The sequence below is a fragment of the Aotus nancymaae genome, unplaced genomic scaffold, assembly GCF_030222135.1.
Source record: "Aotus nancymaae isolate 86718 unplaced genomic scaffold, 86718_ANA_hifiasm-v0.15.2.pri h1tg000025l, whole genome shotgun sequence".
In the NCBI taxonomy this organism is placed as follows: domain Eukaryota; kingdom Metazoa; phylum Chordata; class Mammalia; order Primates; family Aotidae; genus Aotus; species Aotus nancymaae.
In genome coordinates, this window is record NW_026988438.1 from 30,703,053 (window position 1) to 30,759,821 (window position 56,769).

Sequence of the window (56,769 nt, forward strand, 5' to 3'; positions counted from 1 at the left end):
TGTCAGGGTCCTTTCTGAAGCTACCTTTTCCCTTTTTCTTTTTCCTTTTTTTTTTTGAGATGGCGTTTTGCTCTTGTTACCCAGGCTGGAGTGCAATGGTGTGATCTTGGCTCACTGCAACCTCCACTTCCCAGGTTCAAGTGATTCTCCTGCCTCAGCCTCCCAAGTAGCTGTGATTACAGGCCTTTGCCACCATGCCCTGCTAATTTTTGTATTTTTAGTAGAGATGGGGTTTCACGATGTTGGCCGGATGATCTCAATCACTTGACCTCATGATCTGCCCGCCTCGGCCTCCCAAAGTGCTGAGATTACAGGCGTGAGCCATGGCGCCCAGCCTACCTTGTTTCTTGTAAATATTTAAAAACAGTCCCAGCTGTGACAAGCTTCCTGGCTGCCTTTACCCACACCCCATCCACTTGATGGTCTGAATTTGGGACTGCAGGTAGGTATAGGGAGAAGAGGCTGTGGCTACTTAAGGTAAGAAATAAACATTCTTGCTTCTTAAGCCAACACCTGCAGATTTCACCTCCTTAGTGTTGGGGTGGGAGAGGAGAGGAGAGGTTAGACGTTCACACCATGGGCCACAGAAGGCAAAAACTGAAAGGAAGCCAACCTTCCAAGAACTTGCCACTTTGAAAATGCGATACCCTTGCAACCACCTAACTAAATACCTGTAATTAACTCAGTCTAAAAGCATGAAGTACCATGTTCTCCTGAGACTGGGGGAAAATATGCCTCTTTGTACCAGTGCGTGAATAATGAAAGTGCTCCTTTCCTTCCCTATTATCCTCCCTGTTCTATTGATGTTATTGTTTTCACGTGCATTTATTGTCTCGAAAGCCTCATAACTCATTGCCTTAGAATGTTTAAGGAGCCAGAAGCCAGACAGTCTGGGTCTGAATATTAACCTCATGGCCTTGGGTAACTGACATTCTCTCCCGACCTCAGTTTCTTCATCTGTAAGGTGGAGCCAAGTTAGATACATACCTCGGAAAGCACCTGTATAAATGAAGTGAGATCATATAAAGAGCTTATTCCAGGGCCTGGCACCATGCTATTAGTGATACAATTACAATATAAAAAAACTTCTCTTGCATGTCTGCAATAATTTAGAAGGAGCCTGGGCCATGAACATGTGAATTAGTTTGTGTGCTTTCTTGTAGAGGTCAATTTACTATTAGTTTCAAAGAGCAATTTGCAAAGCCAAGATGAGAAATAGTTTAGTGTGATAAAAACTGACTCAAGACCTACAAAAAGTGCTGAGTGAGTTGGAAGCTGAAGCACACACAAGAAAAGAAACAACTGCCACCTCAACACAGTCACTAGCAAAGCCAGAGGCGTGCAGGTTTGCTTTACAGTTGCCCTATGCTAAGTAGCCAAGCTCTCCAAGAAAAGACTGACTCAGCAGAACTCTGATACCACCGTATCAGAGTAGCCTGGAAGCAACTGAAAAGATCTCACTCAGATTGCCAGTCAGATAATTCTTTGAAGAAAATGACCAAACTTTAAGTCCATTTTTGTACTAGTTCCCACAATAAAATATAATCTCATTTTAGAAGGTTTTAGATAACGCTTTATAAGTTGATTTAGAAATGGGAGTTCATGTTTCATCTTCTGGTCCATCTGAAGACAACTCCGGAAAATACTTACTGGTGGCCAACCTCCAGTTGGTTCTTGCTCCTTCAAACTTATTGAAGATATTCCCCATACTGTTGAGACAAGCAGGACGCATTTTATTTTTAGTGCGCAGAAATTCTTTCACTGTCAAAATGTTTCATGGACACCAACGTGATGTGTGTGGTTTGTACTTTTCCAGCAGCTCCAGTTTTCTTAACAGAACCACTTCTTTCCCTTGTGTTAGCGTGGGTCCTTTGAGAGAGCAGGACCCATGAAACTGGGCAAAGCCAGTCACCAATCTTATTCCTCTAGTCACAATGATTGACCTGGAGACGGCTAAATGATCTGTTTGTAACCACGGAGACTGAGACTTTGCTGAGAAGCCTGGGAATGAGTCAGGCTGCCTCCTGCTGCTCAGGTGTTAGAGATGAGAGCTGGAAGCTCCTGCAGCCTCTCTCTGAGCCTAGAAAGGACCTTCTCGGAGAAAGACTAGTTCCCACTGCATCACTAGAGCCATCTCTTTCCCTAGACTTTTCATTTAAATGAAGTAATCACCTTTTCATATGTGAATCCAGTTTGAGTTGGGGGTTCTACCACTTGTCCCAAGATATCAACACCTGCCACACAGGATTGTTGTGTAGATGTAATGAAAGAATTCACAAGGCAACACCTAGCATAGCACCTGGTGTAGGATATGCTATGAGCTCCACACATCTGTGCCAGCAGCTGCAGCCTTGGGAGGGGCCTCACTAGGAGGGGAGCTAGGATGCTCCAGGAAAGGCACCAAGCTAGGTCTGAAGGCCTGAAAGTTTGGGAAGGGCACAGAAACATGCAGAAGGGGAGAAAAAAGGGATGGGAGTTTCAGGCATGAATGTATAATGCACACTTGGGGTATACTGAATAGACAGACCAATGAATAGGATGAGGACTCGTGGACAGGAAAATGGTCAACCAGCTGGCCACGCCAAGGCCTGAATTACTGCAGATCTAGGGTGCAGCTAAAGAGCTTGGACTTTGCCTGCAAGACACAGAGAAATATTGCTGCCTGGCTTGACCTGACATATCAGCATTATTAATCTGACACTTCCCTGGCTGCACTCAATGACTTGTCAGGGAGGCCATTTCCGAGGCTCCTGCAATGATGAAGGCCAGACATAACCCAGGCCTGACCCAGAGAGAGGGAAGCGGATGGAAGGGGAGGCCAGCTGTGGTGCAAATGCCGTGTTCTCTCGCTGTGCACGTAATTTGGCTCATGACCTCTTCCATGCAGGGGATGAAATACTAGCCTAGAAACACCAGATCCCTTATTAGCCTTTGTCCCTGGGCAAGAAGAATGGAGATTCCGCAGCGTTTGCTTTGTTTGGCTTGTTGAGTGATTATCAGTTTTCTGTTTCTGTTCTCTCACCACACCCTCTGACTCACCCTGTGTGCTATAGGCGTGGACTTCTTTTCAGAGCTTTATAGCAAATTTCTTTTTCTTCTGCAAATATCGTTTTAAAGAATGCATTCAACATAATTATAAAAACACTCTTCTGATGTGAAAAATGCTCCACATATGCAGATAAGAAGGGCTTATTTTGAAAAGAAATCCAAAGCTAGGAACATAAAGGCAAGTGTTTTGCATTATAAGAATGGATATGGTTAATTTTACGTGTCATCTTGGCTGGGCCATAGTACCTGGATCTTTGATCAAACGTCACAGATGTTTCTACGCAGGTATTTTTCGGATGGGACTTTGAGTAAAGCAGATTACCATCCATAATGTGGCTGTGCCTTATCTAATCGGTTGAAGCCATTAAGAAAAAAAGATTGACCTCCCACTAAAAGGAGTGAAATTTGTCAGCAGACTGCTTTTGCATCTAAGCTAGAGCTCTTCCCTGGACCTCCTGCCTGCCAGCTCACGCTGCAGAATTTGGACTTGCCAGTTGCCAAGCTCGTGTAAACCAATTCTTTAAAATAAATCTCTTTATCTCTTTGCATATTTATACACACACACGTATTTATACACACACACACATTTATACACACATTATATACATGCTGTTGATTCTGTTTCTCTGAAAAACCCTGACTAATACGAGAATAAAATTTTTAAAATTCCTACAAACATTTTGGTTGGGAAATCAATGACTCAAACAGCCCTACCCCCACCAAAAAGTGGGAATAACAGAATAGAGAGTTCTCTTTGCCATCCTTAATTGTGATTTTTGCTTTCATTTTGACATTTGTTATGTAAGAGATTTTTGTCAATTTCCAAGAATAACTTTTCAAATTTAAAATTTATTTTCTTATTTATTATTTTCTAGTAGTAGAAAATATAGACTGTATGCTTTCTGCTTTATGAAAATTTTAAGAATTTATCTTATGGACTCATAGAAATCTCAAGTTACCACAATTTTTGTAATGTCTCATAAATATTTGAATGAATAGTATATTCTCTCTTTGTAGGGTAGGGAGTTTGATAGCATAGAAAATTGTATACATCTACTAGATTATTCAAATACTCAATGACCTTTTTAAATGTGTCTAGTAAATTGTCAAATACGGAAAGTAATATACTGAAATAACCTCTATAATAGTCATACTCTGATTTCTTATATATATGAACTCTTTGGCCTTATACATGTTGATACTGTGTTATTCTACAGATAAAGATTCTTGGATACATGGGCATATTCTTCTATAGTATAATATAATATAATTTAGTAATATTAATATGACCTTGCTTCATATATTTTTTACTTTGAATTCGATCTTGTTTGGAATTAACATTCTCCTTCATGTAGTTAACTTTGTTCTCTAAAAAATTTTTTCTTCTGTTTCGTTTTGTTTCAAGCCTCTTATAAGCAGGAACTGTGATTGTATTTTAAAACTTTGTTATTTAACTCTCAGAGTTTAATTCATTTATACTTATTTTTGCACTTAGTGTGATTAGTTTTATTTCTGTCATATTCTTTTGTGCTTTTTGTTATTTAGACTTCTTTACTGTTTATGGTTGTTTTTCTATATAAACTATGTTTTGTTTTAAAAATATAAATGAACGTCTAAAAATTCTGGTAGTTTTAGCAATATTATTTAATCCATAGTTTTATGAATGATTAATTACTTTTGAAGTGAATAGGCAGACCAATGAATAGGATGAGGACTCATGGACAGGAAAATGGTCAACCAGCTGGCCACGCCAAGGCCTGAATTACTGCAGATCTAGGGTGCAGCTAAAGAGACACCGTCTCTATTGAGACACACCATTTTGTACCTTCCTACTTCACTGTATCTTCTCGCTCATGTTTTCTGTGTTTATATGATCAGCCTCTCACCCCAGGCCACTGTGTATATGCACCTTGTGTTTTAACCCTGGGAGCTCCCTGCCAGTCTTTAATGTGCTCTCCTCCTTCCCTATTCAGGGCCTCTGTGGAGTTGGATCCTTCTTACTGGGATGCTCTCCACTCCTGTTCTCCATGTATTCCATCAGTGGGCCCTCATAGCACCTCTTACTTTCCTTGATAGCATTTATCACAGTTTTAAAAAATTACACATCAATTTGATCCATACTTATATACCGTATGAGGGCAGATATCATGTCTGGATTGCTTACCATGGTAACTCCAGCTCTAGGCAGAGTAGCTGGCACATCAGAGACACCTAATAAATATTTGTTGGGTGCATGAATAAAGAAATGAGTGAATACCTGCTTATGGAAGTGTAATTGGTCAACATCCTGAAAAACTACACAGCACAATGTATCAGGAGGCTTAAAGATTGCATATTTCTGCACACAAAAATCATACTCTTAGAAGACTGTCACAGCAAAATAATCAGAAACAGGAGGCACAAAGATTTAGATAAAGTTGTTTATGACAATGTTTTAAAAATTATTGCTTTTTGGTGAGAACATGAAAAAACAATCTCAAAAACTAGATAGAAGTGCATATTAGTATGGCAACTGTCTTTTGCAATATAGAAAATTAGAAACAACCCAAATGTCCATTAATAGGGGATCTGATCAATGATGTTTTTTTCTTTGAGTTTCGGTACTTGCACAGAATGTGTGGTTCCAAGGACTTTCTTTGCTATGTAAGACTTCAGTTATGTGCAACAGGTAACCTCCTAAAAACTTAAGGCTTATTACAATTTGGTGTTCATAAATAAAATTAGGCTTATATTTAGGGCAACCCATGTTCCCACATTTTCCAGCCTTTCAAGTCCAAGTCAAGTGCCCCAGCTCTCCTCATACCATCTTCACAAGCACTTCCAGTTATTTCCCAGCTGCTCGTACTTTACTCAGCTGCTCCCACTTCCAGTTACTTACCTTCAGTGGTCTTGCAGCTGAACATCTCTCTCCCCAGCCCTTCCTAAGTCCCCAGGGATCACTAAGCATGGCTGCTGGTGTAACAAACATGACTGAAGATGGGAGCCTTTCATGGGGCTTCACAGTGCAGAAAAGGAAAGCGTGAGACCATCACAGACACTGCCTCTCCTGGTGGCTGGCCGGCCTTTCTGCAAGCTGTTGGCTCCCTACAGTCCAGTTTCTATTCCCATCTTCACTCCTCACTGATACTTGGGATTCCAGCAATTTGGGTAAGCATTCTTTGTGAGGATCGTGGTGTCTTGAGGAGACTGTAGTTTCTGATAGAAACTTTTGCTTTTGATTGATATGTTAGTGTTAGTTTAACTCCAAAGTTTAGTTTGTTGTAGATACTGTAGTTCACTCAATAATGGGTGGTAGTAAAATTTTTGTCAGTGGTATTTGGGGTCTATCATATTCCTATAAGTAGACTTTTGAGATACATATGTTGAATCACCTAATTCTGTATTGTTAGAGTACTTGGGTATATGCAAGATTGTTCCCTGTCCTATTTGTTTACATAAAACACTCCATTGTTTTCACTGAATCCCTTTCCAAAACAGCACAGAAGTAGATGGGCTAAATTGGTGGGGATTTTTTTTTTTTTTGAGATGGAGTCTTACTCTTGTTGCCCAGGCTGGAATGCAATGGCGTGATCTCGGCTCACTGCAACCTCTGCCTCCCAGATTCAAGTGATTCTCCTGCCTCAGCCTCCCAAGTAGCTGGGATTACAGGCATGCACCACCATGCCTGGCTAATTTTTTGTATTTTTATTAGAGACGGGGTTTCTCCATGTTGGTCAGGCTAGTCTTGAACCCCCGACCTCAGGTTATCTGCCCACCTTGGCCTCCCAAAGTGCTGGGATTACAGGCATGAGCCACCGCACCCGGCCTGGTGGGGATCTTACACAAAGTCTAACAAGTGTGAGAAATACAGATGTAGAGACAATGATATTAAAACTGTAGGAGCCAATTAATTGGAAGGGCTCTGACTGTTAAGGTAAAGGCAGGTCCTGGAGACCCCTTTTGGGGCAGATGTCTTTCTAGTTGCTGGATCCTGGGGAATAGGGGGATGTGATGGCGTTTACACTGGCTGTTTACCAACCAGTGTGGAAATATCTTAACATTTTAGCAGCGAATAAGGTCATTCCAGTATATACCTGCTAAGTGTCAGTCCCGAATATAGAGATACAGAATTATAGAATCCCTGACTTGGAAGATACCAGAAGTCATCTAAATAATGCCTCCGGAAGTGAGCTTCTCAAGAGCAAAGACCACGGTGCTTCTGCAGGGACTGCTGCCCCCCAGATGGTCTGTCATTGATGAATGATTCAATGAGGGAATGAACCAACCCTCACTGCTGCATACATGACAAGTTGTCACCTGGCCTTTCCTGATCATCTCAAGTGATAGGAAGTTCATTATCATGCAGCACTGCTGCCGATTTTGTTTGTGGATCCCTCTTATTTTTCTGTAGGACAATATGACTTCAAGTACTTCGAATATTTTCTTTTACTTTCTGATAAGTATTTATAGCAAATGACTGACTCTCTCTCAATGTATCTCCACATGTTGGCATATTTAATATATGCTAGCATATGTCAATTATATATATATTGTTCTGATTTCTGCCTTTTTTCAGGCAACCTCCTCTTCCCATCACAACTCCTCAGCCTCAGAATGTTTTATTCTTTATGCTTTAGCAACGGCTGTTGAGGAATCAATAGCTGGGAGGTGGCAATATGGATGCAAGAAAAGTGAAGGACAGAGAGAAGGGGCCTAGATGAGCACAGAGCCATCCTTCCCTTGACCTTAACCTAAGGTCGGCTTCTCTATGGAGCAATGTACATGGACCTTGAATGCCAGAGCTGCAGAGGGTGGGGAGCAATTAGTGCTCCCGGGACAGCTGATGGCTTTGACAGCCTGGAGTGATTAGCATACAAGCTCGCTGAAGAGAGTGAGTGCTGTTTGTCCTGCTAATGGCTCAAGCATATCAAAGAGGGTCTACAGAGAAGGCAGCCGGGCTGTATTTTCAAATCAACATACCAGCATCTAGTATAAGTAGGAGGTGTTTACTTTTTTTTAGTTTGCCCTTGAATCCCTTTTGGGGATGAATTTGATATGAGGATGAGTGTTATTGTTCTTATTAATGATAATCAGAATAAAATACAAAGCGCTTAATAAACATTATTTTACTTTGCACAACACTGTGAGATAAGCATTATTGTTCTCATTTTACAGATGAAGAGCACACAGAAGATCAACAGAGCTAGGCAATAAGTAGATCTAAAGTCTACATGCCCCTCCCTCTTCCCATGGATTCATGCCAAGTGACACAAAAAGCCACGGCCAGCTCCTGAGAAGAGCAGGGCTGTAGGCTCACGTTCTTCCCGACGCCAGCAAGGTAGAGGAGGTTTGGAGTTTTTTATTTGCCTCTACTTTAAGAAATAGGAAGCTTACATTTTCTCATTTCAACCATGTCAAAAAGAAATAGGGGCTTTGAGGGGCTCAAGAAAAGGTGCAGTTCTAAGAATCTGCAAGTAAGAAGAATGGACACTTTACAGCTGTCTAACCACACAAAGCATGCAGGGGTATCTAAATGTTCAACCTGCTAGATAGGGATAACGTGCTCTTGTTACATTTTAGAAATGACACAGTGGCTGCAAACAGTCACAACTACCAACAACACTGGCCCAAACTGATTTGGTCATCAGAGAAATGCCACATGAATGTATATATGTATGCATATAGTACTTGTTTTCAGTCAATCCTCATTATTCATGGATTCCATATTTGCAAATTTCCTGACTTATTAAAATTTATTCCAAATCCATACTCAGCACACTTTGATAGTAATGGACATATGCAGAATGGTGAAAAATTCGAATCACCTCATGGGCATGGAGGTTCAATGGCAGTGTTCTGCCTTCTTGTTTCAGCTCTCATACTATCAACAAATGTCCTTTTCTGCTATTTAGTGCCATGTTACTCCCATTTTGTGCTTTTTGTTGTGATTTTGCTGTTTCAAATGGCCCCCAATCATAGTGCTGAAGTGCCAGCTAGCATTCTAACCTTCGTTTAAGCATGTGTTATAGTTAACGCTGTTGGCCATGAGTCCAATGTAAACGAATCAATAATACATATTAAGTAAGGTGACTTTAAACAGAAACACACGTAAAACAAAGTTATGTATCGTTCAGTTGACAAATGTAAATGTTTTGACAAGAGGCACACAGGGGACTGGTGCAGCGGCTCATGCCTGTAATTCCAGCACTTGGGGAGACTGAGGCGAGCAGATCACCTGAGGTCAGGAGTTCAAGTCCAGCCTGGCCAACATGGTGAAACCCCCTCTACTAAAAAATACAAAAATTAGCTGGGCATAGTGGCGGGCACCTGTAATCCCAGCTACTGTGGAGGCTGAGGCAGAGAGAATTACTTGAACCTGGGAGGTGGAGGTTGCAGTAAGCTGAGATTGCGCCACTGTACTCCAGCCAGGGTGGCAGATCGAGACTCTGTCTTAAAAAAAAAGAGGCACATAGGAACCTAACCTCTATTTCCCCTGGGAGCAATGGCTCAGTATTTACTAATTCAGTGAATTCGTGAATTAATAATTCAGATAAATGGTGACTTTATGAACCATAACTACTGTGACTAACAAGAATCAACTGTATGTTTACATGTATAGTATGAGTGTGTATACATATATGTGTGTATATTTGTGCAATGCCTTTACCTAATTCGCTAAGGCCCTGAAAACTTAATTCTATATTTTTCAGTGATAAATGATACCTTGAGAAAGCTATTATCACTCAATATCAAGTACATTTTTCTTCATTAGGGCTTAAAGTTCCTATAATTGATCTTTTCTTCACTAGCAATATTTTTGAACAGTAATACTTTGACTGCAACAACATGAAAATGTTACTTAACTAATTCTTGGAAGAGTAGGAGTATGTAGGCTAGAATAGTTTGTGAATGTTACTGCAAAATATTTACTTGGAATACGACTACATTCCAGGCAACATTTTCACTCCAGATATCTGTCTAAGAGTTTCTTATCTAGTTCATAAATGGAATTTTGAACATCATGTCCTGTCCAAATCTCTTTGGTCATGTACCTTTAAGCAACTCACCAATACCCTTAAACACCAACTCAAACTGACTGAGTCAAACCCTCCTAAAGACTAATGCTGTCTTCGCCAGGGAGGCCAAACATGAATCCTCCCAAACCTACTCCCTTCCCTGCTACCATGTGAGGGTGGAACAAGACACTTGTTAGTTTCTTGTATCTTGTTGTAGCAGTTCCAGCAGCTTCCCGGCATTTTCCTATTCTCCATGTTTGCCCAGATCCACAGTTTCAACATATCTTAAATCTGGGATGGAAATCAACTATGAAGAAGCAGTAAAAAATAAGACAAAGTTGTCATTTCTTATTTGATCATCTTCATAATTCAATTATTTTATAAAAAGCAGCAGGTGTTGTGGAAAGAGCCCTTGACTGGGAAACGGTATCATTTTCATATATGATGTTAGTTAACTATGTTACTAGGCAAATGACTCAAGTAGGACTGGATATTCTTATCTGTAAAGGCTGAGGTTGGATAGAGTATGCTTTTTTAAAAAAAATTATTTTTATTTCAATATCTTTAGGGGTACAAGTGGTTTTTGATTAGATGGATAAGTTGTATAGTGGTAAAGTTTGGGCTTTTAGTGTACTCATCACCCAAATAGTATGCATTGTACCCAATAGGTGATTTCTTTTTTACCCCTAACCCCCTCTCATCCTCCCCAATTCTGAGTCTTCAATGTACATGATACCATTCAATCTGCCTTTGCATACCCATAGCTTAGCTCTCACTTATAAGTGAGAACATGTGGTATTTGGTTTTCCAGTCCTTAGTTACTTCACTTAGGATTATGACCTCCAGTTCTATCCAAGTTGTTGTAGAAGACATTATTTTGTTCTTTTTCATGGCTGAGTAGTATTCCATGGTGCACACACACACAGATGTATATGCACACACACTACGTTTTCTTTGTGCTAAATTAGTCTTTAAAGTCCCTTTTAGGTGGAAAAATTCTAGATTCTATGCTTCTATCTGGACTACTTGGGATAATCTTGAGGTTTTTCAGGTTCTCTTGACATTAAGAAGACTTCTATCTAATATGCTGTAGACCTTGTAAAATGTCTAAAACAATATAATACACATCTTATTGGATCTGGCAATGTCTCATCCAGTACTATTTGGCTGAAGAATATGTTAGTTTTTCTCTACGTCATCCTTAGACGTCTTAGATATTGGTAATCTGTTAATTCATGCATTCAGTGAATGTCACTGAGCCCCTATTATGGTTTAGGCACATCGTAAAGAAGACAAGGTCCCTATCCTTAAGCAACACCAAGATATGTGAGTGCCCTGAGTCAGATAATAATTTAGTGCTCAAAGTAGATGAATAATTTGATATCCTATGAAATTATAGTTGTTGAATATGCTCAACGTTTTTTGAAAAGAGAAAGATGAGCACCAAAGAGATATTTTTTTATGTAACTCAAAGGTATAGAGCTAATTTTTATTTTATCAACCATATGAGGAATTGTGTGTGGCAGTCTGAGTTGATTGACATTGTATTTTTTAAATTTATCCTAGAATTGTTTTTAGAGAACATTGAAAACTGCCTCCCTGTAAAGCAGCTACTTCCGGCCCCTCACTGTTTAACCTGTCCTGGTGGTTATAGCCTTTTTTTTTTTTTTTTTTTTAAGTAATAAGCAAGCAAAAGATATCAGAAAGTATTTATTAAGTAGCTTACTATGATTTTTTTTTTTGCCTTTAGTGCCTAAATATTGATTTTATTCTTTTTGCAATTTATTTAAGCTCTTCAACACCTCCCCCCGCAACCCCCCACCCCTGTCCCCGCCCGAGACAGAGTTTCACTCTAGTTGCCCAAGCTGGAACCCGGGTTCAGGTGATTCTCCTGCCTAAGCCTCCTGAGTAGCTGGGATTATAGGTATCCACCACCACACCTGGCTAATTTTTGCATTTTTAGTAGAGACGGGGTTTCACCAGGTTGGTCAGGATGATTCTGAACTCCTGACCTCAGGTGATCCACCAGCCCCGGCCCCACAAAGTGCTGGGATTACAGGCATGAACCACTATGCCTGGCCAACACCTTTATGATACAGGATGAAAATAAGCTATTAGCTTAATTACCTTTGTGAGGTCTCTATGTTCCAACTTAGCTAAAATTATTTGTGTCTGTTTGCATTCCGTCCTGAGTAAATTTTGTTTTTGGAGAGGGCAAAATCTTCTAGACATATAATCTGCTATATAAAGAATTATGTAATTCCTTTTATTAGATTTTATACCATTTCCTATATAAATCAATGTTTGACAAAGCAAATCATATTTTCCCATTAGCTTACATTATAATGGTAAAGCATTTTTGTTTACTTATAAATTTATCTACTATTTGGGGCCTCATTATCTTCATTTTGGGGCCTTTTTCATCATGTATTCTCTGCACCTGCAAACACTATGATAATTCAAAATCCAAGAATATTTTTGGTGAATCTTTTTATGAGCTAAAGAGTGTTTTGTTAATAAAAAATAATTTCTGTCTCTAAGTGATCTGTTCTGTACATTCAGATATTTCTTACAGTTTATTAATTTGAGGGCATGTCTATAAATATATAGATTTAATAAGTAATGTTTCCTGGGAGTCTTGAAATACAGAAGTTATGATTTCACAATAAAAATATTTTAATCATTTAGGATACCAGATGTGGAAGAACAGGACCCCATATCTGTATAATCTTGCTTCATGGAATCAAATAAGTAAAATAAAAAGTTTTTAAATATTCAACATGTTATTCTTTTCTTCTAAAATAAAATAAATACATTTTGTATAGAAATAGTGCTGCTTTTTTTTTTTTTTTTTTTTTTTTTTGAGACAGTTTCACTCTTGTTATCCAGGCTGGAGTGCAATGGTGTGATCTCGGCTCACCGCAACCTCCGCCTCCTGGGTTCAAGCAATTCTCCTGCCTCAGCCTCCTGAGTAGCTGGGACTACAGGCGCGCACCACCATGCCCAGTTAATTTTTGTATTTTTAGTAGAGACAGGGTTTCACCATGTTGACCAGGATGGTCTCGATCTCTTGACCTCATGATCCACCCGCCTCGGCCTCCCAAAGTGCTGGGATTATAGGCGTGAGCCACCTCACCTGGCCAGAAATAGTGCTTCTTATGACTTATTTTTGTCATTTAGCTTGCTGACCTATGGAGTTCACTGTGAATTTAAAATCTACAACCCTCCTTAGATCTACTTAAACAGAAGGAAAATGAATATTTCTTCCCAGGTTTTAATCTTCCAAAGAAATTTGTCTTAAGTGTATTTCTAGATTATATTGTGTATTTAAGATTATTTGTCTTAAGAGTATTTCTAGAATTAGTCTAAAGAAAGTAAGATTTTGCTAAACAATTCAGCTGATTTTTTGCTGCTTCAGAAAGTCAAGATTTTAAATCAGAAGTCACTTAGTGTGATCTTCCATTATCTTAAAACTCAATTATTATTAACTTGCCTTTCCAAAGAAGAGAGAGCCATTCTTACAATGAGACCTTTGCCTTTTAATGCTGTGTTCAAACGTAAGTTAGAGAATTAGAAAAGATAAGGATCCCTATTACAAGCTATTCATCAACTAAGAATGTATCTGTTCTTGAGATTGTTAAGGTGTGGTCCAAGTTAAATGATTTGCTCACAGAAAGACATTTTTAAATACATGTGGTAATCTTTGACCTTTACTATATTGAGTCATGAGTTACAAGAGTAACTTCCATTCACTTTTGTTTTTCTCCTCAAGATAAGTATCAGATAATCTGGGAAGAAAATGTCACTCAGAAGTTTATGTACACATGTGGATGCTAAATATTTTACATTTTTTCTTTTTTACTTGTTATGATAAGTTATCAAAGAGAAGTGGCTGCATTTCACTTTGAGTTTGATTATGTGCTCAGAAATATAAATTTTGGTGAAGAAAATGAGGAAGAATATTAAATAATAAAAACTATTTATTGCTGTGAAGTAGATGTCATGCTTAGCATTTTATGTAAACCATGAATGTATTCAAACACAATGATGGTGATGATAATCATAGTAATAATAGTTAACATTTACTGGGCACCCATTATGTGCCCAGATGTGCTAGGGACCTGAGATACAACAGTGAGGAGATGGGACATGGTCCCTGACCTTGTGGAGCTTCAGGCTAGTGAAGTGTAGACAAATTGACAATTATATAATGTAATGAGGCAGTGATGAGAGAAGTATGGGATGCTATAAAAGCATGTTAGGATGATGTCCAGATCTTACAGGGGCAGAAGGACAAGGTGTGTATTACAGAAGGCTTCTTGGATGAATGGATATCAAAATAGAGCTAAAAGGATAAGTTGGCCATACAAAGGGCAAGAGAATTCTCGGAAGAGGAGTGAGCATGAAGAAACATCTAGAAGGTAGAAATAGTATGGCATTTTAAAATAACTGAAGACTTTTCAATGTGGTGGGAACAGAGAATGCAAACATGAGAATAATGAGACACAAGCTTGGGAGGAAAGTTGGGGCTGTTCATGAAAGTCACATGTGAGGAGCTGAAACTTGGGATCAGAGAGGATAGTATCATAATCAGATATGGATCTTAGAAAGGTTATACACTGCTACTGTGTACATAAAGGCTGACAGGGGGCAAGATGGGTGGCAACAAAGCAAGTTAGTAAACTTAGAGTCATTTGGCAAAAACCGAAAACAAATCAAAGGGATAATCTTACATTAGAGGTATCACCATGGAGATGGCTAAAATGTGATTTGATTCAAGAGACTTTTAGGATGTGGACTTGATAGGACTTGATGTAAATCAAATGTGGATGTGAGGGATATGGAGGGAAAAAGATATGTGCCAAGTATTTGGCTTGGGTTCCTGGGGAGAAGAAATTGACATTTAATGAAATTTGGAACAGAGGAAGAGGAACAGGTTTGAGAGTGAGGAAAAATAGAGCATTTGGTTTTGATGTGCTGAGTGTTAGGTGGTGATTGGCTGATTAAGTATACCCAGAATTTATACATGAGCAAACCAAAACTTAAGGGGTTTAATAACTTGTTCAAAGTCTCATGGCCAAGATTTGAGACCAGGTGATCTGGCTCTAGATTTCCTGCCCTTATAGACTACACTATACTGCTCCTTAAATCTCTGAGCAGACTTCTCTCCAAAGAAAGATCTCAAACATCTGCGTTCTCTCAGTATCTCTTTTTATCTGATCTTATATGACAGTGTCAGGATTCTGGATTCTAATACAGCTGTGCAAATAAGTGCTTGACCCTGGGCAAATCATTAATCTTTCAGGTCACTGTCTCTAAAAGGAAGGAGTTGGAGTAGGTCAGTATTTCTCAAAGGGGCTTTGGGAGTAGGACTGGAAGAGATTACAAAGAGGTGAGCATGAGCAAATGGGGTTTATTTCAAGAATGCAAAACTTGTTCAACATTTAAAAATTAGTCAATGTGGGCTACATTGAAAATGTAGCCAGATCATATCAATAGATGATATGATGTCATTTAGCTTGCTCAAAAATCCTCTCTGTAAACCACATGATCATATCAATAGATGCACAAAAATCATTTGGCAAATTCAGTATGCCCTATGTTGAAAACTTTCAAAAAAACTAGGAACAGAAGGGAACTTTCTTAATGAGATAAAAGGCATCTGCTTAAACTTACAGCTAAATAACACAGTGGTAAAGATTGAACACTTTTTCTTTAAGATTGGAACAGGGTTCAAGATCAGAATAGGATTCCCATCACTCCTATTTAAGAGAATATAAGAAGTCCTAGTCAGTCCAATGAGGCAAGGAAAAGAAATAGAAGATACGCAGATTGAAAAAGAAGTAATAAAACGGTCACTATTTGCAGACAATGTGATTTTCTACATAGAAAGTTCAAGTAATGTACCAAAAGAAAAAAAAAAGCTCCTAAAGCTAATAAGTGAATTCAACAAAGTCACAGGCTACAAGATCAATATTTAAAAAACAAATCACATTTCTATATACTATTAATAAAAAATTAGAGATTGAAATAAAAAATACCATTTATAATAACTCCAAAAACAAAATACTTAGGTATAAATATCACAGAATGCTTACAGAATCTGCATGTTGGAACACTGTTGAATAAACTCAAAGAACTACATGAGAAATATATTGTATTCATGCAATAGAAGGCTAAACATTGTTACGATATTAATTCTCCCCAAACTGATCACTTTATTACAATCCCAATAAAAATCCCAGCAGAATTATTTCATTGTTGACAAAATGATTCTAAAATTTGTATGGAAAGTCAAAGAAACTAGAAGAGGCAAAATAATTTGAAAGAGAAAAATGAAGCTGGGAGATTCATACTGCCTAAATTAAGACTTATGATGAAGTTACAGTGATCAAGACAGTGTGGTATTTGCAAAATGATAGACACGTAAGTCAATACATAGAATTGAGTCTAGAGGTAGACCTATACAGATGTGCCCCATTTATTTTTTGACAAAGGTGCAAAGATAATTCAATGAAGGAAGCATAGGTTTTCAACAAATCCTGATAAAACAACTGAATATACATATAAAAAGTCAGTCTATACTTTTACTACATACAAAAATTAACTTAAAATGGTGTGTAGATCTAAGGGTAAATTATAAAATTTAAAAACTGTTGGAAGAAAATGTAAGAGAGTATCTTCAAAATCCTGAGTTTTGCAATGAGTTTTTAGACATGGCATCTAAAGTCTAATACATTAAAAAATTGCTAAATTGGTATTCACAAAATTAAAAACCTTTGCTCTATAAAAGACACTGTGAAGAAAACAACAGGCAAGCTAAAGACTGGGAGAAAATATCTGCAAATATATCTGACAAAAGAATGCCTAGACTATATAAAGAACTTTGAAAAGTCAACCAGAAAACAAACTCTAAAACAATGGACAAAAGACTTAGACACTTTACCAAGGAAGATGTATGGATAGTAAATACACAAAAAGATGCTCAACATTATTAATCACTATGGAAATGGAAATTAAAGTCACAACGAGATACCTTTATGTATCTCTTTAAAATGGTTAATACAAAAACAAAACTGACAATATCAAGTACTGGCAAAGACCTCTCATACATTAGTGGTGGAAACACAATATGGTAAAGCCTCTCTGGAAAATATTTTGGCATTTTAAAAGTAATTTAAACATACACTTGTCCTACGCGTTTACCGTAGAGAATGAAAATTTAAGTTCACGCAAAAACGGGCATTCAAGTAATTGTAGTAGTACTATTCATAATTGCAAACACCTGGAAACAACCCAAATATTGCTCTCTGGGCAGATGGATAAACAAGTGGTGGTACATCCATTAAATGAAATACTGCTCAACAACAAAAGGAAACTAATGATACTCTTGACAAAACTGATGCATTGTGCTAATGAATGCATTTTAAGTGAAAGAAACAAGGCTCAAAATGTTACAGATTGTGAATTCATTTATATGAAATGCTGCAAGAAAGAACCCTATAGGGATGAAAGTAATGTCAGGGGATCATTGGTTACTAAGACTTACAAGTGGGGGAGGATTTGATTAAAAGGGGCAGCTTGGGGGAAATTTTTGGAGAGAGGGAATCATCTGGTCTCCTGATTGGGGTGATTGATATACCAGTCTAAGAATTTGTTCAGACTCATAGAACTGTACACTACAAGGGATTTTATCATATTAAAATTTAAAATAGTTACAAAAATAATGGAATATCACAAAATGGAATATTCTTTAAAAAGGCTTAAAAATCCTCTCTGTAAAAATGATCAAAAATGCCTAGATGAAAACACAGGTAATTTTTCAAAAGTAGGTGAGAGGCCGGGCGCCGTGGCTCACGCCTGTAATCCCAGCACTTTGGGAGGCCGAGGCGGGTGGATCAAGAGGTCAAGAGATCAAGACCATCGTGGTCAACATGGTGAAACCCCATCTCTACTAAAAATGCAAAAAATTAGCTGGGCACGGTGGTGCATGCCTGTAATCCCAGCTACTCAGGAGGCTGAGGCAGGAGAATTGCCTGAACCCGGGAGGCGGAGGAGGTTGCAGTGAGCCGAGATCGCGCCATTGCACTCCAGTCTGGGTAACAAGAGCGAAACTCTGTCTCAAAAAAAAAAAAAAAAAAAAAGTAGGTGAGAAATTTGTCAACAATGATGAAGTCAATGGGCAGTGGATGGCACTTAAGTCCCTACATATGGTTCACAGCAAAACAAAAACAAAAACAAAACAATAAACAAAAAAAAGTCAACTGCCCTTGCTTCCGCAGCCCCTGCGTCCTTTAGGGGAGCATTCCTTTCAGCGACCACTAGAGGCAGCACAGAGAAGCTTAAAGTCCCCAGTTAAACCCAGAAGATAATCCCTCAAAATGATCACAGACTCCTCCTCTGCCTTTGGAAATGTTTCTGAGGACACACTTGGCAGTTCTGGGCCACTTCCTCTGTTTAACTCACTCGGGTTGTGAGTTACAGAGCAGAGTCATGTGACAGCAGAAGCATTCCAGGTGGGTGCTTGAGGGTACATTTGGGGTATCTGCATGAGCCCAGGAGACCCAGCACTGCGAAGTGGCCCAGGTCCCGAGCCTCTCTTTAGGGTGACTGATGGGATGTGGAGCGGAGCTTTCTGGGCGAGCAAGAGCCTCTGCTCAGGCTTCTTCCCCTCTTCACTGGCGCCTACAGATTGGAAAGCAGAAAGTGGGATAGGACAGGAAGTCGGAACAGCACAAAAATGAACTTCCTTAGTGTGGCAGGTGCATGAGGGGCTGGGGGAGGCTGGGGGAAAGAAGGAAGAGAGGCTGTGTGTGGACAGATGAGGATAAAGAGAAGGTCAAAGGGTCTGAGCAGACGTCAAGCCATTTTTACCTCATTGCTCTTTTTTGTTTCATTTTTTTCTTCTTCTCTTCTTTCTTCTCCTCTCTTTGACATTCTCTACCCTACTCCAATCCCGCCTTTTCCCTCTTCTCTTATGCTTTCTGTATCTCCTTCCTTCCTCTCCCCCTCTCACAACAGTTTGCAGAGTAACGTGTATTCACTGGATGTGATAGGGAGGGGACCACAGGAGCTAAGGACGATGTTTTCGTTTCTTGCGGCTGCCGAAACAAATGATCACTAACTGGTGGCTTTAAAAATCACAGTTTATTCTCACAGTTCTGGAGGCCAAAAGTCTGAAATCAAGGTGTGGACAGGGCCATACCACCTCTGGAGGATACAGGGGAAAAGCCTTCCTGGCCTCTTTCAGATGCTGGGGCCTCCAGGTGCTCCTGGGGCTCTGGCTCCTAACTCCAGTCCCTGCTCTCCCTCTTCACTGGGCCTTCTCCCCTTTGCTCTTTCTGTGTTTCCTCAGCAGTGGCAGTTAGTTGACTGTGTGTATGTGAATGATTCTCCAGGTTCCACCCAGGTAATCCAGGATGCTCTCAAGATCCTTAACTTAGTTATAACTGCAAAAACGTTTTTCCCAAATAAGGTCTTATTCATAGGTTCTGGAGGTTAGGACCCATCTTTTTTAGGTCCATTCCATCCACTACAGATGAGATTCCAGTCTCCAGGTAACATTCAGTTCTTCTGTTTTCCCTCATTTATTAAGACAAAGAAGTAAACATAATTCACTGGTCCTGTACTTAGGAAATTGAAAATCGGGTTGGAGATCCATAATAAATCCTTTAAAACACACACATGCATACACACACACACACACACACACACCCCAAAACATAACATGAGAGTTGAAGAATATAATATTGCAATAAATGTCATACATAAATCTGATTAAAAAGCAATCTAATTGGATAAATAAGACTAGCATATGTCTCATAATTAAAGAACAATTAAACCAATAACGTGGTCAAAAAATGCACAAAGAATATCAACAGAGTTTACATAAAAAGATGTTTCAAGAGATGCTGATGCTAATTAAAACTACTGTGAGATATATACCATTTTTTGCCTATTAAGTAGTTAAAATCCAAAAGTTTGATAAAACTCTTTGGCAAGGGTGTGAGGAAACAGCTCTTTCATACATTGCTTGTGAATGCTATAAATGAGTACAACCCTTATAGATACAATGTGACAATATCAATAAAATTTATCTATAAAAAATTGTGGGCCAGGTAAGGTGGCTAATGCCTGTAATCCCAGCACTTTAGGAGGCCGAGGCAGGTGGATCACTTGAGCCCAGGAGTTTGAGACCAGTATGGATTGTGAAGTAGAGATGTGAAATCCCATATCTACTAAAAATAGTAGGGGTGCAGAGATGTTGGTGGTGTAGTGGTTAGCACAGCTGCCTTCCAAAAAGGACAAAAAGTAACCAGAAATGCTGTTATGCACCTGTAGTCCAGGCTACTCGGGAGGCTGATTTGGGAGGATCGATTGAGCCTGAGAGGTTGAGACTGCAGTGAGCCGTGATCATGCTACTGCACTCCAGCCTGGGTGACAGAGCAAGAGTCTGTCTCAAAAAAATAAAAACAAAAATTGTGAAGTCTATATTCTTTAACCTAGGATGCCTTCTTTCTAGAATTTAATTTTACAGATAAACTTATCAGATGCAAAATCTATGTTCAAATTATTCTATCTAGCATTGCCTTAAAGAGCAGAATATTGGAAATGAGCCAAAGATTTTGCAATAGGAGGCTGGGGTTATGCCTGTTAGTGAAGGCAGAGAGCTCCATGGGCAGGAGTACAAGAGAAGTCTTATGGAAGTGAGGAGTCCCAGGGCTCAGGAAACTTACCTCATGACAGAAGGCAAAGAGGAAGTAAGACACCTTCTTTACAAGGTGGCAGAAAGGAGAAGGAATGGAGGACGAACTACCAAACACTTACAAAATCATCAGCTCTCATGAGAACTCACTCATTATCACAAGAACATCATGGGGGAAACCACCCCCATGATCCAATTACCTCCACCTGGTCTCTCCCTTGACATGTGGGATTATGGGGATTTAATTCAAGATGAGATTTGGGTGGGGACACAAAGCCCTAACCATATCAGACAGCAAGCCTGAATTTTTATAGCTAGAAAATCTCAAAAATAAATATTTCAATGAGTATCTCACTCAGTAAGTTGGAGAACAGGAAGTCTGATCGTCTGATGAATAGAAGAAAGGAAGGATGCAAATCAGATTGGATTTAATGAACTTGTCATCCACGCTTACCACTTCCCTGAGAGACTGAGAGGAAAAGCAGGCTGCTGACTCAGGGGTAATCTGTGGCTACAGCCTTGGACTTTTTCCCATTGGAAGAGCTTCCCATGGGTCCTAAATCTGTGCCTGGGTTTACAAGCCTTCTTCTACAATAGACTGATTGCCAGAGGAAGAGAACATTGTTATTTCCCTGGTTATCTCCTGTCCTCACACAGAACTTACAAGTGGAATCCTTAATGATAATTATTATGAAGAGTGGTAATGCTGTAGGAACAGATAGACTGGCCAATTAGTGCCTCTGTCCCAACTGAGAACAAGTTAACTTGCACAGCACAGCACATGTCAGCATTCTCCCACTGGGGAGGCTAGACGTGGTCTCTGGCTTTGGGATGGAAGCAACTGGTCCCCAGGAAGTGAATCTGTGTGCCTTGAGAAGTCAAAGAGGTTGAGAAGATGAGAGGGTAAGGAATAGGGCTTGCAGAAGAGAAAAATCCTAGCTTTGGCATGCATCTAGGATCCCCAGGGAGATGTCCCACCCCATCTAGTGCTGCTTCAGACTCTTGACTGCTCTTGAACTCTAAAAACTTGATGAGTTAAGAGGCAGGGCATCACCCTCTGATGGTGGTCTCTCTTACCTGTTGGCTCAGGTGCCTGTTGGCCCAGAAGCAAAGAGGGTGAGTTGCTTAGGATGTGGAGCATCTTTAATGCCTCCAGGTAAATAACACTACCTGAGATGTAATTAGTTAACCAAAATATCCTGAAAGGCTTCTGAATGATCTAACACCAGTCTCCAAATTATTATTGTTCTTATTACGCTGTACTGTAGGGCAAACTTAAGATTCTATTTTCTTTCTGCACCTATAGTTTAATTCATTGCCTAGTACCTAATAGGCACATTGAGTAATTGAAAGAATTAATAAACTTAATAAATATTTGATGAATACATAAATAAATGAGTATTTCTTTATATGCCATTCATTTATATGAATGACATAGCCAGGACTTAAGCGTATGAAGCATGTGAAGCACTAACAGCATCTCTGTTTTCATTTTTAGCTCCAAGGCCTTCATATAAAGGCCTGTGTGTACTATGTACTTAATAAGCAGTTGTTAAATTGCACTGAAATTTTAATGCCTTGAAATTAAATATTACAATACAAAAATATAACAGTGAAGTGTTCCCCCAATTAAAGAGTGCAATGGGTAAAAGTCTACCCTTAACTCCTAAGAAGCCCTAGCTCCGTGTCCCTGTAGAATGAAAAGAACTGACTTTTTCCCTCCAAACAGTCTCTAGTTCCTATAGTCTTGGCTATGCTAGAGTCAGCAGCGGTCACAGCTCCCCTTTTCTGATTATATACAACAAGGGAGTGTGTGGGATGCCATGTCTTTTCAGAACTGTCCTGCCTTTGGGACCCTCACTAGGCTACATCTCCTGCTCTGTGGTTGCCTAGGATCCCCCTGCCTCAACTTCTCCATGTAATTCCTGAGAACTGTCCTTATTATAAAAGAAACTTAGAATACATCCCAGGGTGAAGATGTGAGCAGCTGCCTTCAATCAAAACACACTCTTCTGCAAACTCAGCCTGAGACAGACTCTGCAACAGAAAGCCTTGGTCAACCAAGGCACTAGGCTGTAAAACACCCCCAGGGACCTGCCAGGGAGCCACCTGAGGCCTGTCTTAATTTTTCACCATCATTGCCTCTGTGAAATCATCCCAAAATACAGTTCCCACCCACTGTACAGAAGTAAAGAACTTGAGTAAACCGTGTAGATTGTGAAAATGAAGCTGCTTCCTTGTCTTTCTTCTCTTTCTAGGTTAAGAAATGCAGGGAGAAGGGTGGTTCTCAGGCCTTTAGAGATCTTATTGCTGAGAAAGTGGTGTTCTTGTAAGTACCCTAAGCCATGCCTAAACGTTGCTGAAACTCACTGTTGCATTTCCCCATAAAGCCAAGTGCCTCTTCATTTCTCTATTTCTCCACCTCCTTGGAAACCTGGCAACACTTTAAATGTGTTCACTAAACAATTTCAGGCTCAGGATATATTCTTGGACATAAAGATGACAACGTAGAGTCCTATTCTCCTTTTTTGTTATCTCAGGGACTGAATGTATGGTCCCCTCTTTTCCTCCATCTCCTAGACCCTCTCCTGTGTCACCTGTCCTTGATTTTTTGGAACAAAGACATAATCACAGTTTTCTAAAAAGCAGACCTCTTGAGATTCCTAGGAAGTAGATCCTCCAAATTCTAGATAGTTTTTAAAGGAAAACACTGAAATAATTCTTTCAGGCCAACTTCAACCCATTATTTAACAGTAAGAATTTAAACAGCTGTATTATTGAGGAATTTTAGACTGTGTCATTTGTCTTTGAGAGAGATGCTTTTATGCGCACTAGGTCATGCAAACACCATGAAGTGGTGTTATCACATCCATTTACTAACAAGGGAAACAGAGCCAGAGAGACTAGTTAAGTCCACTCAATTTCTGTTTATGTATGGTTGCTCAAGCAGCTGAAGCGTCCTGAAAATCCCTGGAAGTCTGTGAAGAAAGGGCATATCTCAAGAGGCTCATCAAGCTCCTGAGCTCCTTTAGGAAAACCTAAACCCCAGGAAGGCTTCTAAGTGGTGGAAGGAATGTGTTCTAAGACCTGGAGGTAGAGGAGGATGATGGTCAATGAACTGAAACAAGCCTACTTTCACTGGAATGGAGAGTGTTTGGAGAGATGGCAGGGATACAGGGAGAGAGAGAGATGGAGAAGAGTGAGCAGAGGCTGGACCAAGCAGGGCCCTTCAGGAACCTTAAATGATCCTGAATTTCATTTTGAGGGTCTTGTCTCATAAAAGTGTGTTAAATAGAAGAAAGAGATGTCATGAAACTGATGCAGCCTGGGCTACAGGAGTACAAATTTCCTCCCCATACTGTATTAACCTAGTGATATTTCCTATGACGTTTTCATCCATGAGGCTCGAAACATTTAATGATTAATGCTTTAGGACCTACCGGCATACAGTAACCGGCAACTTTTGCTGGTGGGGTACCATGGTAACTTCTCAACCAAACAGTGGGTCATGGCCATGTCATTTACAATAAGGTTTGAGGGGTTGGAAGGAAGAGGGGGTCTTCTTTGAACACTCTGTCTCAGCTCTAGGGGTAGTGGCTGCTCGTTGGCATGAGCAATACATTCTTTAGGCTTCCTTTTACTTCTTACCAGCCAATCCCTGTTATGTGTAATAGTTCTATTAAATATGCCCTGTCCAAATTACTATGTGGCTTCTCTGTTCTGACTGGACTCTGACTGATTCACAACCCCCACACATTTGTCTACCTGCCAGACACAACCTGCTTCCCCAGATGAAAAAAGATTGTGGCCCTACTGAGAGCTACATGCTAGGTGTTTGTACTATCTGAAGGGTCCACTTCCTTGTAGATTAACCAGGAGTCCATGAAAATTCACAGGGAATGAACATTGCCTCCTGAATTTTCCTTAGCTCCCCAACTAAAATGGCAGAGAGACATGAGATTGTATTTATATACTATATACTATTTATATACTATAGTTCCTGCTGGGAGATAACAGGATTGAATGTACTACGCATAGATGTGTCTCAACAGAGTGATCAGCTCTGCTTGGGAGAAGGAGGCCCCTGGCAGTTAAATAGAGATTCTTGAGTCTTGAAGGCTGATTGAGGATTTGCCAGGCAGGTGGTGGGGAAAGAACATGCCCAACAGAGGCAACAGGATTGACAGATGTTTGCCGACATGGCAAGGCACAACCATGCACCAGGGGTTGTCGGTCATGTGGAATAGCTGGACATGGTAAAGGGGTTTGACCTTATTCTGCAGGATTTCAAACAGAGTATGGAGAAGAGTGAAGAAAGGGTTGTCTTCAGGCCCCTGTGCCTGGAGGGGATGAATTCCTCACCTGGGACAACATCAATGGGAGTGGAAAAATTGAGTTTAAACAGAGTAGACAATCAGGGGGTTTGACAGAATTTTGGACCCTGAAGAGCTAGTTGTGAGGCACAAATAAAGTAATAGATACGAAAGCACACTTTTTGATACCAATTGACTATAATAAGATATCTCTTCCACAATTTGATTCTGAAAATGAGTAATAAGACTTGATGTTCCTAGATAGCAGGATTACCCAAATCCTTAGGCTAAATGGCAATACAGTGGTGGTAGCATCTATATCGCAGTTTACGCGTCTCATCCTCCTATCGCCCCACCTAACAATCAGTACTGGACAGCTGGTGCCTTTTGTTTTCAAAGTAAACAATGAACATTTCATGAGTTTACTTTTACACTGAGTTGCTCAGAATAGCAGAATACTAAGCCAGAGTTTTAGAGCTGGAATATAAACAAATTCCCCAATTTTACGGAAGAGTAGACTAATACCCCTATCATCTAAGACTCACCTAAGAGCAAGTCAGAGAGAGAACTATATTCAGGTGTCTTCAAAACTGCAGTTTTCTACTGCTATCCTTGTGGGGTATGAATCAAGGAGCATGCTTACTGACTGGCTACTAGGAAGAAACGCATAATTCAGGATACTTATAACTCAAGGAAAATCCCTTTTTTTTTTTTTTTTTTTTGAGATGGAGTTTCACTCTTGTCATCCAGGCTGGAGTACAATGGTGCGATCTCGGCTTACTGCAACCTCTGCTTCCAGGGTTCAAGGGATTCTCCTGCCTCAGCCTCCAAAGTAGCTGGGATTACAGGCATGCGCCGCCATGCTCAGCTGTTTTGTATTATTAGTAGAGAGGGGGTTTTACCATGTCATCCAGGCTGGTCTCGAACTCCTGACCTCAGGTGATCCACCCACCTTGGCCTCCCAAAGTTCTGGGATTACAGGCATGAGCCACCACACCTGGCCACAGGAAAATCCCTGCTTAAATGACACAGGGAGATCCATTCCAGCATTGGTCCCATAATCCCTATTCAATCAGCAGGTGAATCAGTGGCTGGTTCTTCTTAGGGTTAGGGATCTTCAGTTTCTTTAAACTGGACCTTCCTAATTTTAGTGCCAGAGATTTTTATCTCCTGGGTAAACGGTCTTGTTCCACACCTCAGAAATAAAGACACTCCATTCATGGATCTTATTATTATAGTTATTATGCCAACAACTTTGATAATTATAAGTCTATCATTTCATCATCTATAGTATAATTTTGTTTGAAAGCACAGCTGAATTCTCACTTTGAATTCCCAGAAGGACTGCTTATATTCCACTGTCTGTCTTATTTACCATGGTCAATAGCTATTGCCATTTCTAAATCAATGGTCAGCTGTCTTCTTCTAAAGCAAGGTCTATATAGTTTCCCTTACATCCTATTCACTTAGTTCGTCTTCTCTCACCATAAACACTATTCATCTCATGTTCCAAATCTGCGTGATCATCTTCTAACAAAGTGATTGGCAACACACTGGGCCTACAGGAGTCTGGGAAGGCCCATGGGGCTCCTGGCAGCCCCTCTTCTGTGTCCCTGAGCCTCATGGGAATGCATGTGCAATGGCTTGGAGGCAAGGTAAGAATGGGGTCAAGGAGTACAGAGAACAGGTGAGAAGAAGCATGCTGCAATGGGACAGCCAGCCGCTCGGCGACAAGCCTTGCTATGGGTTCCACATTTGTTTCTAGTCTATGATATTTGTTGTTTGTTTTGTTTTGTTTTTTATTTTTGAGACAGGGTCTTGCTCTGTAGCTTAGGCTGGAATGTAGTGGCGAAATCTTGGCTCACTGCAGCCTCGACCTCTGGGGGTTAAGCAATTCTCCCACCTAGCCTCCCGAAGTGCTAGGATTACAGGTGTAAGCCATCACACCTATCCTTAGTCTATGGTATTTGTATGTTGACATCCAAAGTATAAAATATCTCTGGTCCCACTTTTTACTTGTCATGGAGATAAACATGAATTTATCTCAAGAAACAATCTCCCACATTTCTGTTATAACGAAACCCTCTAAAAATAAAATAGACTTGACAAAATCAGTTTTCCTTACCATATCATGCTAGCTTTTTGTGTGTGTGTTTGTAGTCTGGTTGACACTTCTCAGCTGGGGAAAAATAATATTATCTCTCTCTTTTTTCATAAAAGGTCTCTTGGGGTCACTGGATATTAGTGTCCTTTCACTTTTTTCTTTCAAGTTTATCTTTCATTTGAAATTCTGTCTGCTCATTTTTAGTATTTCCTTCTTTCAAGGCACCCAAATATGCTTCTGTGCATCTCAGGAAAAGCACCATTTTTGAAAAAAACTTTTAGCCAATGCTTATTAGGTTTCTATTTCCTTTCTAAGGACTTGGCAGCACTAGAATTGGTGAGTTCACATAATCTTTCAAAGCAGAAAAAAATATTTCCAGGTATATTTCATAGACTAAAGCAGAACATCCTAACTGCATATGTAAAATCGGGTCTGCACTTTTGAAATACAAGTCAGAATAGGCTGAACAACAGAAGTACAGACACAAAGGGACGTTCAGGCGACCTGTAACATGAGTCACTGCCCAGCCACCGATTTTGCAAGGAGAGTCACTGGGGCAAAAACTACCCTTTGTATATAATTATCGTGGTTACAAAAGTATTCAGCAAATACACTGCTAGAGTTTTGTTCCTTTTTCCCCATCTCTTTGGAAGCATAGTGTTAAAATTTCTGAAATGGCTTCCAAATTTGTGAGTGAAATTTCATTTGTAAGAGAATTTAAAGAAAAGTCTCTGACTCCAAATTTAAGTAACTTTTTTTTACTATAAATTATCTCAAGGTTAAAAAATTTAAATCTGTGTTTGTTTTTGGAATGTAATTAAGTATCTGTAAAGCACATAAATTCCAGCAAGACACGTCGTCAAATTCTCTCATCTTCCTTATGATCTTTCTATCCCACCAATTTTGTTTGGTTTCTGATTTCACCCAGTTGGGATTAAATCAGTGTATTCCTTCCACTGCATAATTTAGGACTGCTTTAAAACGATGTAATTACAAACCTCAATGGCAGATTGTGAATTGCATTCATTGTCATAACTGCATTAGCATGGTTTTAAATTCTTTCAGAACGGTGGGGTAGAAATGTCATGTTAATATGTTAATAAGTTTCACTGCTCTATTATACGTCTATTGATTATCTGTAGCAATTGCAGATTTGGATGGAATCCAAAATTAGACATAGAACCTTAAAACTTGCCAATGTTTTGTTAATATACAGTAACTTTAAAGAAAAAAGTTCTTTAAAACAATAAAACTGGATGAAAGGGTTAGTATAAGATTTTGAAGTTATGTAATTGCAGACTTAATTTTATAAATTGGTATAGTCCTGATCTATTGGTCTTCCGGAAGGAGGGAGACAACATTTTGGGTAATTACCTACTTTAATTTTGATTGCTTTCTACAGAGTGAAATTGAAATACTTTTTGAAGGTGTTCCAAAGCGTTGACAACATGTGCTATGTTCACTCCCATTGCTCTACCAACCCACAGTCCTGTCCCTTATCATGAATTCCTTTTTTATGCCAAGTCTCAATTGCCTCTTCTTTTTCTAAATCTAGAGATGATAGGCCCATTTAAACTTAATGTAGTCTTCCTCATCCAGGAAGCCCACCTGGATGAGATTCTGATCACATACTTTCCAGTTTGAAATATACAATTAAAACGTCTTTTCATGCTTAAAAAAGCCGTCTCATAGAGTTTCTCTTTTAAGGTGTTCATAACCTCCAGATAAACGCTTTAGTGTAAGGCCTTCGGTATGTGGAAACTCACGTATCATACCACTCGCTCTATTATTCTGCTGGTACTGAAGCTTGATTCATTCATTTAAATTCATTTTAGCCACCTTCATCAAATTTGTTAAATTTAACAATTGATGTTTTACTACTTTATAAATTATAATTTGAGAGAAACAAAAAAATAGCTTGTCTATATATACAAATTGAGAAGCTGTAATTAAGTTCCTGCTTGTCGTTATCTACAAAGATAGACACTTTGATCAATATAATTTCCCTGCCATGCATTTCTGGGTGTTTACAAATAAACTGAATTGTGGTGGGAAAAGATCCCAGGGCCTCTTAACAACTACAATAACTCTTGTAATTTTCTCAAAGTAAATGGTATTCATTTACTCTTTTTCTTGAAGTTCATAATAAAAGCAAACAGATTTTTGTTAAGAATCTTCAGGTTGGTAGATCTAAAGGGTCTGAAAATAGATACATGCATACTTTAAAGAAATAACCTTTTAAAGCAAAGCGTGGGGAAGACTTCTACCTCTTTAGCTGCACAAACTGAGTTCAGTCCTTTCTGTTTAATTTTAGACAATTATTAGTAAGTTTAACAATGGATATGAAAAGGATGTATTACTAGCATTGTAACTTACTATAGTCTATGAAAATGCACTGAAGTGAAAGGTGAATTTAGGAATAATGAATTGGTACCTCTTTCCCTTCCTCAAATTTGGCTGATAAATAGGGATATCTGGCTAGGTTCAGTCCGGGTGTTGCTGGTTTCCAGAAATGTTCTCTTCCCTGCAGCTTTCCAACAGTCACTGCTATGTTGTATGGCAAATGATTAACTCTGTCACCTCGGACTTTGCATGCCTGCTTTTAAGTATGATGGGTTTCAGTCTTGGAATGGAAAAAATACAAAAGTCACCTTAAGTCTTACAGTGCAACGGTTTTAATAGTCCACACTAAAATAGGCGGTACAGTTTCATAGTTTAACTTTAAAAGTAATCCTGCCTTACTTTAAAATGCTTCTATTAAGAATAGTTCTTCCTCCCCCACTCCTTCACTTAAGGTGTAAGTCTACGGAGGTACCCCTAAAGTGCATTTCTTAGGCATTAAAAATAGCACTGTGATTTGCTTTCCAGTCCTAAATAACAGCCACCTTCCTCATTTGAGAGGCTACAGAGTTCAAGCTGAGCTGGGACATGAGCCAGGGGCCAGGGCCCCAGAATAGCTTTTTGAAAAAAATAATTATGCCGATCTCCTCAGCGGCAGGTATCTTCTCTTACCACAAATAAATATTTAATGCATCCTTGAGTCATGAAATATTGAAAACCCAATTGACACTTCAATTTCCAGAAAAATAAAATGAAGGCATTGTGTGAATATTCTGAATTTGGTGGAATGAGACAACATGTGAGGGGGCAGACCTGAAGTCTCGGGTTTGAAACTGGGGGTTTAGGGGTAGTGCTGGGTAGAGAGACAGTCCTGGAGCGTGAAGGCTACTGGGGCTATTGCTTGTCTTCGTGGGGGTCACCAGGGAAACCTGCCTCCTCCGGGGACCTGCCCCCCTCTGGGAGCAGCGTGGCACGCACTTTCCTCTTCTCTTTAAAGCGGCCGGAGCGCGAGATCTTCAAATTGCGGCGGCTGTTGCCGGATTTGTCCCCGTACAACTTGTCTGGCCTGGGGGGCTCGCCGGCGCCCCCAAGGAGATTGGGGTGCTGGTTCTCCCGGGAGCTGCTGGTCCAGTCCGGGCTGGGCGGCGCAGGTGGCGTGGGCTCCCCGGGAGCAGGCTGGGCCGGAGGCTGCACCCCCACCGCGGCTTCCTTGCTTTTCTTCCTGCTGTTGGTGAGTGATTTCCACCAGGGGCCGGAGCTGCCCGCACCGCCGCTGTCAGCCATAGCCGGAGGGCCTAGGGGCTCCGGGCACCCGGATGGAAGGGCCAAAGCGGCCCCTGTCTCCACGTGGTCTCCGCAGTTCACTCCACCCCTTCCCCCGGCTTGTCCCAGGTGGGCTGCGGGGTGGGTGCCCAGGGAGCGGCCTGTACTGGGGGAAAGAAACAAAACTTGGTTACTGGGTTGAAGTCACGTGCCCCCGAGTCCCATTTCCTCCCTTGTGCTCCGTCTGGCACCAGATCGGCTGGGGTCAGAGTGACCCAACCCCCGAGCCACGAAGCCCACAGTAGGCTCCACTGCGCCCCAGAGGCTGCTGGCGAATGTGTCTTCCAGGGCGTCACCACCTGGTCTCCAGGCTGAGCCTTGAACTCTTTGGCTTCAGCCTTCGCCTTGCCTTCAGGGGAAGTGCAGTGCAGTGTGCGTGTGCGGGGCGGGGGGGTGGGGGGGGGAGACCTAGGGGACGTTCCCGGCCATCTGGATCAACCCGTCTAGAGGGAAAATGACCCACCCTGTCCACACTGCTTGACTGTAGATGGACGCCCAAAGGTGACCCATCCGGCCCAGAGTGGCCTCCCTTTGGATGAGCACCTGGGAGGAGGGCGCTGGGAACCAAGTACGTCCTCTCTACAGATGAATAGTGAGGCTTAATTAGTCCATGGCAAACAGTCACGAAACTTCCCTCCACGATTTGCCCCCATAGACTTTCATCCCCGCAGCCTTTTCTATGAGATACTTCGGAGAATTTATATCCCAGTAGGAGAGAAGAACAAGCTTATGATATTTTTGTTTTGCATCATTTAAATTCTGCTTTTAACCACTTCTGCCTTGTGACTTTCAAAGAAGCATGTCTAGACTTAACTTCCCTTGAAAACCACCATCCTAATTCTTCATTTTGTTACCCAGAGCCCAATCTTGCATCTTTTTGAAGTCACCCCCGGCTGACGGTTGAGATGAAGCCAAGTATCAAATGGCCTCTTCCCTTAGTTTTGTATTAAAATATGCACCGAGTCTGTACGACACAACTCTGAACTCTGGAGAATTTCAGTTACAAATTAAAGGCTTCTCTGTTTTTGTGCATTTCCCTCCTTCCAAGGAGAAAGAACGCAACCAGGAACTCCGCAACAATGAGCTTCTTCCCCGAGCTTCTAAGACACCCCCACCCCCTGCGGAGCGCAAGGCCCCTTCTGAGCCCTTAGGTGCTGGTGCTGCAAGCGAAACTCTCAGCCCACTTTCCGTGCGGGGTCTCTTGGGCGCTGCCGCCAGTAACGCGCAGGATTCGCCTGCGCCGCGGCTCACTTCCAGGTTTCCGCTCGGCTCCTTCCCAGCCCACGCGCCGGGCACTCCTGGGATTGGCGAACGCGCTGGCGAGGGAAACTTCGGTGGTGTTTGTTGTAGGAGGTTCTCCTCCCGGAACCGCCAGGGAGAGGAAGTCAGATCGCCTACGGGAGGCGGGGAGGCAGCGGGGCGGCCTGGGCTGCGCCCCGAAACAGCGGCACCGGCTCCTCCCCAGGATTCCCTGAGGACACAGTCGGGCACCGACTTGAAAACAATACAAGAAAAAAAACAGCCAAAATTTCCTTCGGTAAAAGGCACCCACACCCTCAGGCACAATTACCTACTGCGTCTGCGAACATCCCATTCCCTCCTACTTTGCAGATCGGAAAAGCAACCCCTATCTCCAAGTCATTTAGTAACAATGGTGGTTGGGTGTCCTGATGCTGCTTTCTGGCCTCTGACCTGTATTTTCTTCTTCACAATTAACTTTGTGAGCGCGGAAGGGCTTTGTACGAATTGCGCAAGGAAAAGATGGCAAATTACGCAAAAGCACAGAAAACGCAGTCCTGGAGCATCCGTGGTTTGCAGCCTCTCTTAGGGCGCCGGGAGGCGGGGACCTGGGAGGCACCGGGCAGCACCCCAGGGTGACCCCCGGGGCCAGGCTCTGTCTCAGCGGACGCAGAACCACCCCCAGTCGCTCACCTGCTCGGACTTCACACGATCTGGAGGCCCCGCGCGGTGAACGCGGCCGACAGCACGAATTGGGCGCGCTCGGGTCAACCTGGAAGCCGGGGCTCGAGTCCCTGGGCGCGGACTTGGAGAGATCAGGCTTCTGGAAAGTGTGAGGGTCGGAATGCCCGCAGCCTAGCTAAATCAAGTGCTGCTGCTCGTCTCCTCTGGCACTTCCAATTTCTGCGCGCTGCGGCGGAAGCCCGGGGCTCGCAGCGTTGTCTGTTCTGGTTGGAGGGGGCGGTGGCGAGGGACTGCCAGGCTTGCTGCCCCGGGTGAAGGTCCAGGCCGGCTTTCCCGGCTAGTAGTGTTTCATTCTCCGGCGCGTCCCTCTTCCCTGCTAGCACCGCCTGGGAGTCAGCTGAGAGATGGGGACCCTGGCTGTTCACTCTGGCGCATCGAACTTGCCTACGCGTCGGTAGGAATGCGAAGAAGACATCTGCCCACCTGCTGGTTATTCGCCAAGTGATTCGGGAAACCAGAACCCTGGGGCAGGTGAGGGAGAAAAAAAAAAATAACCCAGGAGGCGGTCACCGCTGCCACAGGTGCAGGTAGGAACTTCGCGTTCCCGCCCTCCTAGGGAGGAGATTGGATCAGGTCGCAGACGTGGCGCCAGCCTTTAGGTGTCTGATTGGAGAAAAGCTGTGCCGCGCCGCTCCCCCGATCGGCTCTTCGAGAAGAAACGGGGTAGACCTGAGACTGGGAGGCCGAGACTGTAGCTGGGCTCTGCTGGATAAAAATTGCCCCAGCAGCTTTCCCTTGGCCTCATCCCCGGTTTCTTTTCCCTCTTGCGGGTCCCCGGATTCCAAGTTTTGTACTCACGGGAACGAATCCACACCTGGGCAAAATGTTTGCGAGTTTCAGGTGCCCTTAGTTGAAAGGCTGTAACGTTATTGACAAGTTCGCTGTGTGCCAGCCAGGCGCCGTTACAGGCGCCTTCTGTGGATTAAGTCTTTTACTTCTCACAGCAACCCTAGGAGGTAGGTATTATTATTATTATTGTATTTTATACTCACTCGACAGGCGAGGAAATCCTCGCACGGGAAAGTTAAATGGTTGCTCAGGGTTGCCTGTCTGGTACGTGGCAGAGCAGAGTTGGAATCCAGGAGGTCTGCCTCTAGCTTCCACGGTTTTAACCACCACTGTCTGCCAGCCTGGGACTTTTAACATGACTCAGTGAGGATATGAATTTCCTTCTTTCTGGCCTAGAAGTCCATGGAGAGCCACTCCACTAGGGCAGCGTAAATCCAGCCCTGAGCCACTGCAGGAAGCGAACCAGGGGATTGTACTGGTCGCACAGGAGTGCTTTTTATTCGTTTGACGTAAAGATAGTGACAAAGGGCATTTTCACTAATGAAGGCAGAGGTGCAGCTTGCTTCATCTTCTAGGATGGTCTTCTTTTTCAAAAACTATTTTGATGTTCCTTGAGCTCATGTACAAGCATAACTCCTCTGAAGGACTGGGTATGGAGCAACTGAGCATCTTTGTTGTGAAAACTTTTTGCAGTATAAAAGCAGTAAAAGACAGTGGGGCGAGATGGCTTAAGTCTGTAACCCTAGCACTTTGGTGGGGGCGTGGGGGGTGGATCACATGAGGCCAGTCGTTTGAGACCAGCCTGGTCAATATGACAAAACCCTGTCTCTACTGGGGAAAAAAAGAAAGAAAACAAACATTAGGCGGGCATGGTGGTGCACGTGGTGGCGGGTGGTGGTGGTGGTTTCTTGAGTAGTCCCAGCTGAGGAGAGATTAGCTGAGATGCAGAATAGGTGAGCATTTCAGATAGGGGAAATAGCATGTGGAACAACTTGGAGGTGTAAAGAAATTGAGGTTTTTTGAGTAGTTCAGCTACTGGGGAGGCTGAGGCATGAGAATCACTTGAACCTGGGAGGCAGAGGTTGCAGTGAGCTGAGATCCTGCCACTGCACTCCAGCCTGGGCGACAGAGCGAGAGACTGTCTTAAAAAAAAAAAAAAGTAGTGAAAGACATATTGCCTAACTCAAGTAATTTGCAATATAGAATTAGTAGAAAAAATTTTATAGAATATTTTGATTTGTGAAAGATAAAAATATGAATATATGATTTACTTTTTAGTTTGGTATTCTTTGAATTTTTATGATATGTGCAGCACAGTGTATTTGAAAGTCATGCATTTTTATATATTTCTTGGGATTAGTTTTAGAGCATAAACATTCCATCACAGCACCAGGATTGAACAAAGGCAGGCCACCAACTTTGAGGGGAGAATGGGACAATTTATCATAGTGCCATTACTTTACAGATGACATTGAATCATGGAGGAATGCTCTTGTCTGAGGCGTCATCACCAGTAGAAAGCTATGGAGCTGGGTTTTTACATTGTCTGTTGAGCATATGGGTTAAAGAACAAAAAATTTTGGAAAAGAAAATAAGTTCTTCCAATTGGCTCCTCAAGTGTGATTTTAACAAAAGGGTCAGTGTTTTACTAATAAATGAACCTCTATTAACTGCTGAAATTAAAAAAAAAAAGATTATTTATATTCAACAACTTCAAACTTAATGACAACATCTTATAAACCCTTGCATACAGGAGGACATTTAAGGGGAGATTTGAAAACTGAGGAGAGATAGCTGAGATACAGAACAGGTGAGCATTTCAGATGGCGGAAATAGCATGGGCAACAACTTGGAGGTGTGAAGGAATTGAGGTTTCTTGAGAGGCAAAGAGCAGGTGATCTGAGTGAGGAGAGGGGGCTGAAGCTGGAGAGGTGGGTGTGGCCAAACCATTCCGGACCACAATCCACTGAGGAGGAGTAACATGGTAAGATTCGCAGTTAAATGTCGAGCAACGGTGTGTAAAGAATGAATGGGGCAGGCGCAGTAGCTCATGTCTGTAATCCCAGCACTTTGGAAGGCTGAGGTGGAAGGATTGCTTGAGCCCAGGTATTTGAGACCTGCCTGGGCAACGTGGTAAAACCTCAACCTCTACAAAAAATACAAGAAATTAGCTAGGTGCAGTGGTGTGCACCCGTAGTCCCAGCTGCTTGGGAGGTGAGGCGGAAGGATCACTTGGGCCCAGGAGTTCCAGGCTGCAGTGAGCTATGATTGCACCACTGCACTCCAGCCTGGGCAACAAAGACTCTGTCTTAAATAAATAAATAAATAAAGAGTGGATGGTAGAAGGGACAAAATGGGGCAATCAGGAAACCAGTTAGGAACTGTTGGAAGACTTCAGGTGGGATACTCTGAAGCCTGTAGTACAGTGGTGGCAGTTGATGGGGGAGGGGTGGGGGTGAAGCTAATTGGATAGATGCAATAGGGATATTGATATAAAATCAACAGGGCACTATTTCATTTAATTCCTACAAATGAGATTGAGTTTGACTAGAAGGTGAAAAGGGAAATACTTTCACATCCTTCCCTGTGACTAGGAAAGGCCATGTGATTCAGTTTTGGCCTACAGGACTATAAGGAGGACTTCTGGAGCTGCTGCTTCTCCAGATAAAGGACAGAACCTTCTGAGAAAACATCTTTTGCCATACCCTTGATGCTTGCATTTAAGCACAGCGTGAGGATGTGACATCTGGTGTGGCAGCAGCCAATGAGGCACCAGGCATGTGAATAGAAGACAGCATGCTAAGGATGATGGCATGGGAGTGTGAAAGTGTCTGGGTCCTGATGACACCATCCATTCCCTGAAGGAACCCTGGAACCACCTACCTGTGGACTTTTAGTTCAGCAAAATCATACATATCCCTATGGTTTAACCACAGATTTAAACATAGTTTTCTGTTGCCTGCAGCCAAACCCATTCCTACTTGGTAGGGACTATTTTTAGAGGAAGAGACAACATTGTCCAAAAGGGAAAAAAGGTAATATTGTCACATTTTTTTGGACTAATACGAAAAGTTTTTCCCAAAAGAAGGAGGATTTAGTGAAATGTTAAAGTGATGGGCAAGTTTTTAGAGGCAGAGAATGTATCTGTAAAATTTTGAGTTAAGGGAATGAGTAGATAAAAGCATGTGTGTAGTGCATGGATGTGTGAACTGGGGGTAAGACCAAAAGGTGAGGTTCATCAGATTATCTGAGATATTAACATAATTTGACTTTTAAAGAGTGTTAAACATTAAAAGACTTATTTTTCCCCATTTTTGAATCTAGAACTGTTTTGATCTCTTGCTGCCCACCCCCTCCTCCCCCCCACACAGTTAGTGCTACAAATATAGTTGTGTTCTGTAACTATTGATCCAGGAATCATATTGTTTGCTTCTATAAAAAGTACATGGGTTGAGCTAGACATCATACAGGATAGATGCATTTAAAAGTTGATTGATCTCCCAAAATTGGATGTCAAGAAGAAAAAAAAAAGTTGATTAGTTAATAGTAGATGACTTTTAATGTTACAATATTGACATATGCTTTAACTGGACAATGCTTATGTTTCTTAATTTATCTTGTCATTATTTTTCAAAAATGTGTTGATTTGGGTAAGGACACTTTTTTTCTTTTAAAAAATTAAATTGCTTCTTAGGTGAACCTTTAATGGTGGTAAATATTTATACTCAAAGACAATAGAGAATGAATTCTTAGAGGGCAAGCATTGCACTAGTAATTAAAATCAGAATTTTATAGGTTAAATATGGCAACTGCTATCCTAGCAAAAAGGGTACCATTGTATGGTAGATTAAGAAATGTATTATCTTCCTGTAAACATCTGTATTAGGAACTGGGCAAAGAGGAAAACAAGATGAGAAATTTAGAGAAATATAGAAATGTAGCTAATCAAAATGAAGAAAGTAAGAATCACCTATATTCTTTTCATTCAAGGATGACCCTGGCTAATGTTTTGGTATTAGTCCTTTTGAGCTTTTTACCACTTGTTTTCATGTTTACTCTTTTTTTTTCCTTTCCCTTTATTTCTTTCTTTTATGGACTCCTTCATCTTTTGGAAGTTAGACATGAATCTCTCCTGTCCTTTTCCTTTATAGTCATCAATGTATGGATAGTTTACGATTTCTTTTCTCCCTTCTGTGTATTTACATCAGTGTTGTGGATTTAGAGAGTGAGGATTTTACCCATGCATGAAATTGGAATCCACTTTTTATAGCATCTTATCCTGTACCTTGTCAGGTTAACACAAATGCACATCTAGAAGTTCAAAAATTATAGTCACAAAACACTAATTATTTCAGTTCTATACATTTTCCCTGAGTACTACTTGACCCAAGCAAGGCTGATTTATTTCCCTAACGCCACCTTTCTCTGCAATTCATCAACACCAGCTGACTCTTCCTGACCCCACTCCTAGTCCCTGTGTCTCACGAGCCCGTTCCCTGAATCATAGGTCTGCAAGTCATCAGCCTCTCTGTTCACCTGTCTTAACAAATGGTCATCCAGTGTCTTGTGAACGGTGCTGGGAATGAGGAACTCACGGTCTGCTGAATCGGTCGTTCCCCAGGAGAGCAGTGGGAGATATCTGTTGGAGCCTCTTTCTTGAGTAACAGCCTCCCTTAGCCCTCCTTCCCCTTCTCCATAGGAACCTATTGATATTTTCATTCTCCCTTTGTTAGTCCAGCTCCCAGATGTGGCTTCTATACTTGCTGTCTCCATTTTCTCCCCCTAACTCACTCCGTTCTGGCATCTGCACCCCTATCCCTCTAACAGAGTTTCTCTAAGGTCCCTGGGTTTAGAGGACATTTATCAGTCCTCATCTTTTTGACTTATCTGCAACATCAGCACTACTGACTCTTCCTGAAGACATTCACTGTTCTGTCTGGTCTTCTTTTTCTCTCTGACTGCTGCTTTGTCTCCTTTCCTAGTCTGTCCTCTCCTTTCCTGTCGTATTATGAATAGAGCTAAGCTTAGGAGCTGTTACCATGAGACAGATGCCATGCTAGGTGCTCTCCATGTATTATCGCATATGATCCTCATAACAACCACCTCATAACAACATTAACTGTTTTACAGAGGATGCCAGTGGTACTCAGAGAGGCAAAACAGCCTGCAGTTAGTAGAGCCAGGATCCAATGTCGGGCAACCTGACTGACTGCAGAGCTCCAGAGCTTCTCAACACTTCAGGATGTTAGAATTCTTGAGGTTCAGTCTTAAGTCCTCTTCTGGTCATTGTTGCTATGCCCATGGCTTCAAGTGTCATTTCTGTGAAGATGATTCTTGAATTTATATCTTTAGCTTGGGTTTCTCTGAATTCCAGGTCTAAGTATTTAACCAGTTCTTCGTCATTTCTGCTTGAGTGTCTTAAAGTCATATCAAGCTAAATAAGTGTAATAAGTGTAAAATAGGATCTCCCAACATTGTCTCCTACTTCTGCTATCTGCCTTTATTGCAGGTCTAAGTGACTGGCACCACATCTAGGCAGTAATGCGAACCATTAAGGTGTCTGTCTTGTCCGTTTTGGCTGTTATAGCAAAATACCAAACACTGGGTGGTTTATCAACAACAGAAATTGGTTTCTTACAGTTCTGGGGGCTGGGAATTAAGGCACCACTAGATCTGGTGTCGAGTGAGGGCCCATGTTCTGATTCATAGATGGCTGTCTTCTTGCTTTGTCTTTACATAGTGAAAAGGGTGAGGGAGCTCTCTGGAGTCTCCTTTATAAAGGTACCAATGCCATTCATGAAGGCTCAGCTTTCATGATCTAATCCCCTCCCAAAGGCTTTGCCTCTGAATACCATCGCACTGGGGATTAGGTTTCAACATAGGAATTTCGGGTGGACATAAATTTTCAGTCTACAGCAGTGTCCTTCTTGGTTTCTCCCTCTGCAGAGTCGCACATCCAGTGTTTCCTAAAGTCTGTCAACTCGATTTCTTCGTCTTTTTTTTTTTTTTTTTTTGAGATGGAGTATCAATTTGTTGCCACACTGGAGTGCAGTGGCGTGATCTTGGCTTATTGCAACCTCTGCTTCCCAGGTTCAAGCAATTTCCTGTCTCAGCCTCCCGAGTAGCTGGGACTACAGGTGCATGCCACCATGCCCAGCTAATTTTTGTATATTTTTAGTAGAGATGGGGTTTCACTGTGTTGGCCAGGATGGTCTCAATCTCTTGACCTCATGATCCACCTGCCTTAGCCTTCCAAAGTGCTGGGATTACAAGCATGAGCCACTGCGCCTGGCCAACTCTATTTCTTAAATGCCCTTTGCATCCAACTACCATCTTCCATTTCCATTGGTCCTCTATAATCTAAACTATCATCGTCTCTCAATTGCAACCACAAAAAAAAAAGCAACCTAACTTGAAACCCTCTATCCACTTTGCCGTGCTTCATCCTTATGGTACACAGAATAACCATTTAAAATTATCTCCCTGCTTATAACCCCACAATGGTGGCCCCTTGCATGTGGGCTAAAGTACTGACATGACTCACAAAGCCCTATATAATTATATGTGACCTATATAACCTAATTCTTCAGCCCCACCTCATTCTTCTCTTCCCCTCCAGCCACACTGACTTCTGTCACTCTCAGCAAAATCTTCCTTGATAATTCCCTCACCCTCAGCCAAACTATATGGCACTTCTGTCGTGTTATTATTTGATGGAGATTGCTGTTCTTTATTCCGTGGTTTACATTTATTCTATTTTTGCTGTTTATTCTTTCTTATATCTCACAGTTTCTATCTAAGAATACTTCTCTCTGAAATACATCCTTCAGATTTTCTTTAAGTGAGGATCGTCTGTTGGTGAGCTCTTTTTAGCTGTTGTCTGATATTTTGTCGTAATTCTGGTATGATATTTTTGTTGTGTATAGAATTTTAGGTTGGCAGTTATTTTAGTACACTGAATATACATCATTTCACTGTCTTTAGGCTTACATTATTTCTGCTGAGAGGTCAGCTGTCAATCTGTTCCTTTTTTGAAGGTGAGTGGTACTTTTTTTTTTTTCCCTCTGCTATTAAGATTTTTTTTCTCCTTGACTTGGGTTTTCTTTAGTATCACTGTAATGTATCCAAGTATGGACTTCTTTTTATTTTTATACTGTTCAGGATTATATGCTGCTTTTTTTTTCTCTTCAGAATTTAAGACTTTATTTTCTTCTTCAACTTAAAGTAGAAGTACATTACAGTATAGATCAGTTTCTTTTGCAAAATTACAAATTTCAAGAATCTTCCACTTCTTCATACTTTGTTTTAAAAAAAACATAGACAGGTGTCTTGCTGTGTTGCCCAGCTGGTCTTGAACTCCTGGCCTCAAGCAATCCTCCCACCTTGGCCTCTCAAACTGTTGGGATTACAGGGATGAGCTACTGTACCTGGTCTACTTTTTAATATTTTTCATGTTTTTACAAACACATATGTAACAATTAGGATTAAGTTTGGCTATTACAGAGTGACTTAAACAAGACAGTAGGTCATATCTCTCTCATATGAAAGGTCAGAGGTAAGCAGTGGCAATGGCTTTTCTGCCTGAGCAGCAGCAGTAGTCACAGGTTTAGAACGACAGTGCCACTCACAGGACCCAATCAGCCTTGTGGAATCCAATCTGATACCCTGTTCACTTAGCAAGATACAGAACAAGAAACAGCACAACAACATGGCAGCATGAGGCTTATTTCAGCAAGAGGCTTAAGTGTCCAGCCTGCCAAGTGTCAGCTCAGGTATAAGGAAACAAGATCATCCAGGTGGGTGCAGAAGCCACCTGGCTTGGAAGCTTCATGCTCCATGAGAACTAATACCTGTTGAGGCAGCCCATGAGTGTAACTTCCAGGAATTTTTGCAATAAGGAACACTACACGTAAGGATCCCAAAACTCATGTTTTTTGATGGGCACTTATAGTATGTGTCACAGTCCAGATACAGTTTACCAATAAGGGATCATCTTTAATCATAAACAGTATTGCCTAGTATCACATTTGACATTCCATTATTACCTTGCCTAGTAGGCTTCCAGAGAAATGATGGAAGGTAAACTCAAGTTCTTTTACTAGGGAAGAGAAAGGGTTTTGTTAACCATTTACTCAGAGCAGTCCAGGGCAGTCTCACAGAATCAGGACCCAATCTTCTATCCTGCTGCTCTGCCACCCAAGGCTTTATTTCCAAGGTTGCTTTAAAGTCCAAGAATCCTACTGGAGTTGTAGCCACCACATGCATGTTCTAGCAGGAAGAAAGAGAAGATGAGCCCACCTGCTTCCTCTTATGCCTTTAAGTTTAAGGAAACTTTCTGGAAGCATCACTCAACAGTTCTTATTTTTTTTTATATTTACGTTTCTTGAGGCAGAGTCTCACTCTGTTGCCCAGGCTGGAGTGCAGTGGTATGATCACAGCTTACTGCAGACTCAACCTGCCAGGCTCAAGCAATCCTCCTATTTCAGCATCCAGAAAAGCTGGAACTACAGGCATACACCACCATGCGTGGCTATGGTTTGTACATTTTTGTAGAGACAGAGTTTTGCCATGTTGCCTAGGCTGGTCTTGAACTTCTGAGCTCAAGCAAACCATTCATCTTGACCTCCCAAAGTGTTGAGATTGCAGGTGTGAGCCACTGGGCCTGGCCCAACACTTCTAATTCCATATCAATGGCCAGAACTTCGTCATATGGCCACATGAATCTATGGGGAAAGCTGGGCACATTGCTGATTTGAATAAGTTCTGGCATTCTGTTACAAAGAGAAAAAGAAAGAACAGATAATTGAATCAGGCAGTTAGCAGTCTCTCCTATACATATATATGGTGGGAACAATAGATTTTTATTAAATGCTGACATTAGACTGGGCATAGTGGTTCAAGCTTATAATCTCAGAGCTTTGGGAGGCTGAAGTCGGAGGATTGCTTGAGATGAGGAGTTCAAGACCAGCTTGGGCAACATAGTAAAACCCTGTCTCTACAGAAAAAAAAAAAAAAGAAAAAATTAGCTAGCATGGTGGCATGTACCTGTAGTTCCCAGCTACTTGAGAGGCCAGAGCAGGAAGATTGCTTGAATCCAAGAGTTTAAGGCTTCACTGAGCTATGATGGCATCACTGCACTCAAGCCTAGATGACACAGTGAGACCATCTCTCTCTCTCAAAAAAAAAAATAAATAAATAAAATGTTGATATGGTTTGGCTGTGTCCCCACCCAAATTTCATCTTGAATTTTAGCTCCTATAATCCCCACGTGTCATGGGAGAGACCTGGTGGGAGGTAATTGAATTGCAGTGGGTTTTTCCTGTGCTGTTCTTATGATTGTGAATAAGCCTCATGGGAGCTGATGGTTTTATAAAGGACAGTTCCTCTGCACACACTCTCTTGCCTGCTGCCGTGTACAACGTGTCTTTGCTCTTCTTTCACCTTCCACCATGATTGTGAGGCCTCCCCAGCCATGTGGAACTGTGAGTCCATCAAACTTCTTTTTCTTTTTAAATTACCCAGTCTCAGGTATATCTTTATTAGTAGTGTGAGAATAGACCAATACAAAGCTGAGACTAAAAAGTCATATAAAAACTGGGAAAAGGTAATGTGCTTATGATTTGAAAATGCTTTTTATCAAGGTAAGTTGTTTTCCAATTAAATACAAAACTTTTTGAAGAAAAAAATTTCTTATCCAGCACATTAGTTCTCTAACCTGTTAAAAGAGTTACATCTCCATTAATTGTGAGATGTAATTAATGTAAGGTGTGTTTTAACTATTAATTTCACCTAGGCTAAACTAGGTGAAATTGCTGTGTTTTATAGTCAGATACAAATATTGACAGTTTCATACAGCTCAACCTATAACAAAGTATATTTGTGAGTAATTTACTTAAAAAATACAAATTATGGCAGATTTAGGTTACTTCCCCTAATGAAATCATGATTACAGTTGAATTCCAGCCATCTTTCTCAAGTAGAAAAAGAGAGAATTGACAGTTGAACTATTAGGAATTGTACCTTTAAGTACTTCAAAATTCTTTTTCTGTTTCTAGATAAAATACATATTGTAGTAGACTAAAAAATGGTCTCTCAAAAGATTCCCATGCCCCACTCCCTAGTTTTATGCATGTATATGTTAAATTATACAGCAAAAGAAACTTTACAGATGGAATTAAGGTTATAAACCTTAAAATAGAAAGAGTATCCAAGTGAGCCCAATGTAATCATAATCAAATGCACCTTTAAAATGGAATGGAAGACAAAAGGGTAGGTCAGAGAGAGGTATGATGAGGAAGTAACAGGAAAGGGGACATGACCCACCATTGCTAGCTCTGAAGAGAAGGGACCATAAGCCAAGGAATGTGGGCAGCCTCCGGGAGCTGGAATTGGCCCTCAGCTGGCAGATACCAAGAAAACAGGACTTTGATTCTTCAACTGCAAATAATTGAATTCTGCCAACAACTGAATAAGCAAGGAAATGGATTTATGTTCCCTACCCTGCCCCCAGCTTCCATAAAGGATTGCAGCCCTGTCATCACCTTGAATTTAGCTCACGTAAAACTCGTGTCAGATTTCCAACCTTCAAAACTATGATGATACGTTTTGTTGTTTTCAGCCACAAAGTTTATGGTCATTTGTAACAGCTACAATAGGAAACTTAGGTACTTACTTTAGTAAAACCTTGTATTTAAAGGACACTTTCAGAGAAGTGTCCCTAAAGTCATTTAAGATGAGTTTTTAAAAATTCAATTCATGTCTGGTCCTGAGTGATTCTTAACAAGCTGTGATGAGACTGGATATGTGTGTATAGCTAACCACAATAAAATAGTGAACAATTGAAAGATATACAGCTGGAATGCAGTGGCATGATCTCAGCCTTAGGTTCAAGCAATTCTCCTGCAAGTAGCTGGGACTACAGGCGTATGCCACCATGCCCAGGTAATTTTTGTATTTTTAGTAGAGACAGAGTTTCACCATGTTGGTGAGGATAGTCTCGATCCTTTGACCCCATGATCTGCCTGCCTTGGCCTCCCAAAGTGCTGGGATTACAGGCATGAGCCACTGCACGTAGCCCTCATCTAGGAGTGATTTCTAAGGCAGCATCTTGAGTTTCTGTAAACACAGAATCTTCTGTCTCAGAAGGGATGTCATGAAGAGGACCAGAATCCTCTATGTCCACATGCAGCAGCTTCTCCTGTTCACAACTCACGTTTGAACTGTCTTTCATTTGAATCTTTCTTCCAATTCCAAAGGTTTATCTGAGGCTGAAGCTACCACTTCATCTTCATTTTTATATAGAAAGCTACAAATTATGTCAGGTCTAGAGGAGAAATCCTTATCCTTGATTTGCAGCCGTTCCACCCCATCTGTTCTCTCCTCCCTCCTCCTCTGTCAGAAGAGTTCTTGCTGTGCTGACTTCTTCCCTGCATGGCACTTGTATTTTAGCACTGTGTTCTATCTTGCCCTCTGTATCCACATGTTCAACATTTTCTTCAAATATAACACAAGTCCCAAGAGTGTCTTCTGACTCCCCAGCCAGGACATATCTGTCCACTTGGAGAAAGGGCTGCTTGATGTCAATCCTCAAAATTTTGCATTTATTTTCACATTTTGAAAGGAAGTTTGAATCAGTAATTTCTGACCATTCCATGAGAACCAACTGTTTTCCTTTCTCTTTCCTCCTCTTCTCCATCCTCTGGATTCTGTTCCTCTGCTGCGGCCATGGTCCCACAGCTGTGGATTATATGCTGCTGCTTTAAGTTTTAGAAAATTCTCAGCTATTATCTCTTCAAACATACTCTCTGCCCCATTCTGTTTTATTCTTTTTTTGAGATAAAGTCTCACTCCTTCACCCAGACTAGAGTGTAGCGGTGCTATCATGGCTCACTGCAGCCTCGGCCTCCTGGGCTCAGGCAATCTTCCCACCTCAGCCTCATGAGTAGCTGGGACTACAGGCACAAGCCACCATGCCAAGCTAGTTTTTTGTACTTTACTTTGTAGAGACTGGGTTTTGCCATGTTGCCCAGACTGGTCTTGATCTCCGGGGATCAAGTGATCTTGGTCTCCCAGAGTGTTGGGATTACAGGTGTGAGCCACCCAGCCTGGCCCTCTTTCTTTTCTCTTTCTGGAATCCCAATTAGACATTTGTTACACCTTCTCAGTCTACCCCACCTTGCTTCTTAACCTACTCTTTATCATTTTTTGCCTTCTCTGATGCATTCTAGAGAATTCCTTCTGTTCTATGTGACAATTCATTAATTCTCTCTTCTGCTACATGTGAACATCTGTTAAATCCTTTCATTAATTCATACATTGTAACTTTTCTAAATGTTCTATCTAGTTTTATTTCAAATATATTAGGACACTATACTTTTCCTTGAAGATATTTTTAAACTTGTATTTTTAAACTTTAAACATACGGAACACAGTTGTTTTATAATCTTTGGCTGATAATTCAAAAATCTCAAGTCTTTGAAGGTGTTTCTTTGGTCTGGTTTTTTTCCTGCCAGTTTCCACTCAGAGGGTCTTATTTCTTGATATTCCTGGATGCTATTGTGTGTTCCTGATTCTACTTTAAAAATTATTTTTGGAAAATGTAAGGCCTAAGACAGAGATGACTTAGGTTTGTATAGCTTAAGTCTAGAAAGGATTTTCAAGAGGTCACGGGAGTTACCAGACATGAACAGACTAAGTTCATGGCTTGACGTTTCTTGAACAAAACAACCAATCCATAGGATCACTGCTAGCCCATAGTCACACCCTCCCAGGGATCAGTCCATTCATTTTTCCCTCCCTGACAACCTCCAGATCTTTTTTGTGCCAAAGTAACTTAACTGTCCATGCAGTTCTGTGGGAGGATATAGGTATGGTTTACTTCTGGTTTGCCCATACCCTGATTTAGGAGAATCTCCTATTAATCTAGTTTTGGTTAACCTTGGGTTTGACTTGGTCCCTTTTGCTCCAGGGACTGTCAAAACTGGAGTTGTTTCTGTGCCCAATTGTTTTCAGCAGGATAATTCATCCACATAACCTAGCTGGCCACTGACAGAAATGAGTGTGTTTTAATTACATTGTAAATGGTTTTCTTGGTTTGTCCTACTGACTATAATCTTATTCATTTACTATTTATTACGAGCCTCCCTCACTAGGAAGTGAGTTTCATTTTATTTAATAATCATTTACATGATGCTTCCTATGTATCAAGTACAGCTCCATGATAAACTGTAAACATAATAAAACATAACATAAATATTAACTCATTTAATTTTCCTAAAAACCCTGTGAAACAGACACTATTATTATAATAGATGAGGAAACTGAGACATCAAGAACTTACTTTACGTTCCTAAGATCACACAGCTGGGAAGCTTCAGGACCAGCATTTGACCCCAGAAAGACTGGCTTCCGAATCCAGGGACCTAACTAATCACTGTGCTATGTGTTTCTCCATGAGTGCTAAGACATCTCACTAATGAATCTTTAGCACCTGGTGTGACACCCAGCAATAATGGTTTTCAGTATTGTTGAATGAGTTACCATATAATGCATACAGGTGAATGCTTCGTTGATTATAACACTACTGACTTGTAAAAGGACATGTAATAAAAGTGCCAATGACATACAATTCCAATTTGCATTACCTGTAATAATAGCTTGATTTTCTTTAATTCTGAAATGTGAGTATAGCACATGGACCAAAGTATCTGATACATTTTTGTTTTTGTTTTTACCACATTGGAAGAACATTATCATATTGTAATGCCTTTGAAGGAGATAAAGTTGGGTGGTAGGATACAGATGGGGCAGAATAATGAAATATCAGAGAATGGCTATGGAGATTTTCTTAAATATTATACTTAGGGAATCAATGAACGATTTGGAGGGCTTCACAACATGTCCAGACTCTCTCAGAAAACAAAGATAATTCAACTTTGTTAGTTGTTAGAAAATCACTGATGTGAGTAGAAGTCATGTGTTACCCTTCAAGGCAATGTTCTCTAGCTGGTCACCTGGTTCCAGGTCAGAGCTGGGATAACCTAGCTCTTTTAGAAGGTGACCTGCTGTCTGCTGTTGTTAATATCCCTTTTCAAAGCACTGATTTGGTTATGCTCCGTTTGCTAGGTCTTATTTTCTCTCTTGTGGTTTGTCGATGTGTCAGCACATTACGTCACGTGCACAGGTAGAAGGTCGATATCTGATGGAAGGGTAACATGATGCAGGAAGTGAATCTTTTGGTTTCCTAACCCGTATCAAGGCCAATGTCAGATGGACATAGTTGGCAAGCCTTAAAACATGGCTGCTTTCCTAAGTCACAGGCTATCAGGGGACACTCAGCAAAGTTTTGGGAGCTCATCTTTGCTCAGTGCTACCACAGGTGAATCTCTTACTGTGCACTCTCACCTAGCCTCAGGCTCATACATTTGGAGTAATTGTGCTTACGTAAGGAGAGGAGATGCTTTAGCTGCACCGACAGACATTTGATTATAATATTACATTTTGAATTCTTATGATGGGCTTCCCATTTTAATGGCCAGAGATACCATAAGAGATAGGAACTGCCAGTCCTACTGTTTTATCTGTGAACATTGAAGCAATTTGTTTACAGTTAAAGGACCAGAAGAGGTGGAGTTATGTTGGTTAGGTTTGCATTACTCTGCCCCGATATGGTGTTCTTCTAATATGGGTATTTAAATCTCATGCTGCCTTTGGTTCTTCAGCAGATTAATAAACATTTGTTAGTATAAAGGCTATTACATCAAATAGTAGTATTTTCAAAATTCTAGTAGGTCATTGTCTTCTAAATTTCTCACTGAAAATAATGCTAAGTCATATGTGGCTGCTTGAGTATTAAGCCCTATGGAATCATAGGACACCCAAAACAAAGCTCAAATTAACTCTAGGAATTGTAATTACAGACTTTTTTTTTTTTTTTTTTTTTTGTTAAAAGACTAGATGGTTGGTTTGAATTACTAGCTGTGTGGCTTTGGGAAAATTACTTAATATCTTTAGGCTCTGGTTTCCTTATCTGTAAAGTGGGTATGATACCGTCTACTTTTCTGGGTGGTTGCCAGGATTAAAGTACATGATGCATTTATTAAAGTCCCTAGCGCAGTACCTGACATAAAATAGGCAACAGTAAATGTCCATTCTCTTTGACTAATGTTTTTCATTGGGTGTGTGGGAAAATTATGTGAACAAACTCTACAAATCAATCCATTCTAAGTGCTCTTTGGAAGTAATGGTAGAAAGTCTTACAGAACAGTCATTATTGCAGTTTGGGCTAGTTCTCCCCCAACCTCCAAGAACATAATGTTAAAATGTACTATAATATTTGATACACAACAATTTGCTATGAATCTGTTTTCAGCAACCCAACAATTAAATCAAGCAGAATCTTGTATGTGATTCAAGAATGCTCTTTATACTTTCAGCACAAAAATTGCATTACCTGTAACTACAGAAGGAAGTGTGCTCAGTCAAGATTGAAAGCAATGTTACAAGAAAAGGATTAACAAATTGCAAGACAAAATCCTTAGAAGTAAGGTCACCACCAGACTGTAGCCAGGGCACAAGCCAGGGAATATGTTTAATATGCACTGCTCCATTAGTTCCTGGAATGTCAGAACATAACTTGCCTCACTGAATCATACCAGAAGGAGGAAAGCAACAGGAGCGTCGTGTCTCTGCTTTTTCAGACAATATAGCATTGTTTTATTTTCAAAAAAAATTTTTTAAATTATGCACATACATTTAAAAGTCAAATGTTATTGAAGGGCTTGGAGCAAATTATAGGGGTTTCTCCTCATCCTTACCCTCAGTCTTCTTCTGCCATTACTTCCAACAATTTTAGCTTTTTATTTCTGGCATTTCCATATTTCTAAATTACTCGTGTGTCATGCTTTCTTTTGATTTACAATATTAGCCATTCTGTAAACATTCTTTAACGATGTTTAAGAATTTAGTCTTCTTATCCCACCACGACTTCTGCCTCCCTTCTCCCATAATCCCAATAGAGAATATTATAACCTTTGCTTAATTGACTATTCTATGTTTATATTATCGTGCCCATGCAAATATTGCTCAGGCTAGGCACCATAGTGTTTAGATGTATGTTTACTTTTTTTTCTTTTTTTGAAGTTAATGATGTCTTTTTTTTTCTTTCAGTTTACTTATCTTTGTCCCTATTTCTAATTCTTTCACAACTTAGAATGGCTTCTTGGTATTTTTTTTCTACAAGTGCAATCACATCAATAATATATATGCAGCATTTTGGTTTCCTTAGAAGCATCAGCCCCAAACACCTTTCTCTGGCCTGCTGTACAGCCTTCTCCTGGGAATTCCTTGAGCTGGGTTCTTTATTTACTGGATTTTGAGTGTTGCTTGGTGGGCTTGCTTGTTCTGGTGGAGCATGTCATCAGATGGTGCGGCAGCAGAAGACATGGTGGTGGCATCCTTAGTGTCTGTCTCTAATCACACAGTGACCAGTCTGGACCGTTCACCCTCCATGCTTAATATACATTTACCCTCCTGGGATCTCCTTTTAACCTCATTCTCAAAAGTCCCTTTGTTTCCTTCCTAATTTTGAGTTTCTTTCTTTGCTTCTCACATCTCACACCGTCCTGGTTTGCTTCCTCTGTTAGAATCTCTTACTTGCTTTCTGGTTGATTCTCTCAGATTTACCTCTTCAGTAAAGGCCCATTTTCTGTTTAATCAGTTCATTCAATATTTAATTTAACTGGCTTTAAAAAAAATTATGCTCATTTTCAACTTCATCTCTTTTATCATGTTTTTATTCTTTTGTTATAGTTTGTATTCTTTTGTCTCTTTAACCATTTCGAATGTATTCATCTTATAATATTTTAGATTATTGTTCATATACCTTCACTTAGTTTAGGGCTAATTCTGTATCTACTTACAACATTTCCTGTATCTGCTTATTCTTGCTCATTTTATTTTTATCTTACAGCTGATTTACATTTTTTAATTTGTAACTTTTGTGGGTACATAGTAGGAATAGATATATATATTTTGTTGTTGTTTTATTGTACTTTAGATTCTGGGGTACATGTGCACATCATGCAAGATTGTTGCATAGGTACATTCATGGCAAGGTGGTTTTGTGCCACCATTTCCCCATCACCTATACCTGACATTTCTCCCCATGTTATCCCTCCCCCACACTCCCTCCCACTATCCCTCCCATAGCCATCCCCAACAGACCTCAGTGTGTGGTGCTCCCCTCTTTGTGTCCAAGTGTTCTCATTGTTAAACACCTGCCTATGAGTGAGAACATGCGGTGTTTGATTTTCTGTTCTTGTGTCAGTTTGCTGAGAATGATGGTTTCCAGGTTCATCCATGTTCCTACAAAGGACACAAACTCATCGTTTTTTATGTCTGCATAGTATTCCATGGTGTATATGTGCCACATTTTCATTGTCCAGTCTATCATTGATGGGCATTTGGGTTGGTTCCAGGTCTTTGCTATTGTAAACAGTGCCACTGTGAACATACGTGTGCATGTGTCTTTATAATAGAATAATTTATAATCCTTTGGGTATATACCCAGTAGTGGGATTGCTGGGTCAAATGGAATTTCTATTTCTAGGTCTTTAAGGAATTGCCACACTGTCTTCCACAATGGTTGAACTAATTTACACTCCCACCAACAGTGTAAAAGTGTTCCTATTTCTCCATATCCTCTCCAGCATCTGTTGTCTCCAGATTTTTTAATGATCACCATTTGAACTGGTGTGAGATGGTATCTCAATGTGGTTTTGATTTGCATTTTTCTAATGACCAGTGATGATGAGCATTTTTTCATCTGTTTGTTGTCCTCATATATGTCTTCTTTTGAAAAGTGTCTGTTCATATCCTTTGCCCACTTTTGAATGGTTTTTTTTTTTTTTTCTTGTAAATCTGTTTCAGTTCTTTGTAGGTTCTGGATATTAGCCCTTTGTCAGATGGGTAGATTGCAAAAATTTTTTCCCATTCTGTTGGTTGCTGGTTCACTCTAATGATTGTTTCTTTTGCTGTACAGAATTTCTGGAGTTTAATAAGATCCCATGTGTCTATTTTGGCTTTTGTTGCCAATGCTTTTGGTGTTTTACTCATGAAGTCCTTGCCTATGCCTATGTCCTGGATGGTTTTGCCTAGGTTTTCTTCTAGGGTTTTTATGGTGTTAGGTCTTATGTTTAAGTCCTTAATCCATCTGGAGTTAATTTTAGTGTAAGGTGTCAGGAAGGGGTCCAGTTTCTGCTTTCTGCACATTGCTAGCCAATTTTCCCAACATCATTTATTAGACAGGGACTCCTTTCCCCATTGCTTGTTTTTGTCAGGTTTGTCAAAGATCAGATGGTTGTAGATGTGTGGTGTTGCTCCCGTGGCCTCTGTTCTGTTCCATTGGTCCATGTCTCTGTTTTGGTACCAGTATCATGCTGTTTTGATTACTGTTGCCTCGCAATATAGCTTGAAGTCTGACAACATGATGCCGCCAGCTTTGTTCTTTTTGCTTAGGATTGTCTTGGCTATGTGGGCTCTCTTTTGGTTCCATATGAAGTTTGAAGTGCTTTTTTCCAGTTCTGTGAAGAAGGTCATTGGCAGCTTGATGGGGATAGCATTAAATCTATAAATTACTTTGTGTGATATGGCCATTTTCACAATATTGATTCTTCCTAACCATGAGCATGGAATGTTTTTCCATCTGTTTGTGTCTTCTCTTATCTCCTTGAGCAGTGGTTTGTAGTTATCCTTGAAAAGGTCCTTTACATCCTTTGTTAGTTGTATTCCTAGGTATTTTATTCCCTTTGTAGCAATGGCTCTTTGTCTGTTATTGCTGTATAGGAATGCTTGTGATTTCTGCACATTGATTTTGTATCCTGAGACTTTGCTGAAGTTGCTTATCAGCTTGAGGGGAGTTTGGGCTGAGGTGACGGAGTCTTCTAAATATACAATCATGTCTTCTGCAAATAGACACAATTTGACTTCTTCCTTTCCTAATTGAATACCCTTTATTTCTTTTTCTTGCCTGATTCCTCTGGCTAAAACTTCCAATATTATATTGAATAGGAGTGGTGAGAGAGGGCATCTTTGTCTAGTGCCAGATTTCAAGGGGAATGCTTCCAGTTTTTGCCCATTCAGTATAATATTGGCAGTGGATTTGTCATAAATAGTTTTTGTTATTTTGTGATAGGTTCCATTGATACCTAGTTTATTGAGAGTTTTTAGCATAAAGGGCTGTTGAATTTTGTCAAAAGCCTTCTCTGCATCTATTGAGATAATCATGTGGTTTTTATCTTTGGTTCTATTTATGTGGTGGATTACATTTATGGACTTGCATATGTTGAACCAGCCTTGCATCCCCAGAATGAAGCCTTCTTGATTGTGATGGATAAGCTTTTAACATGCAATCAATTTGCCAGTATTTTATTGAAGATTTTCGCATCTATGTTCATCATGGAGATTGTCCTGAAGTTTTCTTTTTTTGTTGAGTCTCTGCTGGGTTTTGGTATCAGGATGATGTTGGTCTCATAAAATGAATTGGGGAGCATTCCCTCTTTTTGTATTGTTTGGAATAGTTTCAGAATGATTGGTACCAGCTCCTCTTTGTACGTCTGGTAGAATTCAGCTCTGAACCCATCCAGACCTGGACTTTTTTTGGTTGGTAGGCTGTTAATTGCTCCCTCAACTTCAGCCCTTGTTTTTGGTTTATTCAGGGTTTTAACTTCTTCCTGCTTTAGTTTTGGTAGGGTGCAAGTGTCCATGAATTTATCCGTTTCTTCCAGGTTTGCTGGTTTATGTGTATAGAGTTGTTTGTAGTAATCTCTGGTGGTAGTTTGTATTTCTGTGGGATTGGTGGTGATATTCCCTTTATCGTTTTTTATTGCATCTATTTGATTCTTCTCTCTTTTCTTTTTAATTAATCTGGCTAGTGGTCTGTCTGTTTTGTTGATCTTTTCAAAAAACCAGCTCCTGGCTTTATTGATTTTTTGAAGGGTTTTTTATGTCTCTATCTCCTTCATTTCTTCTCTGATGTTAGTTATTTCTTGTCTTCTGCTAGCTTTTGATTTTTTTTGATCTTGCTCTTCTAGCTCTTTCAATTTTGACAATAGGGTGTTGATTTTATATCTTTTCTCGTTTCTTGTGGGCATTTATTGCTGTAAATTTCCTTCTAGACAGTGTTTTAAATGTGTCCCAGAGATTCTGGTACATTGTGTCCTCATTCTCGTTGGTTTCAGAGAACATCTGTATTTCTGCCTTCACTTCATTGTTTATCCAGTCAACATTCAGGAGACAGTTGTTCAGTTTCCATGAATTTGTGTGGTTTTGAGTTAGTTTCTTAATCCTGAAACCTAATTTGATTGCACTGTGGTCTGAGAGACTGTTTGTTATGATTTCTGTTATGTTGCATTTGCTGAGGAGTGATTTACTTCCAATTATGTGGTCAATTTTAGAGTAAGTGTGATGTGGTGCTGAGAAGAATGTATATTCTGTGGATTTGGGGTGGAAATTTCTGTAGTTGTCTACTAGGTCCACTTGTTCCAGTTCTGCATTCAAGTCCTGTATATCCTTGTTGATTTTCTGTCTCATTGATCTGTCTAATGTTGACAGTGGAGTGTTAAAGTTTCCCAGTATTATTGTGCAGGAGTCCAAGTCTCTTTGTAGGTCATTAAGAACTTGCTTTATGTATTTGGGTGCTCCTGTATTGGGTGCATGTTGTATTGATCCTTTCACCATTACGTAATGTCCTTCTTTGTCTCTTCTGATCTTGTTTGTTTAAAGTTGATTTTATCAGAGACTAAAATTGCAAACTCTGCTTTTTTTTGCTCTCTAATTGCTTGGTAAATCTTCTTCCATCCCTTTATTTTGAGTCTGTGTATCTTTGCGTGTATCTTTGCGTGTGAGATGGGTTTCCTGAATACAGCACACCAATGGGTTTTGACTTTTTACCCTGTTTGTCAGTCTATGTCTTTTGATTGGGACATTTAGGCCATTTACATTTAATGTTAATATCGTTATGTGTTAATTTGATCCTGCCAATTTGTTACTGGCTGTTTTGCCCATTGGTTGATGCAGTTTCCTCATTGTGTTGTTGGTGTTTACCATTTGGTTCATTTTTGCAGTGGCTGGTACTGGATGTTTTTTCTGTGTTTAGTGCTTCCTTTAGGAGCTCTTGTAGGGCAGGTCTGGTGGCAACAAAATCTCTCAGTAATTGCTTGTCCATAAGTATTTTCTTTCTTCTTCACTTATGAAGCTTAGTTTGGCTGGATAGAGATTGTGGGTTGAAAGTTCTTTTCTTTAAGGATCTTGAATATTGGTCCCCACTCTCTTCCGGCTTGTAGGGTTTCTGCTTAGAGATCTGCTGTGAGTCTGATGGGCTTTCCTTTGTGGGTGACGTGAACTTTCTCTCTCGCTGCCCTTAGCATTTTTTCCTTCGTTTCAACCCTGGTGAATCTGATGATTATGTGCCTTGGGGTTGCTCTTCTTGAGGAGTATCTCTGTGGTATTCTTTGTATTTCCTGTATTTGAATGTTGGCCTGCTTTGCTAGGTTGGAGAAGTTCTCCTGGATAATATTTTGAAGAGTGTTTTCCAGCTTGGATTCATTTTCCCTGTCCTCTTCAGGTACACCAATCAAGTGTGGATTAGGTCTTTTCACATAATCCCATATTTCTTGGAGGCTTTGTTCATTTCTTTTCACTCTTTTTTCTCTTTTCTTGCCTTCTCTTTTTATTTCATTGAGTTGATCTTCAATCTCTGATATCCTTTCTTCTGCTTGATTGATTTGGCTATTGAAACTTGTGTATGCTTCATGAAGTTCTCGTGCTGTGTTTTTCACCTCTCTCAAGTCATTTATCTTCTCTAGGCTGGTTATTCTAGTTAGCATTCCATATAATCTTTTTTCAAGGCTCTTAGTTTCTTTGCATTGGGTTAAAACATGTTCTTGTAGCTCAGAGAAGTTTGTTATTACCCATCTTCTGAAGCCTGCTTCTGTCAGCTTATCAAAGTCATTTTCTGACCTGTTTTGTTGCCATGCTGGTGAGTCATTGTGATCTCTCTGGAAAGGAGAGGCATTCTAGACTTTGATGTTTTCATCCTTTTTGCGCTGGTTTCTTCCCATCTTCTCTGAGTGGACATCCTCTGTTAAAGTTGGGGTTATTTCTCCTGTGTGAGGCTTCTTCTTCTTTTTTTTTTTTTAAATGCAAGTGTCAGTGTGCCACTTGAGACAGTCTGTCCGTTGTCTGCCTGTGGAGGCTTTGCTGGGCCGCCTTGGTCTCAGCCAGGCTGTTGTTTATTCTTCGTCTTGTTTCCGTACTGGTGGGGTTAGCCCCACCTTCCCAAACGTGGGCTCTTTCCCTCTGCCAAGCCCTCTGTTCCTGGGTGGAGGATGTGTTAACTGTGAAACTTCTGGGAGAGGGACTCTGGTTGCTGGATCTTGTGGGGGAGGGGCCTGTCTGGTTGTATCCCCCTCCCTGCTTTCTACTCTCCCTTCTGTGGGATGGGCGGTTCCTTTTTGCAAGGTTTCTCAGTATTAGTCCAAATCTCCGCCCTGGTCTGCACTAACAAGGCACTGGTTTGGTCGGGGCCGCCAGCCTGGGCTGTTGTACGGGTCTGTGACTCCAGGTGATTCTCAGCAAGGTGGCGTTTTCCTGGTCTGTGTGCTGCCTAAGTCTTGGAGTGAATTGTTGTATCTGATTCAGAGAACTGAGAAGGTGATGCCCCCAACCCCGATCTTCCATGCCTGATACACTTTCCAGGTGGAGCAGTGTCCCTCCTTGCCTTGGCTGGATGCCTTCGGGCTGCTTTTGCTGCCTTTTTGGGGGGTTAATCCCACTGTTCAACCAGTCCCTTTAAAACAAAACTGATAACTCGCTCGGAGATGCAGATATCGCTCTGGTTCTGTCTCAGTGGTAGCTGCACTCTGGAGTAGCTTCCTTTCAGCCATCTTCCCCACTTCCAGTAGGTATATATATTTATGTGATATATGAGATGTTTTGATACAGGCGTGTAATATGTAATAATCACATCATGGAGAACGGGGTGATTCCCTCAAGCATTTATGTGTTACAGATAATCCAATTACATTCTTTTATACTTATTTTTAAATGTGCATTCAAGTTATTATTGACTATAGTCACCTTGTTGTGTTATCAAAAGCAGGTCTTATTCTA

At 40.7% G+C, this 56,769-nt stretch overlaps 1 protein-coding gene and 1 pseudogene across 2 annotated transcripts; both read right to left on the reverse strand.

Annotated features, from left to right (window-relative positions):
• Positions 1-29,822: 29,822 nt before the first annotated feature.
• On the reverse strand, positions 29,823-33,344 carry PRR15 (proline rich 15). 2 transcript variants are annotated; one of them, XM_012447766.3, is made up of 2 exons: positions 32,761-33,344; positions 29,823-30,934 (listed from the first exon to the last, which is right to left on the reverse strand). In XM_012447766.3, exon 2 carries the CDS (start codon positions 30,787-30,789, stop codon positions 30,400-30,402), a length of 390 nt encoding a protein of 129 aa, XP_012303189.1. In that variant the 5' UTR covers positions 30,790-30,934; positions 32,761-33,344; the 3' UTR covers positions 29,823-30,399. The 2 variants fall into 2 exon arrangements, with proteins under 2 accessions (XP_012303189.1, XP_012303191.1); XM_012447768.1 differs by lacking the exon at positions 32,761-33,344 and adding an exon at positions 32,399-32,431.
• Positions 33,345-44,677: 11,333 nt separating this feature from the next.
• Positions 44,678-45,326, reverse strand: LOC105713897 (general transcription factor 3C polypeptide 6-like; annotated as a pseudogene).
• Positions 45,327-56,769: the final 11,443 nt, after the last annotated feature.

Excerpts from the sequence above, each read along its gene's own strand:
- PRR15 (XM_012447766.3), bottom strand. The coding sequence starts at position 30,789 with ATGGCTGACAGCGGCGGTGCGGGCAGCTCCGGCCCCTGGTGGAAATCA.